The following is a 72,089-nucleotide window of genomic DNA, read 5'->3' as shown; positions in this document are numbered from 1 at the left end:
CGTTGCTTAGGGGTGGTGTCGACAATCCGTTGATTCTAAAAACAGTTATGCGGCATGTAAATGGATTCAACAGTTTATAAACAGAGTTAATAGTTTTTATGTAGTAATGAACTGTTAAAAAATACTGAACATATAATATACACATTGCAAGCTTTATTATAAGGAAACTAGTAAGAAAATTAACATGTGATCTTTGTATTATTAACCGGTTTAAAATAATATTTTAATACATCGTTAATAAACATGAAATCGATTTGTGGGTTAATTTATCTTAATATGTTACATTAAAAACGTGTGATAACGGAGGCATAATAATTTCGATATGAGCTTTTTGTATCTTCATTGTGAAATATTATATAGATATTAGATATTTCATTATAGCAAGAAATATTGAAAAGTCTTATATATACGTCAAATAATAAAATAAGTAAATCTAACTTTTAAGCATTGTTATCTTCCTTATTATTAATTTTTAAATTTGTAAAAGGTTTTATGTATTTTTCCTTTAATTTAGTATATTCTCGTATAATTTATTATTCTTTTTATGTTATTGTATAACTTAACAATTTGTAAACAATGTAAATGGTTATGAACCAGTATTGTGCATTTAATATATCTGTATGCTATTTTACCTATGTCTATTTAAGAAATAAACTTTTATAAAAAAAAAAAAAAAAAAAAATTCTATTAGCGATTCAAGATAAACAATATTATGTACTATGCTTTTCCTTGTAATTTTTTATAAAAAAATTTTTGTTAAACTTTTTTTCTATAGAATATCATGCCTTTGGTCTTGGATCTGTTGATTTTAAGGCGTAAGCGATGGCACTCCTCTTAGATGAGTTGAAGTATCTCAGTAATTGCTTCTGTGTTACTTGTATTGCAACTAAGGTTAGACATTTTTTACCACCAATTGAGACACCTTCATTCTAACCTTCTAATGCCCTTCTGAACTACCGCGTCTTAAAATATACATAAAGTCGATGATGTCATAAAAAACGAGCTTGTCACTTTTGGATCAACAAGTTTCGTTCTGGATGTCCCATTGAAATATTATATAAATAATCATTTCTGGTTTATAGTGGATTTAAGTCTTTAGATAAATTTAGTGGAAATTGCAGTATTGATCAATCAAATGTTATACAAAATCTTCATAAATTGGGCTCAGGTTTCGCAATAATTAATCGCCAGACAAAATCTAGACATATTTTTAGGTAAATATAATGATTGAAATTTCCCCACTTATAATCTAGAAAAATTAAATTTAAGTGTAAAAAATATTTTAAAATAACCCTAAATCAGTTTTACCTTTAAAACTATTTATTTGTATTGATTTAAGTTATAATAAAATTGTTTGGTAAATCTTATTTTCAATAAACAGAGACGAAGCTAAAAATCTATAACAATCATCACAATTTTTTATGAAAATTTATGAAAATAATTTAAGAAAAAATTACTTTCGCATCAATCTAATAAATATATTAAGTTTCTAGTTATTTTAATTTAATTCGCAAATTACATTTAAAAATCTAAATGTGATATAAAAATAATAATTATGCACACAAATTGTTGTGTTATTACCAAAAAGCACACAGCCCGTTACTTGACACTTGTAACAGTGATGTGTCAAAAAATGGTAAGTGAATATTCATGCCCGTCATTAACTCGTTGCATTATTAATAATCATCGCGGATTTGACGCGTTCATATCCCGTTCACCATTTTGCCACATTTTCCTTTCTAATGCGCGAACGGTGCCATTGAACTTCCCATGAAGTCGTTACCGAAACAATACACCGACAAGTTCTCATACACAACGAATTGGGTCTATGTCAGAATCCGATCGCCAATAAGTTGGCTATAATATTGATTACATATACATAATAATCATTTTTCACCGAGGCTGCGATAATAAACATTCAATAAACCATGCAAATGTCAAGTAATTTTGGCCAAAGTAATCGAATTCGACGAGCATTGACGAGCGTGGGATGAACCCAACGATATGCAATTTAAAATATAAATAACAATTTATTCACAGTAATAATATATTCATGCATGAAAAATAACTAATTGAAAAAATATTATAATTCCCCCCTCTTTTGTTTTTTGTATCTATTTACAATATATATCGCTGCTTAAATTCTAAGGTCATCCAAATTCAATACATTCTCTCCTAACTCATACATACATATGTCAATCGAGAAACTGACAGGTATAACCGATCTAACCCACTTTTACTTAAGTTCAATGATTTTTATTATCAACCCAATAATCAATTACGATATGATTTATATACTAATATAGTGTACTTGAGTTATGATTGATGATTATTATATTACGAAGAAGATTATATATTTTTATGTGAATAACCTTAAAATTTATGCAATACAACTAGAGATTTTGCTTTTTAGACCATGACAATTTTATATCTTTCACATACGCGATTGGGTTTAATATAATTTTATGCTATTATCAAGTACAACTATTTTAAGCATCCATAAATATTTAGGTTATGGATTTTTTCATACTTAACATGTACAATTTCATACTAGATACTTAATAGTTTTGAGAATTTCATTGGTGTGTGAGCCTTGCGGTTGTGCGTTTATTTTTATAGATACAAGGTATTAATTTATTAATTATTATAATTTTCGTAATAGTTCTAAAATTTGAAAGGATTTTTACAATTAGTATAGATACGTGTTGTTCTCGTAGTCTTTTTTGCATCACATGATCTCCAAGTTGTCTCTAAAAACCACGTTAGGACGTTGCTGAACCAGGTCTGACGTGAAGTGAAACAGCTGCTTAGGGTCGTTTTGGTAGATAGTGTAGCTTCCATTGGTGCAAGTTTAGCCGAACTCTAGTGTGTTTTAAAGTTGTGGAAATGTTGATGTGGATGTTCTAATGTCTGGTGAAAGTGTCGTGAGATGTTTACTATTATATTGGCTCCACTACTTATTTTTATATATTGTTACTTTAATTAAATAAAAAGGCTGAATTGTGAATTCTGCAAAATACATAATATAAATCCCAAAATTACAATGTCGATTATATAATTGTTAATAACTAAATAAAATTTACTGATGGAGTTTAAAAATAATTTAGAAATAGAGCATTTTTGTTACATTGATTCCGTTTCTAGGGAGTGGGCAGATGTAGAATAAAAATACGTTTCAAGTTCGTTCCTCGTCCTACATACGAACCAAATACATTAATAAAGTGTATTGTCGTCGTGTTTCGTATGACGGTTAATATTATTATAAAAACATTAAATTTTCAAACACAATTTTTTTTTATAATTTCATAAGAACATGCGCAAATGATTAATAGTTTAAACATATAGTTCGCCGAGTGATTTTGTAATTTATTTGTGAATTTATAAAGTGAAAGCACACTTCTAGATTTGTATTATGTTTTTTCAACATGCAACCCCTTGTTTATAATTTTAAATTAAAATTTCGTAAATAATTATAAATTTTGAAATGAAATACGTTAAGTGCGTTTTTATAGGTTTTATTTTTAATCATGTACAGATACACCTTAAATTATGAATGGAGTAAAAAGTCTAAGATATAATATTGAAAAGACGTTCAAATTTATAGCTAAGAGCCAGAATAAATTAAATCAATCTCAAATCGTTCCTCGCGCGGCATGCGAACCTAATACATACGAGGTATATCGTCCTCGTTCTTCGTACCAAATATTATAATTTTTTTATAGAATTGAGAAAAATAAAATATTAGATTCTATATATATTTTTTTTGTCGGTTATTAACAAGAGTTAGTAGATTCTCGTGTTCTTAATTTTTTCTTGTGATTTTAAAACATAAAAATGTTTACCGCGAACACAGTAATTAGATTTTGTTCCAGATTCTAAAAAGTCGGAAAAGTAATTATCACAAATGAATGGTCTGAAAGACATAATAACGCATTATAAGTATATATTTATTATTTTTAAATAGTTTATAAATATTTAGATTAGAGTTAGACTGTAGTTAAATTATACGCAATGAATAAATTATATATTTCATGGGTAATAAATAAAGAAAACTCGTGCATCGACCATTTACTTTTTCACTGGTATGATACTATTTTGTAAAGTTTTTTATTTACTAACTAAAAATATATTTAATTATACGGGCAGTGAAATGACCGATACTAAAATATCGTTATAAATAGTACTTATATAACAGTATGCTCAATTATGACCAAACTTTCTATTATCATACACGATCAATTACTTTAATCGATTGTCATCTCATAATGATATTTTTATGATACAAGCAATCGACCTGCTTTACTAAATTATTGCAATAAAACTGTTTTATTTTTTCTTTTTCTCGATTGACCTTAGAGGTATAATGCGACCTTACCGTGTGTGTTTATTATAATTTATACAATTGATCATGTGCTAGATGTGTTTTAAAATGTTGTTTATAAGTCTGACCTTAGGTATGTTGGATTGGGTGTTAATTTTTGGTCTTAATGACCTTATCCGATCATTTGTCTAAGTCCAGCATGGCCCTGGAAATAGGTGCAACGTGACTAGGGTGTCTGCCAAGTGTTCTAGTAATTTCGCCACGTCATCCGGGTTTCCCTTTTGACTGAAACAAAGAGTGCCAAGAGGTCACTGATCGTGACAGTGAGACTGAAGAAGAAAAGGCGTGGGAATATATATTTTAGAACGATCTAAAAACAATACTAGAATTTTAAAACATCATAATTCTTATTTAATTGCTATTAAAGGGATATAAAATAGATTAACCTACAAATCTTGATTTGTAGGTTGCCTTTGACTGCAGCAGATAATATCTGCTGTTATCAAAGGCAGGACAGTTATCATATTTAGATATGTCATATGTTTTTTTGTTTCATAACTGAACCTATCTGACTTGGCTTGAATGTTTAATATTTGTATTATTTATAATTTTATCTACAACTCTCCTGTCAAATAACCATTCCATGCATTCATTGGAGAAAAGCGAGCACTCGCCAATTAACCACCATCGTGTCTACCACGCTTCGTAGATTTTTGTCTAATTTGGAAATTCATCGGTGCAATCTTTCACGGTCATGACTACGAGATTGGCTTACCATTTTTTCTCCATTTCATTCTTGGTTATTTATTTTTTTACCAACAATAATTTAATCAATTTATACGGTTACGTATTTTAGGTGCATTAGCCACGAGTTGCAGTAGTTACATACAATATTTTATTATACATACATACAAATACAATACTTGTATTTGTACTAGAAAAAGTGAGACATTCAATCTGAAAAAGTGAGCCAGGTATTCGATACGAATTTTCAGATCGAATACCTGATTATACAGCTACTAATTTACATTCGTTGAATATTTTCTCTCATGTCTAATATTTTTTTAAGGCTTAAAAAGCAATAAAGTCAACAATAATTTGCAAACAAATTTTAACACAATCGAAGTTGCGTCAAAATCTGTCCCTTTGAATTAAATGTTTATCGTAAAAGTATTATATAGTAAGTGGGTGCTTTTGAAGGCAATGTAACACTTATTTTATTTATTGTATAATATGTATAAAAATGGCTAGAATATATAGGTACATTTAAAAGAACTGTAGTTTAGTTCAGATTCATTATTTGAGAGCGGTTTTTACTTTTTTTATAAATATGTTATGATATATGCTATGATTTTTCCCGAGTTGGGCCCCTCAAGGAGAACGGGCCTCGAGAATTTGTCCCCTCTTCCCCTCCTCTCGGCCCTTTTTTAATGTATTTTATGATTTTTTAAAAGTGATACTGGTTTTTCTTATTATATCGACATGAAGTTTTTCTAAAGTTTGTTAGTCAGCTGGATCTTGTCTAAAATTATCCTCTTTTCAAAACAATCTTCGAGAAAAATGTCAAGAAATAAAAAAAATGTTCGAAATATAAATTTAAATATTTAAAAATATTGTTTTTTGTCATATTTTTTGGTTATTTGTGTGGTTTTTGATGACACGGTAATTGCCGTAGTTTTAATGGTATCGTCATTAAACTTATTTTAAAAATTGACTTTGTAAATATCTCGACTAAGTTTGTTATCAAGTCTGATCCGCCATCTTATTTCAAAATGGCGGCTATTCAAAACGTAAAAAACTATAACTTCGTTTAAAAAATATAAACGAAAAGAGTATTATGATAAGAAACGTTCAAAAATAGATATTTGGTTTAAATAAAAAAAAAAGATATTCTTACATTTAGTTGTCATTGATTTGAGATTTAACGAAATTTAATGACAATATAATTGCCATTGTATAATAATATTGCTCATACCGACATGAAACTTGTTGTAAAAATATATCTTGTGAATAACTAAGTTTGCTAACGAGTCTGATCCGCCATATTTTTTTTTAAAAAGCGGCTATTCAAATCATCAAAAATCACAATTCCGTTAAAAGAAGTAAGAAATTTAACGAAATTTTAGGACAGTATAACTACTGTAATATTTATAAATTATTAATAAAATTCTAAAACATTGTAAAAAATTGAAAAAAATTGTATTTTGTTATACAACTAATAAGAAGTAATTACGTATAATTTTATTATTTTATACGCCTTCAGTATTTTTAAATCAATAATTAATAAACGATTTAACACGTTCGTGGTTTAATTCGTTGTGGCAAACTTATTCGATCATTTCAATAAATTCTTGTTTGCTCTTTTTTTTTTCTTTATTTCAAAGCCAGTCTAAGAATTTTGCATTCTGAATTTTTTTAATAAAGTATTAATTTTTTATCTCATATTTACTGCACTGGTCAAATTAATATAAACATATATTACTGACTATTTTCATTCATGTCTAAATTTGAGCCCACATAATTTTTGCAAGGGATAAAAATTCAGGACAGTTTTATGTACAATCTCATTCACTGTTCCATTGATGAAGTGGATACCTTCCATTCTGGAATATAAGAGTACCCCCAAGTCACTTGACTTTCTGGATTTCGTCCAGTCGCTTTTATGCATTTTTACTGTATCTTATGCTATCTTGACAACGAAATTAGTGTACCGCAAATGTAATTAAATAACAACTATGTTTTATAATCTATAAAAAAAATTCAAAATAATGTACTTAACAATGTTTTTTTAGCAAAAATTATTTTCTAATGACATAAGCTTATTCATTTTCACATAATCTTTGTGACAAGCAAGAGTATTATTATAAAAATATATAATTAATTTTTATTTTATATATGTAAAAGTTATAGATTAACAAATATCTATTGAAAAATATGGACGTTATATTTTTTCTTATGCAATATAAATTTCGTAATTAATCAGAAATTTATACAATCGTTCTGTTTTTCCTTTAGATCAGATTCGTTTTACAGAGGCTTCTCTAATCTGCTTTATTGTATACTCGCTTGAGCTCGAATCAAAAGGTACCTACTACGATTTCATATCATGTTACACTCGTATTTAGCCTTTCTTCGAATTTTTTGCTATTAACTTTTTTTCACTTGACATAACAATATATGATGGCGGCATATAAAATGAATAATAACCAGAAGAAATTATTAAGCTGTATATAATATCGAGAAATTTAATAGAGACTCGATTGGTACACATTGTTTCAGTAAAGATTCATGATCATTATTATAATCTATGACACGAATTTTACGCTGTTCTCATAAACTAGTTTCGAATTATTCGCATTTTCAAAAACCGGTCAATATTAAACTGCTCGATTCAGTTTAACGAGCGAAAGCGTCAATAGTCTTGTTCTATAAAATCTTAAATAAATTTTATCCATTACAATTATGTTTTTGATGCATTAATTCAGAAAATGTTTCTATTTTAACTACGTACCTACATAAATAATGGATCATTTATATATATTAGCAAAATTATGTAGTATTGTTGTTGTTTTAACAATAACAAAAAACAACTGTCAATTTAACCTCGCTCAATGTCAAAATTATTTGTTGTTTATTATGAATTCTGAACATAACATGTATCAGCTAAATTTAACAATTTTAATTCCGCACTCGTAACAGATACACGAAAATATTTACTAGAATATAATTATGAACTAATTTTGTTTATCAACTTATTGCATAATCAAATATGGATTGAAAATAATATTGTCAGCTTAGAAAAAGACTAGCACAACCCAAAATGTATGTTTATTAAGAAAATTGGTATTAACACTAACATTAAAAAAAATCGCATCACCGTAGTCCTTGGTTAGATTTCTTGGAACTTTTCATCGCTCATTCAGATATTGTTTTTGATTGGTTATTTATAAAATGTTTAATAAGTCAATTATTTATTTTTACTATAATTGTGAATTCGCTATTTAGTTTATCGATAAGATGAATTTGTTGGTTACTTTTATCAATCGTTTATTTTTAAGTAAGATTTTTTATATAAATTATTTTGTATTGACAAAATAAATTTCACAGTTTTTGGGTATAACCAATCATAATTTCAAAGCTTTTTTTAAGTGTTGAAATAGCTGCAATAAATCTGGTTGAGGGTTAAAATGCCCTTGGTGAAAATCGAGTGATACTATGAACGTATTTACGTGATAGATATAAAACCGTGGATTTTACCAATGCGTATTTGCGAAACATATGATAAAGATTTTGGCAACGAACCGTGGTACACCTGCCAAAAAAATATTATTTACCAAATAAATACGTCTAACACGCATGAAATAGTTTAACCGATAAAAAGATAAGCTGTTTTAGATTGAAAAAGAGTAACGGTCATATAGAGTGCATTACTTTTGACGTTAATGTGGCATAAGATATAGTGAAAAATATATCCACGCAACTAGACAAAATCTAGAGAGCCAAATGATCTGGCGGTTCGCCTTATATTTCGGAATGGAAGGTGTCCACTTCATCGGCGGAACAGTGAACAAGGTGGGTTATAAAAATGTACTATTTTTTTTCAAGTGTGCTCAAATTTTGACTGCAATGCCAAAAATTTCAATATTACTTTTTTATAAATTTGATTGAATCAGCGAAGATAAGATTATAAAATTAATCAAATTGAGACTTCATTACAATATTTTAAAATATAAATTGTAAATGGCATATATAATAAAAGAATGCGCGCGCCTTAAATGTTAACCGATCGCAATAAAAAAGGCACTGGTGAGACATCTTTTCTTCGATCAATCAGTGGAACTTTTCAAATAAATTTGTTGCCGGATTCGCGCAAATCAAGACACTTACATTTGTTAAAACAGTTTTTAATAAGATATGAAAAACATAATATATTCTTGATTCGCATAAAATGTGTATATAAACCGTAAATCTGTTAAAAAATACATTCACTTAAAGTTTTAATTACATTTTTCAAATTATTTAATTATAAAATTTAATTTAATACATACATATATAATATCTAATATGTATCGATTTGAATTAATCATCGCGATATTCATTCGTAGGATTAAGAAAATGAAAGAATAAGTAATGAAATTATAGATATATAGTAATCACTAATTCCGAAAAATTGAAATTACAAAGGATCAAATCCCATATTTCAGGTATTAAGCATTGGGTAATATACCGCCATTCTATTTGAAATGCAGAGAAAAGCAACCGTTCACATTTCAATCCGCATATCTGGTTAAACCATGTGGTCGCATTGAAGCGTCAAGAGTTAACTTGGATTTTGAGATGACATTATGGCTTTTTAAAATATAAAAAATATTTTATATTAGATGTATATAATATATGTAAAATTTAATGAAGTGTTTAGTTAGCATTATTATATAAATGGTTAGAACATTAAAAAATCTGTTTTGAAGTTGATTTTATTCATCTTTTTCCTGCTTTTAATTATCATAGTTATTGTTTCACCCAAATTTTGTAGTAAATGTATTTGAATAATTATTTTATATGTATAAGTATATATTAAACATAAACATTATGTAATTTTATTAAATATTTTATTAAAAATTTAAAAATATATTTTATTTTTATTTCAATTTGTGACTTTTGTTTAAATTTTATTTAATATTATACATATTACTATATACTTTTAATTTGATGTTTTTAAATAACGCGCAAGTCATCGGTCCTTAACGATAGTTTTAAAATGGCAACTATTTATTTCATTGGCCTCAAAAGTGTTAATACATGCGGTGGAAATAATTGATAAAATTGTGTAAAGAATTGATTCCTGGAAAATTTAATTTGGGCTAAATAACCATTTTTGCTTTTTAACGACTCACTTTGACCTTCAATATTTTTTATATATACTTTGCTATAACTATTATTTGTTCCGGTTGAATAGGTAATTTGCGGAAGTCTTAGCAGAACGATCGGTCTTTGCTCTAATTAAAATATACTACTATTAACTTGGTGACACATTGCATATGTTGCATTTTATAAATAGAAGCATCAGAGGTCGTCGATGCATCTAGTATTTGTTTACTGCACTTTACATTGCATAAGGCAGTAATACTTATGCGTCGTACAGCAACCAGGAAACTGTCACTTCCATATCATGCCATTTTAATTGGGTCGCCGTGTTTGAACTTAGAACCTTGGAGGACTCAAAGCGAGGTTATTTTTTTAAATCTTGATGGGATTAAGAGTGACACGGTTACTAATAACTGGTTGTATTGATTTATGACGTGATTTGACTAATACATTTTTACGTCACCAAAATATCAGATTACTTTGAGGATTAAGACTTACATAAGCAAAGAAAGTATTTTCTATAAATTTTGCGATAGTCGTTAGGACAAATTTAAAACCTTCTTATAAAAATAAAAATGTTACATAATATAATTAGAGTAGTAAGGTAGGTTACATTAAAGTAGATCTTACATACATCTTAGATCTTAGATGAACGAAATCTTAACATCGCCGATAAGCGTCGCGAAACGAAGATTATCCTCTGCCGCTTACAGTGTTAATATTAAACAATATTCTATGTGAGATTTAAAGCAAAAGCTTCTATATCAAAAAGCGAAAAAAACATGTCATGACTTTATAATAAAGGTAGCTTTTTCTTTAATTCAGTAATATAAAAAATGGTGGATTTTCTCATTTTTGGACAATCCTGGTTAATTCAATACAATTGGCAACCCTATTGGTGACAGGTGAGTCGTTCCGTCTTCGCCACATGTCTTGCACTATCATCGTTCACCTTCTGCCAACTATTTCCGGTAGTAATTATCAAACCTTGGCCAAGTGGGTTAAATGCTGTATCAGTCTTTATTATAGCGTAAATAAGCATTATGCGACAACTTACCTTAGCGATAGTATGAACAAATGGACATTTTTCAGCAACACTGTCTATTTCAGGAATTATATAGCATTGTAAAAACATTAGCATAGTAAGGACATGCATATATTTATTTACTCATATATGTAATATCATGTGTTTTCTCAAACATTTACATATATTTTTAATAAAACCCTTCTACGGTAATTTATTACATATTATTTTTTAGTGGTAAGAAAGCAGTTAATTTAATTTAAATATTAAATAATGTTAAATTTATATTTTTTATTATTAAAACAATAAACAAAGTTACATATTTTATATTTACTGCAGAAATTAAATACATTACTAAATTTAAAAATGTTTGTATTAAGAACTGGTTAGCTATTTAAAAATATTGTTACACTACAAGTACTAACTTTTTTTCTAGTAAGAAGTATAGAAAAATTACTAATAAAAAATATATAGTCAAACAAACAAAAGCTACATTTAATTCAACGATTATATGTCCACGACAAAAGATCCACACGACATTACAGCTACTATTATACCATTTATCATATTTTTATACCGGCTAGTTTGGACCGTACGTGACAATAGACGGAATAAATTAAAAAATCACAACATATTCAAGACTTTCTGTAAGTGCTATTATAATAAAACAAATGACTACATTTTTAAATATCAGACAATTGTTCGCGAAGGTCAGATCGCACACTTGTTCGAAATATTTATTTAACGGTCGTTCCAAGCCTGTTCAGATGACACTCTCCAATTCGAGTGCTAGATTACTCGACTAATTGATGCAGCTGTGGTGTAAACTGTTGTAAAACCAAAAAACATCTGTATATTTTACGCTTTCAAAATAAAATCAGTTCCTGGTGATAAGTTGAGAGTAAAAGAGGTGTGTGAAAATTTCTGTGTTGTATACTGTGGTGTACTACAATAGTAGAACAACACCTTCCTCGGGCTATATATGCGTTTAAAATCGGAAACACAGCAGCTGCTTCTCTCTTTACGTCAACCCTGGTCCAGCTCGACGCTTCCAGAGTTCAACCCACCTTGCAGACGTCTGGATCTTTTGGACGTAGCCTATACGTTAACATATTTATACAACTTTACGTGAACGTAACTAGACTTTTTGAACAAATATCAATTATAAACCAAAATAACTTATTATATAAAAAAAGCTGTGACAGCAATTCAAATTGTTACACAAATATAAATTATAAACACAACTTTTTTGACACAATATAGAATTTTAAAATTTTTATTTCAATTTTTTAGCATCCTTTATTCTTCAGCGTCAGCGCTTGTTTTGCTTGAATCATACAGCATTTCAGCGAGCTTTTAATACACAAAGATGGTTTCGGCGATAGCTACAAGGAGCAGAAAAATATGTGGAATGGTCCTCACCTATTTAAAGTGTATGTCATTTTTTATTTTTAATGGGATATTTGAACATGTTTGTTCATGATATTTGTCCATTCTGGCGATAGTTATTAAGGGGTATAATAACAATAGTATTTTTTGTATATTTTATATATCGCGCATCCTTTCTAATTAGTAGTTTGGTAACAAAACGCGGAACAAAAATGTAGTCTATAAATCTCTTAAGCTTAATCTTTATAAATATGAATACTGGTAATAAATATTTCTTAGTTAGTATATAGTTACTTCCTTATATTTATCAATAATTAATCGTAATCTAATTATGTAGTTAATACACAATAAAAATGCGCTATAAATAGATTTATAAGCACTTGTTCAAGATTATTTTTTATTTAAGAACTCTTGCATTATACTATAAATGCAATCTAATGAATCATAAAAACTAGTATGTTTATTTTTAATTCTCTCCACTCGGTACGCGGAAGTTTCTCGGATGCTTCCGGAAGTCGACCTTTAACACTCGCCGTCTCTACTGGTTTATTTATTATTAATTACGTTATGAATACCGTATAGATATATTATATGTACGTACATTCATAACATAATAAGGAAAACAATGAGATTCGACATTGGCTAAACCAAAGTGTTTACTTGTTTACAAAATGATCTCAAGGTTGAATAAGGGCAATGTATAAATCTTTATAGATGACTTTTTTATTGGTTGAACAGGCAATAGTGAATGCTTCGATTCTTAGTCACTTTTTCGAAATAAATGAGATATTTATAAGTTCAATGGGATATACAACCGTTGAACTTATAAATCTCTCCTTTATAAGTTCAATGGTTCTAATATATAAATAATTTATAAAACAGATATTTTTGTCAATAGGTTTTCAATATATATACCAATCTTTTACAAGCCCGTAAAGAAGACGTAAAGAAGAAACTGAAAAGTTGCATCATAATGTCTTAAAATCTAATTCTTGCCTTAGCTAGACCAGATTTTACGATCGAAGTGCAAGTATCTGCTTTTTTCTAGTCTTCGTAGATATTGTCTGTGTAGATTCGGTGTAAGCTTCGCTGGATGCGAGTTCAGGGCTGAAGTTCAAGTTCCTAACAGTAGTTAGATTTTTCTATGAAATTACACGGAACCGATCTATCGGTTCAAAATTTTTATGCTTTAAATATTTTTTTATTTTAGGCAAAAATTGTTAAAATACATATTTTTTATTGATTTTTTAAATTTTATTTTTATTTTCAAGTTGAATTTATTTACTTGCATTAGCAGATTATTAAATATTAAAAAAAAATGCTTATTTATGTTATAACTTATTCACAAATATAAAAATATATTTTATACATTATTGAGATGACACTATAAAAAAAATATATTAAAAATGGTATACCAGCTGATTTGAATAATAAAATAAAAACTAACGTTTTTAGGGTGAATTGTTCAATATGTGAAATAAGCTGGGATTTAAAGGGTTTAATACGATCAGAAAAATTGGATGTTATTGTAAGTACCATTGCTACTTCATAAGAGAAAACTATTTTTCAGAACCATATAAAAACTACTTTAAGTTAATCATACGGTTTTGAGAGATTTTGTTTATGAGAGACTCTCCCTTACTGCAAGAAGCCAAGAATATATATGGTTTTGAGTGGATCGTAATTCATTGACCAGAGTGCAAAAAGTAAGAGGGCCTGACGCCGGGGCTTTTGTCCTTGCTCATAGCAGTTCAGTACAGCGGATTTGCTGAGCTTTCAAACTCGGCCAGTATATGTATATTTATTTATTATAAATCTTTTGCTGCAACACGACAAGCGTTAGTAAAATGCATTACAAAGGGGTAAACATAAGCTAAATTTTTGTAGTAGTCCAGACACACCTTGCATCAAATGCCACATTGTCGCTTGGATCCATTGGTTAATTATCGCTATAATAGGCCAAATGTAGCTCGCTTACTCTTTGATGGGCGCCAGTCTAAAGGGATGTATTCCGAAGATGTTTCTCAATTATCAATGTCTAAGATTCGTCAAAATTTATGAACATAAGCCGAAATCTTCGGCCGGTCTCTAATGATGATGGAATCTGTTTAGATGTTAATTAAATTTTCTACGACGCCATATAATGTATGTTTTTTTACTCAAACCTCAAATTTCCTTATCCATTAGAGCTCTTCAATTGAAGTATGCTTACAAAACCAGCACTTTTACCAATAACAATACCCAATTTGCCCAAATAAAGTAAAGAAATGATTCGATTTTCTGATCTCTAAAATATGAATCATCATCTTCATTGCCAATTTTATTATTAGCATTGTTTGCACGTAATCTTTGCGTATGTACCATGATAATATTTATGCACATACACACTCGGTGATCATATTGAAAATTTAGAATTTTGCTAGTCACGCAAAAGTAGGAGGGCCTCGACCTTCCTTTCGCGAACCCATGACCCACTTCAGTACGAAAATATTAATTTACAAATTGATCGATTAATCTACTAATCTGTAGGATCCGGTCTTGTCTATGTTTGGTGAAAATAGGTTAAAATCAAAGGGTATCTTTGTTGAAGGAAGTGTTTTGATTAGTTATGAACAACAGTATATTTTGAATAACATAATTACTAAATCGATAAGAAAGGTGGCAAGAAAATATTTGACCTAGCCAATTGGAAAATTTCTTGTTGTTATTGATGATTTCCTCAATAAAATAATATAATATAAATATGCCATAAAAAATATTAATTGTTATTTACATATGAATTCGAAATGAATGATCAACAAAAGCATTTATTTAAACAAATTATTTATACAAAGCGATGTTAATATCTTTGTTTTATAATATTTATAATATGATTATTAAAAAACGCAAAAAATCTCAGTTGGTTGATACTCTTTTGTAAAGTATTTATTTATTTATTTAATCATCCTTGAGACTGAATTGCATGAATAAAGGAAAATATATTTCTGTAATTTAAATCTTGATTGGCGTATCTGCTTTTGTTTGTAGGCATGTTAAATATATAAGAAGTAAACAGCTGCGGGCAAACTTTTTTGGGTTGAGGATTTGCCCGCCTACTATTTAGAAGGACGTACTTTAACAATGTGCTGAATGATATTTTCAGAAATACAATATTTTAATTATTACGGGATATCAAAATGCTAAATGAAAATTTATTAAATATTATTAGATTAACGTACAATATTAAATATAATATATTCTAGTTTTCAATAATTTTTTAGACCATTATAATCAAAATAATGATTTTTAGGGTCTTCAAAATTAGCTATTTATTTAAATAAAAAAATATTAACGTATACATATTTATTTATGTGGGTACATATATTATTATTTTTTTATAAAATAATAATATATTAGCAGAATTTTTCCGCGTTGTATTTTAAAGTCCACGACGTTTCGCTAAACCGTATTTAAGTAGCATCTTGTAATATTTTATTGAGCAGGACTTTTTGTATATACAAATACTAGATAATTTTGAAAGGTTTTAAGCTATTTTTGTTATCTCAAACTAAGATAATAATTGCTATTCATTGTGGATTTTAATTTTGAAAATCATAATACGATTAATTTTACGTATTTAATAATTTAAGTTATTATTTATATTTTTTATATCTTATTAGATAACGTAAAGATAAAATTTATAAATTATTTTTAGCATGGTGCAATATACTTAATTAATCCCATAGAAAAAATTGTAGTTTAAGATACTTTAAGCAAACAATATCAAAATATTTTTTTCTTATTTCTTAACAAGAGGGCATGGATTTATAACCCAGAGGCCACGGGTTCTAGTCCCTGTAACAGGCTAAAATTAATCTACAAAAACGCGCTATCATTGTTAAATATACTATGTATTTGTCCATGGATAGTTTTGCATCGTAAAGAAAATTCGTTTTAGTCCATTAGCCAAATTAGGTTAATCCTGTTACGGGTACTTGCATCTTTCAATGATTAAGATTAACCCAGTTTTGCAATTCAAAAAGTATTTTTAGCACAGCCCATATTTACAAGCTTACCATTATATCAAATATTTTTTTAAATTTAATAATAATTGTTATTCAAACTAGTAATAGAAAAATTGTGGCTCGGGTGCCGCATGCGGCCCGTTTTGTTTTCCGCCCCTTTAAATAATACGATCATTGACATAAAAGTGGCAGTTAAGCGCTTTTTATTAAACAGATTGATACTAGCTGATTTTTTCTGATTTATGGTTGGTAATATGTGACTTAATCTACTAAAAGGATTTGTTACGTTATCGTAGACCTTTTTGTAACATATCAACATAATATTTAGATTCTCAGCTTTTTTATCTGCTGATTTAATACCTACATTGGGGGGCCCGATTGTGAATTATTTGGTGGTGGCATTAATAAACCTGACAGTTTAGATGATATCCAGAAATACAACTTATACATTCGTTCTTAATTATTATGATTAATTGAATTGTGTTTAAAAATCTCATTTATTGTTGTAAAAAAAATGACACAAGACGATTAAAAATTAAAAAATTAAAGAAACGAATATTGATTGAAAATACAGCATATAATATTTTTAAGTAATACTTAAAAATATTATATGATATCAGGTATATAAAAAAATCATTTATAAGATTTATAGCCTAAAAATGCTAAACAATTCAATTAAATAAGATTAATATCTCTAAACGAAGATAAAAAACCAGTGGCAAATAAAAAAATATAAAAGTTTAATGGATTCGCTAATGTATTACATATTACGGCAAATTTTCATAATTATTTGAAAACATTTTAAGATAACATTTCTATTGTAGAATAATAAATACTTGAATAATAACAAAAACATGTGACGTACTGCAATTCTGTGAATAAATACAACGCATTATAGTTATGTGAATATATATGTACATGTATATGTTTTTATATTAACCTTTCTCAACAAATTCAATAACAATTTTTACTCAAGTCTTACTGTAAGTTATTATAAGTAACAAACATTATATTATTTTATAAGACAATCGTAAAATTTTATTTGTAGAAAAAAATTACTAGTTTTTGTTGTAGATATTCTGCTGCAACATGATACAGGCGTTAGCCATATGCGTTACAATGGGATAAATCAGTGACATCTATTTTATTAATTATAAATTATTATTACCGCTTGTGATCAATATATGTTATTATGCACGATTTTATTGAAGTATTCAGCACGATATTTATCCGTGAGATTAGGAAAATCTAAGAAAACCTAATTTGTGATAATTGATCGGAATTATAATTTAATAATTAATTCCGACCTACCATACAAAATATAAATTGACCAACACATGGGTTTTTTATAGAATTAAAACCCAGATCTTTCAGATAGTAGTCATTGACTTATACCACTGGTTCAGCGTGTTGATAATAATATCTTTTATATTTTTTCTGTATTATAAAGATATTTTCGAACAAAAAAAATCGCAAAAATCTATTTATTGCCAAACTAAATATCTTATATGTAATTGTTCTAAGCCGTCGCTTCCGCTACAAAACATTATATGCTCAATCTTCTACTTTTTTAAATCGTATCGCTTTATATGAACGGTGTATAATAATACACGTAAACAAAGGAAATGTATTTAATTATAATAATATTATAATATTAAAAATAAAAATTGAATTTGCTCCGATTAATTTTCGAGCCGCCGGTATTGCATTCTGTTGTTTCGACCAATAAAAAGTAAGCATTCAAATATAAAACAAGATGGCCGACAGTACCGTGACAACAGTTTTAAATAATTATTATTTATAAATAAAATTTTGCTATGCGACAATAATTTTCATTAATTCGTCATTTGACTGAATATAAATAATCGGATTGCAAATTAACTAGGTGTAAATATATACGTATTGTGTTGAGGATTAGAAGTATACATTGATTAAACTAGATAGCAATCTTCGTAATGAAATCTTCAAATTTTGAATTCCTGGCGACGGGCCCCGAGGGCGAAAAGTGAGTTTTTCCTTTTATAATACATAAATATTATCCTTGCTTTCAATTTAATGCATATATTCGTTAAATTTGACTGAATATAATTACTCAAATTGAACGTGAACATGTAATATATACTTAGTACGTATGAAGATTGAGGTTAATGTCGATCAAACCGTATAAATGCTAATAAAACGTATTTTTTTGTCTATGGATATTTGAGGATACTATCTTTTACGACGATCGCGTGACAATTATTGTGATGCAGTCGGTTATTTAGCTGAATAAGCTTGGTTACAGCAAAATAAATTAAAACCATTATTGCAGCAAAACAAAAATTACCTAGATCTTTCCGTTCCGAATGACGACTGTACATACATATGTGTAGTTTCTTGGATGTTATCTAATAGACGACATTTTACAATGATTATAAATATGTGATTGCATACCTGGAATAATCGATAACCAAAATATCTACGAGTGGCTTATTTCTAATTCCGACGTTGCAAAATATGTATGTATACGTCATGGTTTTTATTCAATTTTTGTTTTGTGCCTTCATTCCTCTTTAGGAATATCCAAATTCAAGATATTCAGTTACATAAAACTTATGTAGTATGTTCTTTATAAAATAATAATACATAATATAAATATAAAATAATAATCATAGCTATAAATTATGAGTATGGCAGTATGCCATACTCATAATTTATAGCTATGATTATATTGTCTATAATTTCAAATGCTACATCACTTTGAATCATCTTCAATTGACACTTGGTAAGAAAAACGCCATGATTATAACATATTTCACTGTTTATTTAATTGCACAGAAATGGGCGCAGCGAGCGCTTACCAGATGGCAGAAGAACTGTCACATGTAAGCAAATTTGAAAGGGAAATCCCGGTTTTGGGCGCGCTTGAAAACGAACTACGAAATTGATTTTAACGATTTAAATTGTAAAACACTTATCAAAATAGATATAAAAATCATCAAATTCTAAAAAAAAAATTTATAAAAATATGGTTAATTTATACCGGATTTACAATATAATGTAAATAATGTGGACTTATATTAACTTCTCTATTCAGAAAATATATGTACTTATATTTTGGCGAACGTTGGCAATTTAAAGTTATAGTTTTTAGGGAATTTTTAAAATATCGCTTGAAAAAACTCTTTCAACAAAAGGAGGCAATGTTTCTAAATAAGTATTGTTCATTACTAACCAACTACTAAACACATAGTGTTGTTAAGTAAAGTGAAAACTTCTTGCACTTATTAATTATTAAAATATATAATGCTGCGCAGAAAAACATTTACTTTAAAAATATATAAATCAAAATATTTTTTAATAAAAATAGACAAAATAAAAATAGTTAAATAATATAAAATGTTTTCTTCTGGAAATATTTAGTCAAGTTGTAAACCTATTTTAAAATTAATTGAAAATGTTAAGTAGTTTCTTATAAATTGAACCATTCGCACTATCATTGAAAATCCTAAATAATAATGTTTAATTTGAACCATTAAATTTTAAAATATATTTAAAAAATCAGAACGAAGCGAAAATAATATTTAAAACCCAAAAAGTTGAGGGTCTCGTATACGTACACTCACTAGCTTCGGTACCTCACGATAGTGAGGTACCGACAGCTAGTATATAATAATTATTTCTTCCTTATAATAACCACATTATAAAACAATAATTTTTATTTATAAATTTAATATAGCAATTTCACTGATGTTTTGACTTGTTTTTAAAAAAAAAATAATATTAAAAAAATTATTCAGTGCTAACTTTAATATATTAAGCAACTATTCTGATGATTCAACACATAATCTCATAAAAATCAATCCATCATACGAGGGGTTCTATGTAATATTAAAACATTTACGTCATCGGCTTATTTCAAAGTTACTTTGTTACCTTAATACTATTAACACTATGGCTTCAGTCAAAAAAATACATATTGCACGTAATTTCGTTCGATTTCATATGACCTATTGCGTGGAAGGTATAATCCATTTTTTAGTAATATAACTAATCTGAATCACTTTAATCCTTAGCCTTTAAATGTCGTTTATTAGCTGTATGAACCTTTACTAATTGTTAATATGAGGGCGATTATCACAAAATTGGATTAAAGGTGAATTTTATATTCGTAGCTTTTGTAATTTTGTTCTTAAAAATGCAATTTTGTTAATTGTCTGAAAATCTCTTTCAGTTCACTGAAGAGTAAAATTCTACCATCTTGATTGTTAACAATTACTGCATGTACCCAGACCGGAACGAGATTATGGTAAACAGTCGATCGTGACTAACGGTCAATGTTTCTTTATTTTTCTTCATCTCGAAGCCATGAATTTTATATTCGATAGAAACACGTTGATCTTGGAAGCTGCTGACACTTCCGCACCGATGGCTGGTAGACTGGTGGTTAACCAGAATTATTGGTATAATATGGGCCAAGGTTCTGGCTGGTTCCGGCCTTGTCTGGGAAATGCTGTCCAATATAGTGTGGCTGGTGCTGGACTTTTATCTGATTTTGAAAAGTCCTTGATCATCGTTGATTTATTATATTGGCAATAAAAACTTAATATTATATACTATATTTTTAATTTACCGTTTGACATAATAGCAACAATCAAATTTATATTTTAACATATATAATATGTTATGCTGAAGCGAGACGAATTTATTATTACAATATGAATTCTTGCTGTCTTGATATATGCAATATACATTATAGTAAGTTCGTTGTCTGCAACCATTGGTGTTTCATTAATATTTATTTTATTTTTTATAAGAATTTTAACTGCACTTTTACTGTAGCATGCGATTTTAATTACTAATTATTAAGCAATTTTTTTAAAACTGTTTTATATAAAATTAACTATTATTACATAGTTTAACTTTAGAGCACTTTAAATAGTTAAAGTGATAAATGTGCTCGTAGATTATAAAACAATTTATGGGCAAATTTATTTCGCAGGAGAAGTGAAACTGACGTTGTTCAAAGTATGTTAAATAATAACAATTTATTTTAATATAGTAATAATTTTTGATAACAATTTAGGTAGTTTCAAAGGAAAAAATCAACGCAGTACCTTCGGCTATCACCAGAGACCCATAAATTACCTCAGTCAAAATTTTAATATTTAATAAAATAAAAAATAATATGTTCATTTCATTTATATAGGATATTACAGATTTTAGGGACAATAAAATAAAGATAGTTTTAATCAAATAAACATAAAACTTTATAAATAAAGATCTAAAATAAAGCTAGTAAATATCTCGGCTAAGTTCACTAGCCAGCTTGATTCGCTATCTTGTTTAAAAAAAACTTATACCTGAGATACATACATCGCAAACAACTAGTTTAGATTTGATTCGTTATTTGATGTCGGCTTTCAGTTTTTTTTTATAAATTTATTCTTGATATAATCGTTTCCCAGAAATTTGCCCCTCCCCCCTCCTTTAGAATTAAAGCAAGCTTAGCTACTTTTTTGCTATATAAATTAAAATCAATATTTTAAAAAGCCGGTTTTTGTATGTGTTTGTTATTTTTATAATATTATAAACATTTTTTTTATTATTATTTTAGGATTGGAGGATTAATTTTTTGTTCCGTTTCTGCACTATAGGGTAATATTGTTGTATACAAATATTCTGGTCCTTGACCCTTGATACAATTTTGATACAATTTCTTTCCAGTTATTCGCTCGCTCGTCGACGCTTGACGATCAATGCCGTCTCGTTCGACCCGGCGCGAAGTCAAGTCCTTGCCTTTGAGCTGATGCAGCCGAGGTTGTCTCTCTCCTCTCTCTTCTTTCCATTCGGTCTCGGCCGAAGGGGCGGTGGGGCGCACGGTGGAGGGGTGTCTCTGACTATATAAGCGATTGCCCCTTAGTCGCGCGCTCAGTGGTCATTCAGTAGCGGCTAGGTCACTTGCTCAACGGTGTGGCAGTAGCGGACGGACCCACGTGTTCCATCCACCATCCATCGATTTCCTTCATCGACAGGAAGTAGAGGGAGAATCGGCTCTGACGGAAACTGGAAGAAGTCCTACATATAGGAATTTCATCCAGCTTCACCAAGTGTGCGACATTTTTTTAACATTGAAAAAACTGCCTCGAGCTTCTTGCGGCGCTTGTGCAATCGGATCTAGATTTCGAACCCACACGTGAAAGGTGATCCAGTTTTGTGAAACTTTTGTGAAATTGCAAAAAAGTGCCAATCGATCAATCTGTGATTTGCAACAATTAGCTGTGTACAACAATAAACATTGTGATATAATAATATAAGTACTTAAGCAGTATTATAATAATATAAAAATGGAAGCTGTAGCGAATGCAGATACTAAGCAACGAGATGAAGAGGTGAAGATGCAAGAAGAAGGCGATACTCTAGGGAATTTGGACTTTCCTCAAACTGACATGAAACACTCAGACACTAGAGATAGTATCTCATCTATTGATAGCGACGTCTCATTATCGTTCGATAGGCGTGGATCTGAAGATAAATCTGGAGAAGAACCAGAAGTAGAACCCGCGACTGAAGCAGCTGAAGATGAAGGCACTCATATGGGAGATGTATCAGATAGCGCATCAGATGCAGGTTCTACAGGCGGTGGTAAAGATTCTGGATGTGAAATTAATCATGATGCCCAAGAACCACCCTTCACTCCACCTTCTGAAGAATTAGCAGATAAGATAGTAGCTCAAGTAGAATTCTACTTTTCGGACGTCAACATCACTAAAGACGCTTTTCTTCTGAAGCACGTCAAACGCAACAAAGAAGGGTATGTTTCCCTTAAGCTCATATCTAGCTTCAAGCGCGTGAAGCATTTGACTAAAGATTGGAGAGTAGTAGCAGACTCGTTGAAAAAATCAACTAAATTAGAAATAAACGAATCTGGTACTAAGTTACGTCGACTTGAACCGTTACCGCAATACGATGAAACAACTCCATCTAGGACTATAGTAGCAGTAAATCTACCCATTGAGAAGCCGTCAATTGAAAATGTTTCTCAATTGTTTTCTAAATGCGGCGAGATAGCATTGATTAGAGTCCTGAGACCTGGAAATCCTATTCCAGCTGATGTGAGACAGTTTATTAATAAGAATCCGTCTTTGAGTGGAGTAGTATGCGCTTTGGTAGAGTTTACAGAATCTGAAGCAGCTAGGAATGCTCTTCAATTGCAACACGATGATTTTCCAGGATATGGGCAATCTTTAAAGGTGTACGAGTTGAATAGCGTACCTAATCCTGATAAGAAGAAGAGGACTATTCCAGGCAAGAAGCCTTATTATAGAATGTCTAGCGATGTTGAGTATTCGCCGTGCTGCAGCAGCTCTGAAGCTGAGATGGAGTATTGGATCAGGAACGATCCTAGGATGAGATTCAGACGCGGGTCGTCAGGATACATCCCCAGGGTGCCCGAGCCTCATTGGTTCCCTCGCAGGATGTCTGCTTGCAGCCATTCTTCCGACTCTTCCGGCTATTATTACTCGCCGAGAAGAATGTCTTCAGCTAGCAGCCGAGATTCCGGACATGCCGGCTCGGACATGTTCCTGTCTCGTCGCATCTCCAACTGTTCCATCTCCAGCGCCGAATACGATGGTATGAGGAGATTCTCCAATTGCTCCCAGATGTCCGGATTGAGCAGTCCGGCCAGGTCTAGGTCCAATTCGAACGCTCTCTGCCAAGAAGCACTCGTGAGGCCTCCTGTAGGTCCAGATGGCACAAGGGGATTCCAACCGGGATCGAGGCAGAGGAGAATATCCGATCTCGCTCTCTATTCTCGCTAATCGCAGTTACTATTAAGATTTTTTTCTTTACTCTAATTTAAAAAACACGTACTTTCCAATTTTCTTACAATTTATTACTTTATTGTAAAGTTTTTATTTTATATTTTTTTTATATTACTCTAGCGTAAAGCGAAGCGTTCGTTTGTTAAACTTATTTTATAGTTAGTTTTATTTATTTATTTATTAAATAATAATAAAAAGAAAACATTTAGAAATCGAAGAATGTACATATTTTTTCTTGCATGAAAAATATATTAATATAAATATTTTTATATGTATCTAGTCAGTGGAATTTTTGAAAAAATTTTTCTTCGAAAAAAAAAACAATATAAATTATAAAGTAAAAATGTACTAAATCTGACACTATTACTGTATCTACATATATATATAAAAACACTTACCGTTTATAGTAATTTATAAAAATGTATCTATCGCCGTGAATGTCGAGTGAAAGCAATAATTTTAGTATGTAATTATTATAAAAATTGCTCTTTTTTATTCATGTTTTATTGCCGTTACAATAGTTACCATTTATAAGTCGAAATTTGTTTTTAATATACTTCTTTTTATTTAAATAAAATATATTCGTGTTTTGAACATAAACGGAGCTGATAGCCTCAAAAAACTATTTTTATACCATCGCTTCTGTTAAGCGACTATTTCTTCTAAGTCAAGTTTTTTAGACAATAAATTTTATATAAGCATTTTTAAATTGTCGTTTTATTCATTGAGAACCTCCACTAAACATATACATGCAAATTGATCACACAATACTATTCTTCGAATTATAAAAATACGATTCACACATATTAGCATAACGAGTTATAAAATTTATAAATAATCTATATTAAATACATATTAACTAATTTAAAATATATACAGAATCCATAATAAAAATAATTAGATTCATATACATATAATAAATTAAATATAAAACGGGTTATCAACATAACAAGATAAACGATAAAAGGGAAGTTTTAATTATATATTAGTAAATCAATAATAAAAATATTAAACTTCATATATACATATAATCAATTAAATAAAAAAGTGGCTGCCAACATAACAATATAAACGTTAAAATGGAAGTTTTAATTGTATAATATTATATCAGATAAACATAACATAGTTATAATAAATTAAGATAGCTATTAATTACGTACAAAGTGGTAGACAGTACTGCACCGGTGAGTGTACTAGAAAGTTTACTACACGGTTACACGCTTCACGGTTTGATGATTGTAAAAAGTTTCTAGGAAACGCAAAAATATGGATATTGTAATTAAAACGCCATTTAGCAGTATATCCGGATGATTTTGTTTTTTCGAAAATCGACCGCAAATTGCGTGGAAAAGCGTAGTGTTTGTTATGCTGCGCCTTGTTTCAATAAAAAGAAGATGGATCCGCGAAATATGCTGTGGAATGTTGAACTCAAACCAGTTCCATGATTAGCAAATGCATGAAGGTCAAGTTCAACCGAACGATTTTATTTTGACAATTGTATTTATAAAATATCTATTTATTTTTATAAATATAAATGAAATATCTATAATAAAATATACTCACAGGTAAATAGTATATTTACATATTTAATGAACAATATTAATTATTAATACATATAAGTAGTGATTTAAAAATAGTGACATCTATTAACAATGAGCGAAACTATAAATAATATATTTTTAAATTATTTACTGGCATGATAATATTATATATTGAATATTTTTTATAGATTGTGAAAATTTACAGTAGAGGTCGTATTTAAAAAAATATATAAATAAATATATTTTTATTTTTTGTGTCTAGTTTTTTCCGTGTGTACAATTTTTAGCATATTGCAAATAATATGATATAGTAAAATATTTTTTTTAAACAGAGTTATAGGGGATTGAGGAAGACTGACAAAATAACTCAAAATTACCTAAAGACGCGAAATAGGTCGACTTTTTAAGCTACGGTGGGGGTCTATTTATTTATTTTATTATAACTAAACTAGGCGGCACTCTGGTAACACTAATGTGACGGTGCCGGAGGACAACACATTTTTTGGCGGAATTTGACGGGAGATTAATGACCGTCGGTGCCTCGTCCGTTGATTATTTACTGAAACATTTTATCATGTTGCATAAATATTTAGTTTAACGCATTGTTTTATGTATATTAAATAAAGAAACGTAAAAATTAGTGCACACCGTATTCGATGTAATTAAAAAGTATTTGTTACTTAATTAGCACGGCGCAACGCTTAAAAACAACTAGTTATATGTCCCACTGCGTTATTCGTGACACTCACGCCGTGGTGTTTATGTGTGTGTGGGCAGTTGTAAAATGTCCATTTGCTGTTCAAGCCCAAACCTAACCTAAACGAATATAATGGTATAATGGTTGATTTGTTTGGGTTTGATAGCAATCATCTACCGCCGCTTCATTTTAAAGCTGCCCATATAGCTCCTGACGGTCAATTATAAATTTTATTGTAGCCAGAGCGGTCGTCCAGGGCGCCAGCCCTAAGAGGGGTGCCAATTATTCCAAATAGGGGCGTCATTTACTCCGAATTAAGGTGTCATTTGATTATATTTAACACAGTATAGATATTTCCTTGATTCCTCGAAAAAAAATCGATGATGGTATTTGAAATTTTTTTCTTAATGACCTTTTTTTAGCTTTCTCAGGAAAAAATCCTAATAACCTTTGTTTTTTTAGTGTTTTCTTGCAAGCCTGTTCCCTTGGCAGTGGTTTTGCTAGATAGTAGATAGGGACAAATGGGTATCTCGTTAATCCTTTCATGCGCGTCACTAATTTGATGATGAGGCATTTGCTTACCTTAACAGCTCAGGGTGTTGAACATTCTCGGTCCAGCCTTACAGCCACATTACTAGTGAAAAATTACATAAATAGCGAAACATTATTTGATTGTAGCATTTTTTTAAACAATCTTATGCAGAGTTGATAATAAATAGAAGGAGAGAAAGAAATTAGTATGTATTTGTTTTTTACCAATATTAAAATAGTGTTGTGAATTAAAAGCAAAAATAAGTAAATTTAATTATTAAATCTTTTAGTTTTATTAATTTTGTGTACAAAATAAGAATTAACCAGTCTCATCATTTTTCATGGTACTGAAATCGTATATCAACCATAGGTATTTTTTTGCTAAAACATGTTGAAAAAAGAACATCAATATTTCACATAAATTCAGGCGTTCCTCAGGGATGTGTGCTTGGGTCTGTGTTGCACTTGCTGTACATTGCAGATATCTTTAAGACGAAAAATATTGTGGTTGCCACCTTTGCTGATGACACATCGATATTAGCATCATATGACGACCCAACCATCTCGTTTAGTTTGCTGCAAGAAAGCCTTAATAATGTTCAGCTATGGCTCAAAAAATAGAGGATAAAGGCAAATTAATTCAAGTCAGTACAGGTAACATTCACCATGAAAAGAAAAACCTGCCCACCAGTGAATCTTAATATGAACAGATTGCCACAGGCAGAACATGTGAAATATTTTGGCATGCTATTTTATCGAAATTAACCTAAAAAAACAAATATAACTTAGTATAAGAATGAACTGGCTCCTAGGTCGCAGATCACGGCTGTCAACAAAAACAAATTATTATTATACAGCGTAATACTGAAGCCGATCTGGACGGTATACAATTGTGGAGAACCGTCAGAAACTTAAGTATTAATATTACAGAGAAATTCCAGTCTAAATATATAAGAATGATTAGAGGCTCACCATGGTATGTGCCTAATATCATACGACAATATTCGTTAGAAACAGATTGCAAATTAAAAAGAAAAAAAAGTATTGTAAATATTTTATAAAATTTACTTTTAGAAAATTTGTAAGATATTATTAAAATAATAATATAATATTTTTTGCTTTAAAATTTATTTATTAGTCGTTTGTTATTGAAATTTAATTTTTTTATAACAATAGAAATTGAAAATATTTGTAAAACAGTAGCGTTTATTGTGCGCTATTGTTGGCATTACTGCGCATCGGGCGATGGCCGCTTAGTAGCGTGTCTTGGCCGTGTTGTGGGCGGGCTGCAGGCGGCGAGATGCGAGGCTGACGGCTGCTCCTGCAATCTCGAGCCGCAGACATGGGGTGAGTCAATAATTCGGCGACCCCGACCCCGGGCCGAAGCGTCTCCGACGGCTTATCCGACGATCCTCATTCATCCTTTCGCGATCGGAGGCCTCGCCATCCTCAAATTCGTCCTACACCCGACCCGTCATCCGGCGGCGGACCTTCGAGGTCATTTGCAAATCAATCGGACACTCCCCCATGTCTCCATATCAATTAATTAATTGGGATTTGTTCTGTGCAATTTTCAGGTTAACTTTTAGGGGTGGCTACCATCTTAGTTTTTAACGCGAACGTTACACATACGTTTCATTTAAAAATAAAGGAACATAAAAAAATAATATTGACCATGACCCTCGTGCCATTATACTAAAATATAAAATATTTAAATTTGGGCTGAAAAGAAAAAGAGGAAGTCCTACATATTTTTTTAAACAGAATCGTACGTGAAAATATATTTAAATAAATAAATTATACAATCGTTCAAAATGGCGTTATATTTCAACTTTGACATTTACTTGCTAATGTTGGTATTATATATGTATATATATTTTTCATTATGTTGGTATTATCTGGGGTATTTTGTTAAAATTCAATATTTTTTATGTGACGGTATGCAGTGGTGGTCAACTAATTAGCTAAGCTGAAGTAAAAATGTATAATGTATTAATGCATAATACTATTATATTATTTTACTAATAAACGCTATTTAAAAATAAAAGAAAATATACTCGTTACTAACACATCGGAACATCTTTTTATCTCAAGTTTACAATGCAATATGAATCTTTTAAATGTGCTGTCCAAATATATATCATGCAACACTTTATTTTTTTTACTGATAACAGCTACAAAAAAAATAAGCATGACAGTTATATGATTAGAAATATGAATTATTTATGTAGTATGTGAGAATATTGCCCAAAAAACCGCAATGAAGTCTTTCATTTGTTTGAGTATTCATATATTTGTATATAACATTCGCTAACTCAGGATACGACAGATATTTATTCTTGCATTATTTTAATATTATCTTTCAATGTTTGAATATTCGGTCCTTGCTGTTATAATTATTTTTGATTTTTTAATGTTGTGGATTTTAAAAAGACAATAAACCAAAAAAAAATATTTATAAGATTATTTTTAAAAGCTGGAAGTAGATTTCTGCAGCTAATTTTAAATTATTGATTGAGTCTATGGGAGTTCTAACAATAGTCATAAGAAATCTATAACAATAATTTGGCTAAAAATAATAGCAGTGAAATCGGAGTTTCGGAACACCTAATAATTTTGCACAGTGGCCGTACAGACTTTTCATTAATTAACACAACAGAAACTCGAGAATCACGCATAGTAACTAAACACAGTTATTGTTGTATCTATTCTTTGTAATAATCGGATGGTCACCCCCACAAATGGCCATTTTAGAACTTACACTTTCACTAAGGGATGTGCTGAAGACGGAACTAAACAAATGCAATTGATTATAAATTGACCTTCTCTCACAATCGTCCAAGCTTTATTGAAGGACCAGTATACAGATTCACCAACTCGACTCAGCTGACTACGAAGAATCAGAGACCAGAAAGACTTCACTCGATACCATCGCTCACCTGCGCCATCGCGATACACCTGCATTGTATGATACATATATCAGTGTAAATGATATATTTGTGTGCAATAAATTGTATCAGACATCTTTTCTAGCTTTTAACTGGCTAAAAAGTCACACTACACTCCCACCCCAAAATGTCCACGAATAACCAATATAAAGATTTTATATACAATTTTTAACTATACACTTTAATCGCCTCTGTATTTTCTTTAAAAGTTACTGAACTAGGTTATTTCTAACAAAAATGTAAATATTGTTAATTTTATATTCAATAAAATTCAGTTTTATTTATTATTTTACTATAATTAAAAATATATGTGTTATTAGGCTATAATTTGTTTTAATAATGGCAAATAAATGCTTTGTACTGTAATACAAGACATTTATTTTAATAAAAATGTTTGTACAACTGTAACTTGTAAATCAATTGAGATAATTATGTATGTCGGTTGTGTGAGGGGTCATCTGTCAGGAAATACTCATTTATATTTCAACACTGCTGAATAAATTTTGTCCTTGGTAACAAAAAAATATGAGCTTCTGTTTTAAATATTATAGTAATTACTAACAATCACCAAACATTTGGTTTAAATTTCTGCTGAAACTTTAATTTCCCTAGTATGTTAACAACTCCTTTTTCTATTGGGATATAAATACATCAAAACACTTTTGTCACTTTCTTATCTGACGTAAAACATTCCTCGTTGAAAAAACAATGCTGTTAATAAATGTAGCGCTGCAAGCGTTGATGACTTCACTGTCATATATTGTGTGGTACTCACTCTAGCTGCAGAAAGCTAATACTATTTGCATTTTATTTTCGTCAAAGAACATATTGAATTGTCTATAAAAAAGCAATTTAATAGATATTTATTTAAGTGACCGGATTCCTTTATTCAACATATAAGAAAGTTTGGCTTCTATTTTATTGATTTATTTAAATAATATAGCTAATTGTTTATACACTAAACAAATATAATCAAAACATACATTTAAACATACACAAAATATAAAAATATAAAGACTTTAATATTATAATATATTTTTAATGCATAAAGGTGTTTATTTATTCCATTGATGAAATATTAATCCTAGTCCTAGGAATATTATACAAATTCACACCTCCGTATAAAGTTCCCCTGGCAGTACTCGTTTTCTAATACATATCTATCCTTAAATTATCTAAATTTTTAGTATTAAATCTATGTACATCTTTATTTCTTATTAAATATTCTGGTACAATATTATTTTCTAACTTATATATGAATACTAAAACATTCATCTTCAATATTTCTTGAATATCCAACAATTTGAATTTTTCAATCATACTTTTACAACTAGTAAATATATTATTATTTAAAACTACTATAATTGCCCTATTTTGTAATTTTTGCAACATCTCATCTAATTTAATAAGCATATATAATATTGTTGCACAATAATTGAAGTGGGACAATATAATACTATTGTAGATTTTTTTTTAATATTTATAATTTCCTAGATAATATATTTATTTTTTTAATTATGTAATTTTAATGTTCCTTAAAATTTCATTTTTTTTTTATCTATTCCTGAATATTTTATATTGTCAACTATTTATATTATAGAGTTATCTATATTTTTATTTATTATCTAGCATTGTAATTAATAATCATACATTTAGTTTTATTCTCATTTATTTAAGTACCATTTTCTAACCATTTTCCTATTATACTTAATTCATTATTTACCACTAGATTTTGGCACCCGTCAAATTGACAGGTTTCTGTTTTATATTATGATTAGATTTGTATTTTTCTGGGTTTTATAACGACTTTTTATATTTAAACAATGCAAATATGTTAACACTATTTTTATTTTCAGAAACTTATTTTTGAAAATCTGGTCACTATATACCTATTTTTAATGACACCCGTTAAATTGACAGCTTTATACCTGTAAACCTAGTGTTTAGTTATCTACAACTTCTTTAACATATTACCTATGCATTAAATTAAAGATTCATCTGCAAAGAGATTTATTTAACATTTTTCTGTTTTAATAATTATATCATTTACCCCTTATCGCATGCTGTGCCATATATGGCCTCACAAGTTAATTTTTAAAATCTCTTTCTTCTGATTATTTTTTACGAATACTTTGCTATCAGGCATCAAAACCAGAAACTGCTTAACCGTTGGTAGTCATTTAAAGTGCGCTAGTTGGTAATGTCACTTTGCTACATATATATAATTTTTTCGTTAAATGTTTAAAAAAATATATATCGAGATACAATATACTGATTAATTTTACAATTATTATTATATCATGAATTAATTTTCTTTATAAGGTCATATATGGCACTACATTGCCATATGTCACTCCATGCACTAAGTGCAATAAATATGTATGGCCATATATGGTACTACATGCAGTATTCTTTATTTTATGGTAAAATGGATCCAAACAATTTTTATTGGCACAAATATTTTTTAACATATTTAATACAAGCGAAGACGAATATTTGTCATATGATACCGAATTTGCTATCTTTCGCAAAACAATAAAAAAAATCTGTACCTCATATAATAAATAAAACATGAAGAAAAGAAACATAGGGATCAGAAAAATCCATCTGATTTTTAATAATATATATTTACTACTGACAAAAGGTTTATTTAAAAGTTATTTTTTTTATGTTTTCATTTTTTTATTAAATTAATTTAATTTGTGTTTTTTTTGTTCCTAATGCATAGAGTGCCACACATGGCTCGATAAATATTGTTATTACTGCGTGCAGTGTCATATATGGCCCAATATTTTTTTTTCAATAGAAATTTAAATAATCAAATATTTTTTTTATTATTTTTCCTCGATATTTCCTAACATATTTTATAACATACATATATTTTTCGCAGCAAAAAAGGTATGTGTGTTATAATGCTCGAGTTATTAGAATTTTTTGTATTTTCGTATAAATATATTTGCCCATTCCTTTATTTTTGAAGTATACAAATCTTCACATTTGTTCCAATTAAAATTCCAATCTCCGATTAAAATGGTATCCATAATCTATGAACTAAATTCATACATGTGTATTTCTTTTTTTGATTATCACAATGAAAATCATCTATAAATCTATTTTAACTCTCAGGGAACAACCGATCTTCACTTGCAAGGCTCACGTCTTCCACATCGATCCTAAAACGAAACGAACATGGATGTCGGCGTCGACCACCGCCGTGTCCGTCTCTTTCTTTTATGACTCTTCGCGAATGCTTTATAGGATTATTAGTGTGGAAGGAGCAAAGGTACAGTAAAACCATTGTAAATTGTGATACGTTTGTTTTTATTTTAAATAACCAATGTGAATATTTCAGGCTGTAATCAACAGCACGATTACGCCTAATATGACCTTCACGAAAACATCTCAAAAATTTGGACAATGGTCCGATGTGAGAGCCAACACTGTATACGGCTTGGGATTCTCTTCGGAATCGGAGCTTGGAAAAGTATGTAATTTCATTCAATTTTTCTTGATATAATGTATGCTTGTATTTATTATATAATTTTGATTTTAGTTTATCGAAAAATTCCAAGAGGTTAAAGAAGCAATCGGTCAGCAACAGCAGACGACTGGTCCCGGTCGGGGCCACAACAACGGATCTTGCGCCGCCACTCCCGTCACTAGTGCAAACGCTAGTCCTTTGAGTCACCGTGCGGCACCTACTGAACCCGATCATCTTCTCGAACCGCCGAATGGACTTCCATCGTCGCAGGTGATTCTCTTTTAGATAATTTATTTATTAACATTAACCGTACAATTAGTTAATAATACTAATCTAATTAGCAGATGGGAAAAACTGTAGAGAATGACGAGTTGACGCATCAGAGAGCCCATTCTGTTTCGTCTACCGTTCAGGTTTGGTTATATGCATATTAACGTGATAGATAATTTATTAATGCATCTTGAATGTTTTTTGTTGTTTTTAAAAATGTGTTTTGATTATTTTATGTTTTTTCATAGTCGGCTAATGAATCTCCGCAACACGTGAGCAGCAAGATTCGAAGCAGCGGAAGGGCAGCTTTGCCTTCAGTCGGCGGAACGACCAACGTAGGCGGTGAGCTGGACTCGACGGCCGATATCCAACAGCAGCTGAAGTACGAGAACGAAAAGCTGAAGTTGGCTTTGGCTCAAAGGTTAGTGATATTATCTTAATTAAATTTACAAAAATAATAAAAAAATATTTTATGAGAATGGTTCACTTTCACTGTGATTAGTAGAAATGGATATTTGTATTTTTAATAAGTTTTGAGATAATTTTTTTGCTAAAATAATACTTTTTCTCTATATTGTCATAAAAAATTAAAGCATATTTTATTTTATTTTATTTTGAAGACAGACTTTGCTTTTATGCTCCAATGCATTATATAATAATAGGAAATAGGAAGTTGTAGCGCATAATGGTAATGCTCTCGATATAGAAAGTGACTTAATGGAAAGTTATCATTGAATGCATATATTATTAAATAAATAAAACGATCAACTAACATATTTTTTTAATAATATAATTTAATAGTAATTTTCAACAATTTTTTTGGTATTTCATATAATCAACATTAAAATATATTACGCTCTATTGTAATATCACATCAGATCTGGATAAGTAGCTCGCTAGCCTTTTTCTCCATTTAAAAAACTGCGTAGCTTAATCTTAACTTATCTACGTTTATAATATTAGTTGAGGTCAGATTTAATAAGCGGAGTGAGCTTCTTCGAATCCACCGCCGTATCCGTGAGACTGTGGGTACTCGTGGGCGAATTCCTGGGTGTGATGGGTCTCTTTGGGTGTTCCGATCTTGTGGACGACGGCGTTGAATCCGTTGTGCTTGTCGGCTTCGTATTGAACTACGCGCTTGGTTCCGTCGGATTCGACTAAGGAATAAGATCCCTTGACCTTGTCTCCGTCGCGGGTCTCCCAGTGTTCCTTCTCGTCTCCGGTGTGAGTGTCTTTCACGGCATAGTCGAAGGCGTATTTCGGATGCGCCTATAAATAGATGTCGTTATAGATTTTAAATTAATTTTAGAAGGATATAGGAATTCGATCTTACGTGGTAGTCAATCTCATGCTCATCGTGTCCATGTTCCTGTCCGCCGTAGCTCTCGTGTCCACCATAGCTCTCGTGTCCTCCGAAGCTCTCGTGTCCACCGAGGCTGGCAATGCTTCCGTAGTGCTCTTCGCCTCCTAAATGCTCTCCTCCGTAATGGGCAGCTTGAAAGTGTTCGTATTCGGCCGAAGATTGTACGAACAAGTTCGTGAGGCAAAGAGCAATGGAGAGGATCACCTAATTTAATTAAATTGTTTTAACATTTAATTGTATGTGCTTGGTATTTATAAAAAAATGCAGATGTTTTAAAATATGATTATTATGATTGCCTCATTATGAAATTATGAGCGCATATAAGATATTAATACATCAGTCAAACTATATTGTGTCTAAAGTGCATTCGTGTTAGATACAGCTATTTATATTTCACTAGATTTATATATTTATTAATTATTAATTAATTCAACTGCTCAAAAATATTATTGTTGTATGTTACTGAATGATGTTTTTCAGATGCTACAAAAATTCTTTGGGGAAACTTATATTAAATAAAACGGTATGAAAATATAAATATGCGTATATCACGATATGAATCCGAGTGACATATATGGCACAGAAGGAATTTCGTGTCATTTTTGACGACGTGCATGAAAGCCGCAAAATCTCTCCTCATGCGGCGGAAAAAAGCTCAGAGAATTTCTCAAAGGGGTTTATATATCATAGGGGCGAGCGAGCGAGGGTCTCACTATTAGCACGGTCACACTTGTTGTTGTATTTTTATAAATCACTATTCCACGATCACTCACTTGCTTGGAATGCATCTTGGATTTATTGGATTGGTGCTACTACTTGCTGGTCGGACGACTGAAGCCGATGGACTGATGATAGAAATGGTCAAAAATGGCCATTTATATACGAGTGGCGTTCGTGGAAACGCCGCGGAAAATCCTTTCTCCTTCGCTGGCTACGATGCGCATACAGCAGACACGCTCTATGCTTGTCGAAAATTGAATAAAAAAGGTCGAAAGCCACCGCTCATCTCTGGGGAACTACGGGCGTAGGGTGCCGTATATGGGTCAGTGGGTTTGCGATGAAAACCGCGGCGTAGGGCTTTGAAAATCTACATAACGTGCTCATCGAGAGTCGAACGTACAACAAAGCTGTTTATGATAATAAAAGTATTGTGTTTTTATGCGAAGGGAGTGTCTGAAATTTATGGCATCACTGCTGCGCTTTCTTATAACGTATCGATTTTCCGAGCTATCCTCGGAATTAGTTTGTTCTGCAAACTAACCCAAGCAGCTGGAAAATGTGTGTGTGTTTGGTTGTTTGGGCGGAAAACAGGTGTGCTTGAGCACGATTTCACACATGGCATCATCTATCATACTTACGCGAAATTATATTCTCAACACCCTTTCGAAAATCCTCCTCTAGCTCCCGCAACTTGCGTAAGTCTCTCATGAAATATTGGTGTATCAATTATCAGATTTAAGCCATACGGGCGAGGTAGTTAAGAGTATTTTAGCATCTTGTCAAAAAGGACATCAAGTCCATATATATTTTTTGCCATCCAATTGATGTTTTTCTTTAAAGCGTTTTTATTCTATATCTTCTCCAAATCGCTCGACATCGACAGTATTATGCCCGTGGCTTCCTTGATTTGATTCTTATCGAAATTACGAGGGTAGGTCAATAAAACAATAGAAAAACACATTATTTTGGGTTGATTCATTTTTATTTTTCAACCTAGTCTCCTTTTAGCTCGATACACTTCGCACAGCGTTTTTCAAATATTTTCAAGACATCCAAAATGTAAGATTCCGAAGGCCCTTAAAATAGGCTTCTGTTTCGGCCTTCTTGTTCGACGTGAATATTTTTCCGGCGAGCCATTTTTTTATGTTTGGAAACAAGAAAAAGTCGCTGAGGGCCAAATCTGGTGGATGCGGCAACAATTCGAAGCGTAATTCATGCATTTTATCTTGATAGAAGAGCACTTTCTTCTTGTCCAAATGTGGGCATAATTTTTTAAGTTTTTCGGTTAACCGGACCAATAACAACGCATACTCTCATATATTTATCGTTCGTTATTTTTCCAAGTAGTCAATGTGGATGATTCCGCGTACATCTCAAAAAACCGTATTCATCACCTTGCTGGCCGCTTTCACCGTCTTCCCTTCTTTGGAACCGGATCGTTGCCAGAAACCCTGTTTCGACTCTTCCTTTGTCTTTGGAGTGTATTTGTGGACCCATGCTTCATCAACGGTTATGTATCGATGCAGAAACTAAAGGATTGCGACGGAAAAGCGCAAAATCTTGCCGATATCTTTTACATCCCACTTTTTCGTGAAAAATTGAAATCACTTAGCCATGTGCTTTGGCCGCAATAAGTTCGCGCACTTTGACTCGTCGATCACTTAAGACCATATCGTGGATTTTGTCGATCGTTTCTGGCGTAGTCACCGTAAGTGGACGTCCCGAACAATGTTCATCACTTGTCAATGAAAAGACGCGATGGAAGTGGCTGACAATTTGACAGCAGTCTAGTACTTTTTAGAAACTAACTAGTTTCGATATTACTAGCGCAATTTATTAGATTTTCTAAGGACTTATTGACCTACCTTCGTACTACTGACAATATGGGAAAATATGATAGCTATCCTTATCGATATTACTACGGACTTCTAATATGAAGTCATCGGTCAAAGTATATTCAAACCGAATTTTGGTCAATAGGAGGACGTAAACACTATTATCACTCTCAGAAGTCAAAAATTCACGTCAAAAGCAATAAAATCGTGTCGGCGCCGTCGCAGTAGGAATGCTCGGTATCGAGCGTTTCCGCTGCGACGGCGACGACACGATTTTATTTCTATTGACGTGAATTTTTTACTTCTGAGAAGGGATAATTGTTTTTTGTACTCTCCTATTGATAATATTTTTTTGGCCAGAAAAATCTGTTATTTTATGTAATAATTATGACTTAATGAAATCGAAATATTAAAAAAAAGACCACTGAATGGCTAACTTTTGTTTCCCTACCTGGAAAAAGCTGAAATAACTAATAAGTAAAATGATAATTCTCTATTTTGCATTTTTTCAGTTGCTCTTTTGTAGAATTATTCTACAAAAGAGCAACTCAAATTTGCTAAAAGGTATATAATTTATAGTGTAACTTTCATATGTAAATCGTGTTTTTTTTTATTATTTAAACTATTACGAAAATCTGAGATACTCTATATAAGTGAGTTAGATTTATCCCTGTGGCTTCCTTGATTTGATTCATCCACCCTTGGGGAATTCGTCCCCTTTCTCTTATTCACTCGGCGTACAAACCTTACGGTATAATAGTTATTCTACGGTACTATGAAATATGAAACACTAGATGCATTGATATTTTTGAAATATTACTTTTTAGAAAAAAAATAACAGCAATGAAGATCTTTTTAATAAATTTTACTTTGAAATTAAAAAATATATATTCAAGTTTTATGCATGTAGTAATGTTATTTAAAAAAATCCCGAAACCGAACCGGGTACCTGGTTAATTTATGAAAAAATACCATAGAACCGGGTAATGAATTGGCTGGGTATTTGGATGCCCTTATTATCATCTTAGAAGACTTAATTGTAGATAGAATTTGCACTTCCTTTCGATCGTAATTCCTAGGTCTTTAGTGAAAATCTAGCAAGTTTATTTTTATCTTAGTTTAGTAAGAAAACTCCACTGGCAACAAAGATATGGAAAACGACTTTTAACATGATTTTCCGATGCTGAAAGGTAAAAGTTGTCATCAGATCATTTCTATTAGAAATCCATCAGTGTAAAGACAAGTCAGAAATCATGGGCATGCAACAAATTTTAGAAAAAAGGAATTCTACGGGACTCCCAAATAAATTAAATACTCGTTTGACAAGTAGTTACAAAATCTTACGAACTCACGGCTATAAATAACTTTTAAATAACTAAATTTGGTTTAAAGTTCTTGTAGCGAAATGTCATGAAAAATCTTGTCAAAAGCTTTATCAAAATCTATAAAGACGGTATCCACTTGAACTCCTGTATCGTTGGATTTGCTGGCAGTGGTTGTAAATATGTCCGTGTAGTATTATTTCAAATAATACTGGCTTAAGTATCACCCTTTTTTATGAATTGGTGTGATTTGTGCATTTCCACTGGTTTAAAAAGACGACGTTTCGAGAAATAAATAAAAAATGTGTTTTATGCAATTTATTGTGAACTCGATTAGCGGTCACAGGAACGGGGCTCGTTGTTAATATAATTCTTAGATTACCAAAGCAAAGATTAGAGTAGTTGAGATAATCGTGAACAATTTGTTGTCACTCAATTACTAACTTCCGGTGGGGGGCATTTGCCTCCTCATGAATTTGGCCAGAAAAATGATTTTCATTTAATGAAATACCATGAATTTTATTGAAATAGAAATATTAAAATAATGACCACTGATTGGTCAACTTTTACCCCCCCCCCCTGGGAAAATCTGAAATGATGTCCCTGATTCTAAACCAGAAATTATCGGGTTATCCTCCAAAGAAAAAACAAAAAACGTCGAATCTGTTCCCGAAATATTTATTAAAACATGTTATTTCAGTGAAATCATATTGGAATATATTTTCACCAGTAGATATATATTTTTACCAGTGAAAATATAATTTATCTGACATGTTCTAGTAAAATTATATTATTTCGAATTTTCCATACGTAGTAATATGTATATACATTTATTTTCTTATCATTATTTATTTACATACGACGTATAAATGTTACAGTGAATATGTATTTTTAGGTGAAGGAAGTGATTTTAAGTGAATAAAGCAGCATATAATTATTACTAGAGAAATTATATGCTGCTTTAAAATATCTATGAAACTCAATTTGTCAGTTGCGAAACATACATTTGCTGTTCAAACCCAAACCTGTTAACATTTATGGTTGTTCTTTAAACTTCATTTAATAAATAAATTTATGTTTTATTTTTTTTAATTATTGTAAATTACTTAAAACACTAAATTAACGACCTAATCTGGACTTAATGACCCTTCGAAATTGTGTTAAAATCCCCCACCGATGGATTATGTAAATTTTCACGTTAAACGCTTAGAAGTAATACAGAATATTTTGCTACTATTTAGATTTTATCTGAGCGTTTTTAGTAATCTTTAGAACAGAAAGAGCTTTTTTTTTTTTTTTTGGTTGTTTAAGTTTGTAAATTTAAAGAATCTGTTGTCGTCTTGTAATGTATTGTGCGCGCTCATTACATCTGTATTTTTATATATATTCATTTTTTAATTTAATGGATTTTTTGACTACGGGTTACGATATTTTACCAAGTCACTGCATTACAGATAATTAATGTCTTTAGAAAACTTACGTACCTTGACATTCAAGTCACAAACTTCGACACGATAATTTAGGAAAAAACGCCTGAATCTGACACCAGGCAATAAACGTAATAGGTATTCATGATGCATTGGATTAAACTGTTAATGTAATTACATCAATCAGATGAGAATAACGTATATTTTAATTACTAATAATGAAAAAAAAAATAATAAGTAAAATATCTTTTTTTTGATTTGTTTTTGTCAAAAATGTGTCATTGATAATTTGTTTTGCTTTCGTATCTCTCGTATAATATGATATCCAAAGTTTCACATTATTACCCCAGCGAGAGGTAATTAGTCTTCATATGCGAGGTCATGGGTGGAAAGGGTTAAGTGTTATCCCAAATCGGTAACGCTGCAATGGAGAGCCGCATTAATTAAGATATATAATTCAGGAAGTTGTTGCTTAATTCTCGCCTGATTACCCCGAAATTTCGCCCTCGGAGCGCTTGCAAAATTGAAAGCCGAACCATTAATATATTATCTGGAACGTACGACGTTTTCTTTGGCCTCGAGTCTATCCGTCGCTTGATCTCAATCAGATAAGTCCGTCACAGTTGCAAGATGCAAATTTTCGCCATAGCACCGGTGATTAGAGTCATCAGTCGGTGCAACCGTGTGGATTGATCAAAGGATGCGAGACTCGTTCTACTTAAGACGTTTCCTCTCGGAGATGGACCGGGATTCACGCCATCATTAATTATGCGTAATAAAATTTAGATTGCTTTGTATACTGCAATACATTAATCACCATCACGTATTGCGATTCTTCCAAAACGCCGAGTAATGTGACAGAGTGCAGTGTCATCGCCGTCAAGATACACATCTGTAACTTTCTGTGTCGTGGTTATAAATTGAATTAAATAAAAAAAAATATGCTATGGTAATCAAAAATTGATTATGGTATCCGGCACTTTCGGTTTATCGCGTTTTAAAATTGTCATTATGCAGTGGCCATAAGCCAAATGGATCTTTGAATACGTAATGTGAGAGTGGTCGTTTTTTTTGAAGTACTTTTCGTCGTATTTATCTTCTCTTGTGCGCCTAACAAAGGCCTCTAATATGGTCGAGCTATTTGCAGGCTAGATTTGTTTAAATGATCGCCGTTCGAAATAATGTAAATACAGAGTGACATCATTGATGTTCAGAACGAGATCATCGCGAGCGCTCGCTGCTACTTTCGGTTGTAAACACATTATTAGTAAGTTATATTGGATATATAATATGAGAGTATGAGGGATATTCGGAGAGTGAAGAAAAGCTTGTAAAAATAATCGTCTGTGTATAAATGACCTTACCAATTCATGATCCCTCAAATGGAATGGATCACCAACTTGTTTTTGTTCATTATAATTATACATCTTTTCTTACTGATGAACTCGTTTAAAAATTTCTAAAATAATCTTTTTGATAATGTGCGTTTAGATCGATGACTTTATGGACACCGGCCAGAACTGTTGCCAGAAATGGGTAAAAAAATGCCCAATTCACGAAAAGTGCAAGCCTGTTGCTTCATTCATGAATTGGGCAAATTATCTGCCGAATACGTGAATTGCGTAGGAATTGTTTTGCTTTTTTCGCGCATTGATCAGAGTAGATGGTAGCGCTCCTGTGGTGTTTTCCGTAACTAGAATGTCATTTGATTATATAAAAATAAATCTCATTAACTACAGTGATGTGTGTTTTTAATTATCATTATTTTCCACTCAATCTCTGGTCCGTTTTAAAAATCAAATTTTTATATAGCGTAAGAAAGGAAGTTTATAAATATATTAAATTCATGTCCTCATTTGAAGCCCTTTTCAATTGATGGTAATATGAATTGAAGTTGCTCTGCCAATTTATCAATATTTTAAATTTGTTTGTTTATGCTAAATAAATTATCTGCTATAGATATTTTAAGGCCAAAGCCGTGTGACTGCAGCCAAAATAGACGTCGGAAAAGCTGCTAACAATTTGTTTTTATAGGCATACATCAATTACCACATATATAATATATAGAAATATTGCTACTGTTATCAGGCGCTGGAGTCGAATTATCGTCGATTGCGATCCGCTGATGTGTTGAGGTTGAGTCTCTAGAGCGTCTCTGTGATCAAGTGTCACGTTTTTTATATTGCTGGTTAAAAACAGTTCTGTTAAATCGCAGATGAGGATGTTGGCGGCCAATTGCATCGCTTCTTAGGCACACAAAATATGTTTATGCCTTAAAAGTAAGACTCAGATGACCTCTTCGGCGATCGTTAACAATGGGGTAAAAATAACAATAGTCCTTTTGGGCAGGATAGACCGAATTGTCTATTGTGTATCATTTTCACATAAAAGAGTAGTTTTTCGGTACTTATGGTTGTGAAATATTTATAACTATTAACGCAATTGTTTATTCCACAGCTCTCTATTCCATTACTTAGTTTGAAATGGTCGTTAGAATGAACTCTAAATTAATTGTGCAGGTGGTTGAAACTCCCATTGATTTTAATCTTCGGAACAGTAATTGTAGTCTTCGGAACAGTAATTTTCCTGCCTTGTCCATTGGTTACACTCCCTCGTGTTTTCCATTCTTAACCCTTACATACATTTTTAATACCGATCAAAACTTTCTATGCAACTGATAATAAATAAGTGTTCGCTCAAGTATGCATTAAATATGCGCACGCGCAATACATACGCAATAGTAATCTCGCTATCATCAGCGCATGAAAAAAGGTGCATAATTTATGGAATGATCTAATCAAATGTAATTTACGTAATATGCAGCAAAAATACAAACAATTTCTAGTGAACGATTTGTTGCTAATGTTCTAATAAGGACGACGAGGAAATGGTGAGGCAGCGCGCGTTCATCGTCGGCGGTGAAACCATTAAAGCGCTGGTTGCTCAGTAACAATCTCGATTCCCATCGCGTGTTTCCGGGAATTTCCGGAGCATAACTACTGTCGGAGTAATCCGCGAGATTAGTCAGATATCTCGGCCGCCCATATAACCCTTATCATCGTCTTCGTCACGGTTTGATGGGCGTTTTCATGGCTTGCCGGAACGCGAGAATGCGCCGCGCTTACTTTTGTCCGACGACGATAATAATTTTCCTTTCACCACCACCAAAGCACATCGCTATGCACTACTATAATATATAAGCGTGCACCTAGTAATCACACTGTTGTATCGCACGGTGATTTAAGGATGTTAACTTAAACCGTTCTGACCTTGTAGTGATATCATTATCATTTTTGGCGGTTATTTAGAGTTGTGTCTTATTTTTGAACCCTCTGTATCTGTTTGAGAACAATCATATTAAAACGAATATCATCACGATATTTTTTGTGTATTTTCGATACTTTTTTTTACTTTCATTTAAAGTGATTAATTGACTATTGGTAATATCTTAAACGATAAACAATAATAATTAATTGTAACTCACTTAAGCTTCTCGCATTCGGAGCAGTGAAAACGAAAAAAGCGACAAATGTTATGAGAGCAAAATAGATATTTGAATAAGACTCTCAATCCATAGTCATGAATAGCTCGTAGAAAACCTGGAATTAATATTTTTTATTCTATCGCTACGCAACTGCGTCATACGATTACTAGCCTGCATTCTAATGTATGATATTTATCGTTGCCGCAACTGCGTCTTTTTTTGACGCATACCTTTACCTTGACCCTTAACATGTGTTTCGTTTATGTATGTTAATATGTCAGATTATTGGCTCGTATACAGAAATATAGAGGTATTGGATTTCGATGAAGTTCTATCAGGTGTCATGCCTTTATGATGCGTGTATCTTTCTGTGTGTCACAATATGTTCTGTCTACGATTTTTCAAAAACTAGTCGATTTTTATTATTATTAATATGTACTATGTGGTCACGTTAGATGCGTGGTTTATCGGTCTAGCTCGGCGAGCTTGTTTGTCAGCGGTAAAATCCACATGTCGGCGATGAGAAATCTGAGATTTAGTGCGCTCGGGAAATGGAGGAAGACCTGGGAAATGGCGTCAGTGCGCTTAGCTAGAGTGTAATTTATGGGCTCTCCTTGTTGTTTCTTTATTTTTTTGGGTCTTTGCTGTAGAAGGTATGTGGGCGGTTTTCTGTTATGTTTTAATTAATTATTCTAACTAAGAATAAATACCAGGATTTGCCCTCGGGGTGGTTGTGAAAGTTACTACTAAGATATTATAATTATAATGTTAAGTCGTGCTCTCAGAATTAATTTATTTAATTAATTTACTTGCTAGATAAAACCATCGATAACGTGTTTTAATATATTATTTTTACAGAAGTAGACGAATCAATGGTTAAATTTACCGGTAAATTTTAATTATTAATTATTTGATAGATTAACTTTTTGGGTTTTTATGCTATGACGCTAGAATATATGTTTGATCATATCATCACATTTTTATTTGACAAGTTATTATTTAAACTAATATACAGACGACAGGTTGTATAATATATGGAGTAGTCCTTGCAGTGGTAGTAATTATTATTGCCTCTTAAAATGCAGAAGGTGTGTCGAAGCGAGTCTAGTCTCCGATCTCTGATCTCTGATCTCTGCTTTACCTGTGACAATGACTAAGTAAACAATAATTATGGAAATGCTAAAGAAAAATATATTTTTGATTAAAATAACAAAATTATATGCAATATTTTTGCTTTTATTTCATAAAAAAATATACAATGATACAATATTTTCTGACAAAAAGTGTCATTTTTTCACGCTACTTAAATGATTAAAATTGTATATATTGTTAATTATTGTATATATATATATATAAAAGTTTTAATATTTATTATGTTCGCACGATATTTTTACAAGCTTAAGTTATATTATTTTTAACCGTTGAAAACGCATGAACGCGAAAACGCGTGCACGGACCGTTATGTGTTAATGTTTATGGTTTTCAAATCTCGCGGCGATTTGTAAAACAATTTATTCAATTTACTCTTTTTACTGGGTAATTACGTAGGATCTATTTAAAAAAATTAAATAAACAGTTTGTTATATATTTTTACTGAAATCAAATATATGTAGTATTACAAAATGATTTGCCTATATATAGATTTATATAATATTAATATAAATAATGTTATTCTTTTTATAATGTATTTTTTCTACAATGGTACGAATCACTGGTGATAGTCATTCGTTTGACACGGGATTAGATTAAAGCTTAGCGATTTCCATATGAAACATTAATGATGAATTGGAGTAATTTTATTTCGGTAGGATATTTAGTTATTTTATATGTAGTAATAAACCTTTCAGAAGTCAAAATGTCTGACTCCACATAATAAGTGAATAATCCGATGATAAAATTTTACTAAAGAAAGAGCTTTATATGATATAAAAATCTATATGTATTTTTATTTCAATGTAAAATGGCGTAAGTCCATTTATTCATTACGTTTGAAGCAACTTATAAATATTGGCAAACGTTAATCAATTCGGGTTTATAAATTTGTTAAATTTTGTTATGCAATAATATTTAATGAACATGTTGAAAAAAATAAACGATTTTTTAGCTTCAAACGGAATTATAACACTTTCAATAATAGTAAATTATGAAATATATGAACAATAGCAATTTTAAATTTATATTTTAATTGAAGTTGGATTTTCTAAAATGTATTTTTTAATGAAAAAAATAATAATCGAAATGAAGATATGTAAGTAAATTAGTAATCGAGTTTATTAATACATAATTGCAGTTCTTTAATAAAAAATATAAATAAACAAGTATGAAAAGTAAATTAATTTTGATAATAGATAATAACAAAGTTATTCATATTTCAATCTTTAAAACTACTATCAACTTATTTTTTCCATAAATGGACTTATACCACTTTCAAAAAAAAATTGGCTTAATTAACAATTATTTCATATTTTTTATTTTATTAAATTAGACAATGTAATAGTAATATTTATATGTTCACATATATGGAAGAAAACAGACATTAAAATCATTAATAACATATTTATTATTTTACACGAATCTGTCTGTTTCTTAATACATCAAAGAAACACCCGTAATAAAAAAATATTTATCAAACTATTATATTGTTTTCCAATATATATTTGTTGATTATACCATGGCCTCTAATTGTGAATATTATCATAAAACACTTAGCTGTATCTACTATTAAATAAATATAATTATTGTGTTCGTGCGCGTGTGCATTTCGATTGTATCAGTTAAATATGCACACGATACTCTTATGCTTATACTATTTATTTATTAGATAAATGCGCAAATATCTGCTATTAAAAAAATAAATGTGGAACGATTTAAACTTTTGCGGTTTTAGAAACACTCTTCTATGAAAATTATGATGTAGGAAATCATTACGCGTTTATTTAGTTGTAAATAGCCGCAGTTCTTGTTTCCGTTTCTTGACGACATAATAAGTTGCAGTTATTGATACAGCTGCTAAGATCAGAGAGAGTATTTAAGCCAAGTAAAATATGGCAGATAGTAACGATTGACATTATTTGCAAAGAGAAACGAAGCCAAATTTCTTGATGTTTCACCGAATCGAGTATTAAAAAAACTTTCAACAAAGGCTTCTTATATTTTTTCATTTTTAATTTCTAGGTTTTCTGTGTATATTATTTTCTTGCCTTCTTTCCATTCGTTCATGCTCAAGCGCTCATCTCGTCCGCTTAATTTTTACATAACAATAATTCGAGAGTAAACGTATACGATAAAAATCTCTCGCCATCTCGCGTGTGTATGTGTGTATGTACTATTGCGAATTTTCGAATAGGAAATCGAATTATATCGACAGCTTCGCCGGTGTCGGTCGGTAGAAAACGTTCGTTGCGTAACGAAAATCGATTCTTTCAGCTGTACGCGTGAAATTTTAACCATTTGAGCGCCCACGCGCTTCTAAAATACACAAAAAAACAAGAGTATGCAAATACGCATGTTGTTGTGGAGAGATACACTTTCCAAAGTCTGCAGTTTGGCGCATGTGTTGAAATTCGATTTAAACGGTATCGATTATTAGAAGCGTGGAGATACAATATAATTATTATTGTCCGAGAGGAGAAATTTTATATCGCGCGTTGGAGTAATTGGAATAATTTGGGTGTTATGTATTACACTACTTGTGCTAACTGCACATGCGAATGTTGGTTATTGTCATCTGGTTGATTGTCGTCTTTATGCGGACTTTCTATAATATTACCGTTGAGCCAAATTGTGTTGAATTTTGGGATGCTTAGATTTTAGCACCGTTTGTTTAAAAAATAAGCTTGATGATGTTTTATAATTTGATGGTACGACCGTAATTAAAGTGAGATCTTGTTCTAGAATGATTACAACAAAGAGGTGACAAATACGTTAGCTATAATTATAAAAAAATGGTACTGTTGCACGCAATATATATTTATAATTTGTAAGCGTATTTTTTCACATTTCTAATCATTTAATTCGCATGTTATTGTTAGCATATTATCAACCATTATTTATTTTTACAATTACACTATTCACAAATTTATTTCGCTTTCCAAAACATATATTACAGACATTACACGCTCTTTTAATCATGCACCAAGCTGGCGCACTATTTATTGTTAATATAAATTATAAGATATTATCTAGAGTGAATGTAATTAAAAGTATTAATTAAAATTTTGAGTAAATAAATTAACAATTAATATTGTAACTTATGTTTTAGTTCAGAAATAACGTTTGAATAACTATTTTATTTTTTATTGTATTCGTAATTCAATACACTTTAGATGTATAATCTTGTTATGAGTCAGTGCAAGATAATATCAAATTTTGGCAACAAATTAAATATTCAGAATTTAAATCAACTTTGGGTCAGAATAAAAATCAAATCTCGGTCATAATAATATTATTCAGCATAAGGCCAAAATAAAAATATAGCACGTTCAGAATTAAAATAATAAATGGTAATAATTATATTATTCAGGATCAGAATAAATATGAAATGGTTAAAATAAAAATAGCATACGGTTAGAATAAAATTTTAGGTTGAATTAAAATATAATACGATCATGTTATTTAAAAAATATGTTTTAACATCTATGAATATAATTAGGCAATAAATTATTTATTTTAGAAATATACTGTAAAATATCTCGCTCGCACCTATACTATTGCACAGGTTTGATGCGAGCGAGCATTGGTCAGAACAGTGTACCCCCCCCCCCCCATGATTAGCTCTCAACGAATCTATTAATTGTATGTAGGACGCGAATGTATTCAAATTACGAACGAAGCGGGAATAACGACAGAGTGGTGGCGGAGAGCACACTTTGCTTGCTGTATTGACATCTGACAATATTGCGAGCCCGACCAACCTAGTTAGCCCTAAAACGCATTGTTAAGTTGATCATCTGTCAACATAAAACTGACCTTGAGGTTAAAATACAGATCATATAATATAAATACTGGCTATTCTTAATAAATACTGACTGAAAAATGATTGTGATCTTCTGTCAAAAAAGTTCTTACCGTTTGATATAAATTCTGACCATCTAATATTTATTCTGGCTGCTTATATTTTGACCGATGTAATATAAATTCTGACAATAACCGTATTAAAATCCTGACCCAAAAAAAACGAGCTTATTATTTTGCCCTGTGATTGGTCATTTGCAGTGAGGGATGCATGAGGATCATATAGTATTGGTTTGTTCTTCGTTGAGTTTTGAAATTCGAAACTCAACGTATTTTTCAACTATGTGAAAGTTGTAATATGTAAATATATTCGTAAAGTTATGAATAATCTAAAAATACAGTTTGAAAAAAGGTGTCAATATTATTTATTTTAATTTAGGTTTTATTTTAATTATTTATGGTGCCGAAAAAATATATTTAGTTGCTGTTAGTGTGGGATTTATTGTCAGCAATGTGTTGCAGCAACTACAATACGGAATGCTCTTTATAGATTCTAACCCTGTGGGGTGGTGTGACTTCGCAGCCAGTAAAACGCAGGTAGAAACTAGTGAGAATTTTATTAGATTATATTACATATTGCGACAGACGATGAATGGCGAGATGTTTTCTACAAGCAGTGGTCTTGTATTAAAGAAGGGTAATTTTACACCAAAAAATCAATGGTTTTTCTTGGGAATTCCTTTCTAATCTACCGTATTTCTTAGACATTGTTCCAAACGTCAAAAATACATTATTTTTCGAATCAGATATAAAAAATGATTAACCCTTGGAGAATATATAATTTAGTAAAAGTATTGCACGTTTTAATTTCCAACTCATTTAAGACTTATGGAATAACCTAATATGTGTTTGAAATGTTTAAATGACTATTATGTATAAAGGCAAATGGTCAAATTTCAAATAAATATTGTGTCTATAATTCGCATGTAAATATGAAACAACATATTTATGATTTGAATTAAATTATATCTTAATATTATGGTTCTCTTTAAATTTTGTTATATTTAGCCCATTTAAATTGTCTAGGGATATATACAATATAATAACTCTAGTTGTCTCTTTACGAGTGTGTGGTTCGAAATTATGAGCGCGTAGCAAAGTATTCTTACTTTTTCGAATGAATCAAACCCTCGGCTTTTCCACTTTTATTTAATATATTTCGATTGAAATGGAACGAGTGACATCACTATTGTAAGGATACTGTTGTACACTTATGCGGAAATTAGATCTCGCCTCTGGGCATACGTAATATGGTAAATCGGCACGCGCGCATAGTTGGCAATTTTGCAACAGTTTGCGTCTCGATTGGTCGATTTCACCAGTCCGTCGAGATGATAATGCTCTTCCTTTGCAATTAGCCCACATGAGCAATTTCGACTTGTGCAATCGATCGATTCGGGCGCAACGAACCGTGTTGCGGAAGTCTTAACTTCGGGGACGGGGGAGCAGATGATCATGTTACTATAATGCCTATCTGGCGGTGTTTTCGGATTCGTCCCGAAGCAACAGGCGACGACGGCTCGTTACACACCTCATTAACAACGCTCACGCACGTCTCAAACGAGCCGTGGGCGCTGATGATGGACGGCAATACGTTTTCGCCAGTCAAGAAAACGTGCTTGTGTCGGAAAATGCGTCGTTCGATTTTATCGATCGTGGGTAAAAGATTTCTTGTGCGGAACGCGAGTAAAAGTGGTCGGATTGATTGGTGGAAGGTCGTCCGTCTGCGTCTTGAAAAAAATCGGCCGAGTCGGAAAAAGCCACTCAAAGTGATGAAAAGCCGAATTGGTGACCTCAACGCGATCGACGTAACCATTTTTTCTATTGTTTTATTCAACTACGTTTGAATATTAGGGGTAGACTCAACTAAATATAATGAAATTATTGAATTACACCACTTAATAATTTGACATTGACATGCGATAACTAGCTATTGATTTTTCAGTTATTACCCCAAAATATATTTGTTTAAATCGAAGTTATCCACTTGAGCTGAAAAAAAAATTAATTTAATTTATTGAGAATACAATTTTGACTATTTTATGTCAAAGCAATTTGAATACTGCATTAGGGGGTTAAATCGACTCCTGTGCTTTTGTTTTTATGTTCATCTATCATTTATAATCTATTGTTAGTTAATAAAATAATAAAAATAGTTATTTTATTATCTTACAAAGAATTTTTTCTTAATTTTATGTCAGAAATCGTTTATTTAAATAATATAGATATTTTTACAAAAATACTAATTATATACATTTACAGTAGACCCCCCAATAACACGATAAATTGGGGACGTGCTATTTGGGTGCGTGTAGTTTGGGGACTAGAAAATACTCATGCATTTTTTTGCAATACGTACGTAAGAATCAGACGCGTGTGGTGAGATAGCCTCTCTTTGGCTCGCTCACACATAAAGTAACGGGCATTATAATATAATACTACAAAAGTTTGATTTTCGAATATTCATATAGTTGCAAGATTTTCAATTATATGAATATTCGAATAATTGCTCGAATATTCGTAAAATATTATTTATACTATCTCGAATGAAATTTAAGAATGAAACAATTTGTATGCTTGAGTCGTCCTAATGTAGTTCTTTCTCAATATACTCGAGTGGCTAGTGCCGCTCAAAAATCCGTGGTTCTTTACGCGTAATGCGTGACAAAGAGACACTTTTTCCCAACAAAAAAATGCTTTTACGCATTTGAAAAACATTTGCGAATAGAATGTTTATCTGCGGTATATACTATGACAGAATTTCACAGAATTCCTTTGTTGAACGAAAGTGTTGAAAAGGCCCACATTTTATTATCGTTTAACGCTTATCTCAAAAACAGGTGTGCGTCGCAAATTTTTGTGAAGTGTTATGTATATTTTTAAAATTTTGAAAATTTTAACGATTATAAAGATAATGATTACTAGTATAATTGTTATAAACCAATAATTCTTTTTTAATTAAATAATTTCCCTGTGACAAAGGGTACAAGTACAGTACTGTTTTCATGATACAAAATTGCTCTAATTGCTTCACTATAAACAAACGTTCATATAACTCGATTTTGGACGATTAACAAATTACGTCGCAGCATAGCAATTGCGTCTCAATCTTATTGAATTATGTAATATTAGGAATACATATATTATAAATCAGAGTATATAACACTTCATTCAATTTTTGTTCAATATTCGAATAGTTCAAAACTACGAATAATTGAAAACTATAAGTATTAAGGCACTCTTAATGCTGCATCACCATTTAATAGCCAGACCTTGACAGTGACTAGACCAATGCGTTTAATTGCCTCATAATTTTAAACACCTAACGAGCTTTGAAATAAATTATTTTAGAACCTCCATTTGTTGAAATTCACGAAATTTTATTTTCTATATTAAGTAAATCTCAGATATCATTATACTTTATTTTCTCTAGCCGTAACTACGGCTTTGGTTGAATAGAAAATTGACGGATAAAAATAATATAACAGGGATGGCGAATTGTCACGCGAGCTTTTTCGGCACGTGGCAGAATCCAACGAATGTATAAATAACTCCTCGTTTGCGGTTATTGTCCAATCTCGAAACAGAGCATTGTAATCGTAAATTCGCTTGCGTGTGAACTCCGACGTGACGTCACATAAAGGTGGCCCCACATGTTGGACAAGTGTATGTACTTCATAACGGTGCGTTACATGTTCTTTCGCGCTAGTCAATCAAATTAATAGTCATTCGTCATGTTAAGGGGCGTCCGTTTTTCTGCTTTTTGCCTCGCCATCTCGGAATGCGATTATGTGACCGTCGCGCTTTTTGCGCCCGTGTACCGGTTGCATTTTTTGCTCTCGTACCGGTTGCGTTTTTTACTCCGATCCATCGTCGTCGCCTGCCGGTTCAAGTGCAACGAAAGCGTAGCGTGTGTGTCAAGGCACCCCCTTTCACGCTCGACAATGTTATCGAAGATGGCATGCAGTCAGTGCCTTGAACTTGGTGGCACGCGGCCAAGCATTGTCAGTTGTTCGTGACACGCCAGTGACCGGCGAGTGTGAAACGTGTGATTCATGGGAAATGTGTTTTCTTGGAAATTGATTGAAAAGTCCACTGTTTTTTCACGCGGCACTGAATTTTACGGCATAAATTTGCATCTCAAGACAACTCTTTTAATCATATGCGTGAAGAGTTGTTTTGAAATCGGTCGAAACTCGTTGAATGATTAATTTATTGCTTTTATATACATTTCTACACAGTCAGTAGAAGAAAGTAGAAATAAAATAGGTGCGAAAATAAGTCATAAAGAAATAAAAAAAAAACATATTTACGCTCATTTGTGTCTCCATTTTATTTTTTATAAAAACTCTTTACTGCTAATGTAGTAGCACTAACATCAAGCAGTATTTAAATATTTAAATTAATTCATTTTAATCATCATAGAGTTGCACGTTGTTTTTACGCCCACCAATATTTTTTTCCTTTTTCATAAAATTTTATTTTAGTGAAATTACATCAAAAAATCTCCCATATATTTAATGTGTCGTTGCAATCCCCAAATCGTAGCGAAGATTGAGTTGCACTCTAGGGGATTATATGTACTTGTTTGCTTGGACGACATTTGACGGTCGAGGTGAAAGCGGTTGCTTTTATCAGGCTTCTAAGGGCCATCTCGGTAAATTCGCCATAGTTTCGCCTGGTGCTAGTTACGCTGAAGTCGCGTTAATTCCAAGTTGGAAACGAAGTGATGAGAATGTAAAGTTCTGACTGAAATTAATTCAGTACGCCGTGTTCGAGCTTATATACCATTTTATAAATAGGGGAAGTCTTTCACCCCTCCAGTTCTTCATTGTCTAGCTAATGCGATGATTCAGGCCGGAAACAGACTATTTGTTTTTGTCTAATAAATATATACTCAGGCTATCTGCGTATGATGATTAAAAAAAACAGTCGCATGATGCACCGCATTCCTTTGTCCAGGTCCATTACCATTATGCATGTTTGAGTAAAATAATACTCTACATTTATGAACAAAGAAATTTTTGTAAACATTTATATTCTTCGGTGATTCAAAATGGTGCTCTATATAGAGGATCGGAATTAAGAGAAAGATAAATAATATTGTTAGTTTTTATGTGAATTTGTCTAAATTATAATATTACAAATATATTACGCATCCACAGCTTGAGATTAGGGATTGAAATTATATCGTGATTTTCAATACCGGTATTACCGGTATTGACATTATTATTTTAATTTATTGGTAATAAAAAACGAAAAAATAATCCGAGTATCGCTCGCATGTTTCATGGTTTATTGATTAGTAAAACCAAAGCATTAAATACTCTGACAATTATTGTTTGAAGACAATAATTTAAATGAGTAAAATATAAACTAATTGTTCCATAAACGAATTGTTTGTGCATTATTGTTGGTCAAATTAGGTGCAAGCGAGTGAGAAATTGGTCAGAACTAGGTATTCTGATTTTTCGATAATTTTTATTTCTCGAGAAATGAGAATAAACAATGTATGTAAAACAGTAAAGTATTGCAGATATTTTTATATGTACGTATATATTAAATATATTTACTGTTTTCGTTTTCTCGTTATTTTTTCGATGCATTTAAATATTATTATATTACAATAGTATGTAATTGAAATATAAAACAACTAGAAGAGTGGTAAAACATTTCTAATTTATTAATAATATACGTATGAATTATTATTGTGAACATTCTTACATATTATTCTTAAAATAACCCTTTAAAAAACACATGCCATCTAAAGTAGAATTCTCGTTCTTTTTTTTTGTTAAAAAAATTTCGACCGTGGAAAAATTCCTCTCGTTTTGTGTTGATGTTGATTTATTCGAAAACAAGGCTTCAAATAGACATTGTAAATTATTTGTTCTCTTGCCCGTCGCTATTAAAATATTTTCAATTGTTTCTCCATTAATCCGTAAGATGTTGGTTTTCTTACACTACTCTTTGTAAAACTGAAAGAAATTTCTTTATCTAATTGTTGAGCCAATGATCTATTTTCAATTCAAGATTCTATGGATTCTAATAATTCAACGGAGTCGCGCAGGTCCTTAATCTACGAATAATTCTTTTACCCATTTTACATATATTTGCTTTTAAATAATAACTAAAGAAGTCGTTCTTTTTTTAATTTCTGAAATATTTAATTAATGACATCAATGTCTGTTTTTATCGATTATTTAATTTCTCTTTAATTACCCTTTGATATTTCGAGCTTAGCTCAAAATTGATATTTTAAGACCCCTTCTGCCGTCAATAATGTAACATTTTCTCTACTAAGGTACTCTACATTGCTATTTATTTGCTGTGAAATCTTCAGTATCCCTTCAGCAATAGTTAAACACTTTACTTTACAGATCACATAAATAAAAATTACTTATATTATTTTTAACTTGTTGTTTAATTCGTAAAAAAAAAAATTATTAATTAAATTTAAAAAATACGTAAATGCTGCATGATATTATTCTACTTTAATATCTTACGCCGATAACATGATTTAGGTTAACCACTTCTCGGTCACAATACTTTTTTAAAAATGTCTCGTGAACTTCTTGCACGGACCTACCCTTACCTATGCTGTGGTAAAAAATATACAGCCATTGTCAAACATTTAGAAATATTCGTATAAATTAAATTTTTAACAAAAAAGTCTATGATAATTTTTTGAGATGAGAATTCACAAAATATATACAAATTTTAAATTTGAGGAAGGGGTTAATCCTCTACAATAAGATTCATTTTATTTTCCGCTTCTGCTTTTAAACAATATGGGCATCGTCGTTTTCGTAATTGTAATCCATCGAGATATCGTTTACAACAAATAAAATGTACAGATTTGAAAAAAAAAAGATTTTTTCCTGTATTTTTTTTTGATTTTTGCCCCTATACTGGTATTATTTTTTATGACACGATATGTTCTAATTATGTAAGGCCAGGGGATTGAAAAATTTTGAGCCAGAAGAGCCAAATATCAGTATCACATCCTCTTTTATTGAATTACAATTATTAGTGAATATTCATGAGATCATTTCGAAAATAATTACTCGTTTTTATACACAATGCTGTGAATTATTAAAAATATGGTAATAAATTTATATAACTCATTGATGTGTATGTAACAATTTATATTGCCATAATAACTATAGATAATTGTTTATTTATTTCTAATTTGTAATATTGTAAGTACCTGAAAATTAATTACTATGTACTTAAAATTAATTGATATCTATTGAGCGCTTCATAATCTCAATAGTTACCACCATATATTAATTCAGAAATAACATACATATAAGATAAACTGTTACAACCAAACTAATGGGAAGCAATTCACATAGTTGTAATTATTTATGTGCAACAATAATTGTATCAAACTTTCAAGTAAGATCTTTATCGTTCTGAATAAAAATCGGTGTTGAAACTCTATTATTTGAAAAAACAATAATTACAACTTACTGCATTCCGTTCTCGTTTTTGACATGTTAAATTAATGGACGTTGCTAATTGAGAGATTGTACATACAGCGTAAAAATAATAACGATAAATTACAATAATTTCCAAACGGTTATGCACACATAACGTTACACAACTCATTCTGAACCCCTTTATTAATTCACGATCTGTTTCATCTCGCCAGTTGCGATTTTCCTCGATTTTCTTCGCAACGTTTGCGAATTACTTTATTACCCATGAACGCTCATCAAATATACTTGATTACATTGCCGTTGCAACACTTTCTTTTCAATTGATCGAGATTAAGAGCAATTTCCTTGTTTTGCAGCTCCGCCAACGCCAAGAAGTGGGAGATCGAGCTGGCCACTCTGAAGAGCAACAATCTAAGGTTAACCAGCGCTCTCCAGGAGTCCACGGCCAACGTGGATGAGTGGAAACGGCAGCTGCATAGCTACAAGGAGGAGAACGCTCGCGTCAAAGCGCGCTACCACCAAGACTTGGAGAATTCGAAAGGTTGAAAATTATAATGTGAAATGACGTGCGGTAACCTTAAGCGGCATGGTCGTTGAAATGTAGCTTTGAATTTAGGCGGAGGTGAGATCGCCGACGAGCTTAGGAAAGAGATTGCGGTGCTCAGACATCGGGTGGAGGATCTCGAGGTGGAAGTCCAGACCAAGAATGACGAGTTGGCCCACGGCAAGAAGCATCCCGAAACACAAGTAATTATTAATATATTTACATTTATTGAGTCGTGGTGATTTGAGGGTTGATCATTTTTAATGTCGTTTCAGGCTATTCAGAAAGAGAACGCCGAGTTGCAGCAGCAGCTCAAAATGGCTCAGAATCAATTAGAGTTGGCGTTGAACGCCCAGGACGGACAAAAGCAAGTTTTGCTTACATTGAATAATCAGCTAGCTCAGCAGTTGCATGAATTGGTAAGAACACATTTTTTTAGATTTTCGTCATGTTATCAAGTTGCAGGTATTAGATATATATTCATGACTCCGTGAAAATTTGGTTGTTATGCGGTTTTTATTTTTGTATTAACTCTTTAACGCTGGGAAAATTCGTTTATGTGTTATTTGATTTCTTGCACAAATGCCAGAGAACGCAAATATACTTCATTCGTTGTTTGAAGCTTAAATTATTTAAAAATATGTGACTAATTCTAATCTAGTTTTAATATTCTATGATAGATTAAATAATATAATATCACAATTATTTTTAGGTGTGTATACTTCATAATTTAATTTATTTAACCCTTTTAATGTTAGCGACTTTTAGTGAGTCGCCTGTTATTACTTTTCATGTGTCAGTATCTCCTTTTAAAAATTAATATAAAATACTTGGTTTACTAATAAATGAAGCTAGTACAATAATCTTTAATAATTAAAAAAATGTAAATATTTAGTTAACTTGTTTTAAAAAATTAATTAACAAGTGACTCACCACCGAGTTGTTCGCCTTTAAGTGGTTAAATAAATTAGTTTTTCTGTGGTTTTCAAACTTTATTTGGTGTATTGCTTGCATATATCATTTTTAATAGTGTTTTACTAAAATATTTCTAGCGTTTTAATTTACGATGGATTTAAATTATTATTTTTCAATTTTATTCATTATTTACTATAAAATCCGCGATGTAATGATCTGCTTACCTTTTAAACGCCGCAAACTATTAGTACTGCCGTGCTCTACAGGCCGGGAATTTTCTAACAAAAATAAAACCTATTGTAACTATTTTTTTTTGATAATGTATCAATGGTGTATTTTGATCTTGTATAAAATAAATATATAATGTGTCATTTAATCAAAAAAGTACTAGATTTTTCCGTTTTAAGCTAGGGTTGCTACATTGTAACATAAAAAATATATATAAAAAAATTATAAGTTAATTTAATACAGATGTATAAAAAAAAGTTAGGTTTGTCACATATGTATTAGAAAATAAAAATTAAAAAAAAACATTTTCATATTTTCATGAATGTGGGTATATATGTAATACATTAATTGCAGACGAATAAAAAACATAATGTCAGGGTTGTCACATTAGTTTTAGCAAAAATATTAAGCCAATGTTGTCTAATTTATTTTTTTACATAAAAATTTAAAATATAGTACAAAAAATATTTAAAAAATTAAAAAATATCTATATAAATACATTAAACCAGGGTTGTTACATAGCTTATAAAAAATAATACCATAATAAAATGTAAAAAAAATTGCGAAATATAAAATAACGTCTAACACACCAAAAGGGAGCTACAATTGAATTAATTATTCTCGTTAGTGATAAAAAGAGCCCGCAGGGCACAACCATGAATAGCGACTCTTATTGAACTTCAAACAAAGCGCTGATTTAGATCTCTTTAATATCGATAATATTTGAAATTTGTTCCGTCCAATTTTTGTTTATAGTTTAAGAGATGTCATTATATGTTGAAACATTTTACATCACACCAAACCTTTGATACTAGCTAGTAAAATTAATACAAAGTGAGGTGTGTTAATACGCTCATTTTGTATGGGTGGCCTCATGCACTCAGACATAGAGCGCATTACCACGATTAAGGCACAGAAAATGTTAACAATCACATCGCTGTTTTATAAAACCAAACTTATATTTTTGTTATAATTTTTTACACACTGCTAAGGAAAAAGTGTTTTACGAGGACATGCATATGGTTCTTAATGTTTCACCACTAAATGATATTCAGAGCAGGTACCTCCGTGTAGGGGAATGGCACAGGATGTACAAATAATATGCCAGCAAGGGATCTGTTTAGAAAATAAACTGAGACACTCATATTATTTTTTTATTGAATTTTTTTGGTATAAATGCTTCTTTATATGTTACCAATAATATTTTAATTTTTTCAAAACTGTTAATGCATAGACTTAAAACACGAAAAATTCCATAGTCCGCAGATTAAGTGTTAATTTTTTTTTATCATGCTTAAAAATTGACGGATCTTCCAAGTTTAATCTTTTGTTACCGTATGATTATTAGTATTTTATATTTTAATATTCATATTTACGATAGTAATAATAAGTACACATTAAACAAATATAAAGTTAATATTAAAAATACTTACTTTGTTGTGTTTAATGTTTCTGCCATGTAGACAATTTTTAAAAAAAGGCTAAATTATTTTAACTTATTCATAAAATGGACACTTTTTAAAATAACAGATTTAATAAATAAAATTATTATGCTCATTTTATTTAATAAAAAAATATATTTTAGAGTAGGGTAGGTTTGAATTGATTTTTGTTTGAAGAAAAGTTGCTTCACATAGACAATTTTTAGTTCTTCTCAGAGGAGAGATATTATATTTAATAGTATGTTGGGAGATTTATATCATTTTGCTTTTCTATTATAGATCATCATATGATCTTGAAAAGGCTATGTTCTGTAAGCATTTTAATATTTTTTACTGATTTATTGTAATTGTATCGTTTCAGACAACCATTCATCGAGAGATCAACACCGCTTTGCAAACATGAGACGAAGAATTTTGCGTTAAGCAACGCAACAATTACCAGAATTTAACCAGCGGCGGCGGCATCCATCTGAAGCTCTCGCCTAACAGCCAGCTGCCCAACAACTTTATTATACCGACGACAGACTCAAACAAAATGCTGCCGCCCGTGTACGCCACAGTGAATAAGGGCGGCCAGGACCGCAAAACACTCCCCCTGCTGCTCAATTCTTCGTTCAGGAACTCGAACAACCCCAACAACGCCAACAAAGAGCGAAAGAAATCGGTGACTATCGACAACAACATTATAACGAACACGATCGACGACAAAACGACTAAAAAGGATCCTATGTATGTGTCTCTGAAGAAGAAGTGAAATTATATATCAATTCCACTTAATGAACAGTCTCCTTTCAGTCGGACAAATTGGTTTTGAGCCATTTTTTATTATTATTATTACAATACTAATGACGTTACCGATTAAATCAGAGCCTCAAAACTTACTTGTCTGACTTTGTATGTATATAATATATACATACAGATATATAATTACTTAGGAATTAATATGATCTAGATTGATTTTACTATATGTATTAAAATACACGTATATTATAAATATGTATATTGATCGGTTGTCAAATGGTAGCGTATTATTGCAATTCACCAGTTTTTAGGATTTTATTGTTCTTGTTATGATGGAAAATTTATGAGAGACTTGTTTCTCAGGGTTTTATATTTATATTATATGAATATAAATATATAAAATGGCGGTCACTAGTGGATCGTTCATTATTATATAAAAATATAAATATATTAAGGGAAGTGTGTAATTAATCTTCAGGGTAGATTCACGTTTTAGCGCTAACACGACACTCGTTGATATTCAAAAGTGTCTTCTCGGCAAGAAAGGGACTCCTGTCGCTGTGTATTTTTAATATGTATCGTGAAATCGATTGATTCGTGAGCCACCGCCTCGTATCGGACATAACCTCAAATTCTCATTTATTTAATTTATATAAATATAAAATAAAATAACATGCTTAAATTGAACCATTGTCGATATTAATAATTAATAACGTTTAAAGATTATATACACGTATTAAAGAAAGTTTTATTAACTTTCTGACTCCGTATATCTACGCATGCACGTTTTGTGTCGTACATGATGTTTGAAATTTTTATGATATTGATCGTAATTAATCGTCTACTCCTAGTATACCATTCGAGCTACAATTATGCCAATTTAATTAGCGTGTATTATTTTTTTTTAAATTGTATACTGTCTCATACTCATGTGTAATTATTATCGCTTTCGTCTCGTTACTACTTTTTAGGCGAGAATCGGCGAAACTGTTTTTTTTACGTATATGTAAGTTTCACCGACATATCAGATTGGAACGATGTCAGATTTGCATGTTTGGGTTTTTATTTTATTTTTAACATTACAGTATATTACTGTGTATTGTGTATTAATGCATTTTGTGATTTTTTTTATTGTATATGTGTGTATATAATTTTATTTTGACTACAAATATTTTCAAATGCAATTGATCTAAGATATTGTTAGATGGACTCTTCGCTTGTGTTTTTAAATTATCACTATATATTTCTTAATTATTGTTTTTGATCCCTAATTACTTTGTTATATTGCAGTTGGCATGTCATTGTTGTTACGTTAATAACATTGACAATTAAAAAAATAATAATAGATTATTTGCATTGTCGAAATATTTGCTATAAAGATCTTGCATTTGTGTTTTTTTTGTACACAATTATTATTTTTATAGTATTATTTTTATTAATTTATTTAATACATTTAAGGAAAACCCACCGATATCTCTCTAAATGCATTTTTTAATTAAATATACATAATTGTAATTTTATCTATTTATATCTACCCCACCCACTTATATTATTTTTTATTGCTACCTTACATACAACTTGATAATCCCACGAGATTTATGAGTAATCTTTCGTAATGTATAAATAACACAGGGTGTTTTTCTATTTACTAAAAAAAATATATGTATGTTTAATGTTACATTTTGTACTTTTAGTTTAGCGTCGTCGTAGTTGCGCAGCAGCCTTCGTGTACTTTTCTTCCACCCTGTAGTTTGTTGTACTCGTATATATGTATCTATTACAAATAACTTAGATCTATTTAGTGTCGTAAATTTCTCAAGAACAATCTTAGAGGAATATTATCCTAACCAAGAATTATCGAGAATTTTCTTTTTCAGGATTCTATGTACTTTTATGGACTTCTGCTTAGGTACAGTTTTTATTTAATTTTCTATAGTTCTTTTATTGGTGGCATTGTAAAAATATTGCATTTATTTTTTTAATAAGATTTAATATTTTTTAGTTCTATTTGTTTTCTTCTTATAAAATTCTGCTCTTCTTTGTGATACTTTTATGTATGGTTTTACTGATACTATCCATTTACCAAATAGGTAGAATATAGTTCTTGCATATTTCAAAACTATTAAGATGTGTACTAATTTTTTCATTGCCAATTTTAAATAGAAGTTGCTTCTTTTTCTCATTTTTTTTAGACGTGGTGGAATATACTTGTGATATTTGTGAATTGTTTTACCTCAATAGTTTCACAAGAATTAAAATAAAATGAAAATCCTTGATTCCAAATGCCATTTTTCTTCTACTAACTTAACATTTAATAGGCCGTACATTTTTAATAAACGTGTTTCAGACGCAAAAATTATATGCATTAAATTTTTTTTGCCAAAAATAATTAAATGCAAATTAATAAATATCGAAGTTAATTTTCAGATAAAAAAATAATAACTATGATTAACACTTTAATTTTATTTGTCGTCACAGAAGTATGCAGCCTATTAAATACTTCCCGGTCACAGTACTTTTTAAAAAATTATTTAAAAACTTCTTGTATGGACCCACCCTTTCCTATGCAATGGTATAAAAATATGTAGCTGTTGTAAAACATTTAAAAACATTCGTACAAATTTAATTTTTAACAAAAATGGGTGACAATTTTCTCGAAAAATTTTCTGATTTTTGAGATGAGAATTCACAAAATACAAATTTCCAAGCTAACTCGGGTGTGACCGGAAAGTGGTTAAGGGTTAAACGTGTATTGTCACAATTATCGAATAGTTTTGAGTTGATTTGATTCCTTCAGGTACTGGAAGTTATTTATGACTGAGAAAGAAAATTATCCATAATTCTTGAAGAATATTCACGACACATCATTTAACTTATTACTTACGTATATACTTTCGAATAGCATTTTGCATATTTTTTTATGATACATATATATTTTTAATTTTATTGAATTTTGCTACTAATAATTAAAATAAAAGTTAATGTGTTGTGACAAAACTTAGCATATGTTGATTATAAATTAATATTAATTATATATATATACGCAAAGCATGATGATGAGAAAATCTCGGCTTGATCACACATTATATATAATAAATATATTATACCTATCTATATAAATTATCTATATCTTTACATCTTTATATGTGTTTATTTTGTAATTATATAAAAATGTGTATTTATTTATATTTCTATCACAATTGTACTGATTTATTACTTATTTTGTTTGATTATTGATGTGCAATATTTGTAATTGTATGACGGCGATGACTGAAGTCAGTTTTTATTTTTCTTCGTAACGTCGACTGTATAGATTTTAATTTATTATAATATATAATAATCAATGTTGGATACCAAAGTTGAGTAGTATTATAAACTGCTGTCTATATATATATTTATATACACTTATATATGAATATCCAGAGTGCACTTTTATTGTTTTAAATAGATAGGTAGAATTGCCAAAAAAATCAATTCATAGTTGTAAAGTATATTGGAGGTATTTTAAAACGAGAGTATATTATGGAAAACACTGAAAATTATCGAATAATGTAAGGATTGAAGCGTATTGTTTTTTTTGGCTTCTAGTGCTGATTTGTATCATCTGGTGTTACGGTCATTGATGATCTCAATTTTAAAATGTAGGATAATGATTTTTATATTCCATGATGGCATCCATCGATTTTAATTTCTTTTCTCCAGTAGCGCTTCCGCTGTTTTTTTTTGAAAATTTAATCGGCTGCTTCTTTGCGTTGGTTAACTTTTTAAATAGGAAATTTTGTTTCTATGAGACAGAAAAAATCAAAAGTTGCATTGCTTTGTAAGATATTAGTATTCTCATTTTTTATCATTCTACGATCTTCCACCACAATCAGTGGCACTATCTCTATTGTTACGGGATTTCTACTGGTTGAGGCTTGAATTTGATGCAAATCTTTAGTCCATTTTGGCTGGAAACAAAATGTGACATTTACAGAATACTAGATGAACTATTATGATTGTCATACATTGACTGAAGATCTGCACGGTTTGAAAAATTGCATTAGTTCATACTCGGAGTTATTTTTGACCGTAACAACGAATGATTTATGTCTGTTATTTATTTTTTCATAATATTGTGACCAAAGTATTATTTTTAATAATTAAATGGTATTGATATTTTTTTAGCAGCACCTTTGAATAAATTTGTGGATAGATATTTATAATGAATTCCGCAAAAACGTTCAGACAATCTTAAACTTTTATTGCTTTAAAGAAATAGTATTGACCTTTCAAGTTCTTGTAATTGTAATAATTGTAGGTCTGAATGTCATAGCGGTTGAAATAAAACGGTTGTGAACTTGGAAGGTTTATTCACTCTTGCCAATATGTTTTTTTTATATATTTTGTGTTCATTATAGCAACAATGCCTCTGTTGCCGAATTACGCATTATGATTTAAATTTTTTTTTTAAACCTTTGATTTCGATTAATGTTAGTTAACGTAGGCGTCTAATTAAAATTGTTGATCTAAGGTTTATATATGTATAAAATAAATTAAACCATAAAGAAAAAAAATGATTAAAAAAATACATTGAAATGATAATAAACGATAAATTTGTAGATGTTATGTAGTTGATGCTTTAAAAATGAAGATTTTTAAGACGATGTAGAAGCGTATGAAAGTGTATATGTTTTTTATTTTCCGTTTATTATTGTCATTTTTGTATATTATTGTAATATGTGCGAATTCTCGTCAAATTGACGAAACAGTATATTGTTGATAACTGACAATTTGGCTTCTAGTTTTTGAGTTTCGAACCGGTGCCAATATAAACGAGAGATGTACACGTCTGATGCTGTTGTGCCGTGAAAGATTTCCGTTGCGTTATCATATCCGTGCGCTTGTAATACTACGGCCAATTGTCGAGACTATGTAACGAGACTCTGTTCATAATGTATCATTGAATAATTTAATACACTGGAAATAAGTTTTAATAATAGGCAGTGTTTAATTAACCCTTTCCAGTATTTAAAATCTTTTTCCTAATAATTCAGCACCTCTACTTCCTTCCAACTTTCTATTGTGTTTTTTATTAGCATACTTCCTTTAAGTTAGAATTATTCATCTAAAGCGCAGGAGGACTGACTGAATGACAATTCGTCATTAATTACAGTTAATATTATTTTATATATGTATATATAATCGTTATATAACCTTTTTTAATTGTAGGATATTATTTTATATATACATATATTTTGAGAATTACAGTTTCACAAAGTTGCTTTAGAACTTTGGAAATGGCTTCAAACATCTGGATGTTTTATTGCGCTTTAACTACCCGAAAGGAATGCAATAAATTGCACATGTCCCATACATAAAGTAGGAGTATAATGTTAGGTAATTCAGATTGTTATTTTATAGATATTATTTTCATATAATAATTATTATTTTTATACTCTGCAATGTTTTCATATAATTTTCGATATTAATAAATATATAAATCGGACAATTGTCAGACATGGACGTGAGAGAATTGTGGTGGTCCGCGGGGTAATTTGAATATACTTGAAATTTGTTTATTAAAATGTTTTATTATATTCTGATTCGACTTTCTTTTAATTTAAATGTTCGCCTCATTAGATTGCGCGTTAATTAAAGGCTCAGACCGATATCCAGTATAAACGATGCAACTGCCAAAATATTGCAATCTGTTCTAAAAAACTATCGCATAGGTCATAAAAGTCCAGTAAAAAAACAGGTTAATCTAATTACATAGCCAGATCGTCTAATATTACTGGTCGTGGCAGCAATAAATGGGCGAGCACTAAGTCTCCCTCACGGAAAAACAAGTACCATTTCATATTTAGAATGTTACTTTTAGGAAAAAATCATGGTTGTGGTCCGCAGGATACAACATTTTGAGTTTGGTGGTTCGTGAGTTCCGAAAGGTTGGTACCGCTGGTCCAAAGTATTGTTATACACGCTATTAGAGTCTGGGTTGACGTCTGTTATGTCACAGTGGTATATTTACAACAATAAATTATTAAATAAGGTCGGAATACAGTAGTCCATAATGTCTAGTCTGGTAACTCAGAGGCCGCTGGTTCGAGTCACTGCAGCAGACTTGCATTTTTATTTTTAAAAATGCGCTATTATTAAAGAAAACATTGTCAACGGCAAAGTAATATCTATTGATTATAAGCTATAATACATAATAATTAGTTATATATAGGTATATGTCACTGATTTTCAGAATGACAAGTGTGGTGGTTAATACTTATTTGTAAGTATTCGTTATGTCAAATTAATTTATTCAGTTGGTACCATTTTGACCTTGGGAGACATTCGAATTTTATTTTATTTATATTTATTTTGACATATTTTTGGAGTAAGATTTATTTTGATTTTTTCAAGAAAGAAGTCGCTTTTCACATCGATCTGGTCCAGCTAAGCAGTCACCAAAATCTCAAGACTTCAACCCGATCTTCGAGACGACTTTGATACAGTGCTACAGCAAGAACAAATAAGTACGTATGTACATATATAGTATAGTTTTTTGCTCACTTATATCTTCATGTCATATATAAAACTTTTTATTATTATTATTTATTTATTTATTTACAATCCATTTATATATGAATAATAAGTATTTGTTTAATTAGGATATTGGCAATATATATGAAACTAATATAATAATTTAATTTTACGTTGATAGATCTATTTTTATGAAATACAATGATGTTATTTTCACGTGACATAAATTATTCGGTGAATTTTAAATAGCAGTTAATGAATATTTAAAAAAATATTATTACACTATATTTTTACATGGGTATTTATATTTAGTAAAGAAAACTTTCACTTATTTTTTATAAGCTCTTTGTTAATATTTAAAAGATATGATACTGTCATAAATGTGAAATAATTATTTATTAAAAAAAATGTCATCTGAAATCAGCTTGTATTTTTACATTAAAATATTGTTTTAAATCGCTATTGTTATCATTAAATTATCTTGCTGCTATTCAGAGAATATATTTGAAAATAAATAAAATAAAAGTTACAAAAAATAAAAAAGTAATATTAAAGTCACAGAGCGAGTTTAATCTCGCCTCCAGAGTTTATTCAGCTCTCCCCTTTTCCCGTCTCATTCCACTCTCGCAACTGCAAATAGCGCTCCATAGAAATCCATAGAAAACAATCCCTTCCGTTCGATGCGATCCGTCTGGGTTTAATTGAAGTCTTCCCCGACAGTTTTGCGCATTAATGCGCTCAAATTCAATTGCATCACAGCCGGGCAATAACGGCTAATGCGTTCACTGTCACCTGGCAGTATGTGTGTTAATGCAATTTTCAAAGGCTCCATCCGCACAATTACAAGAGCTGGAATTATATAGCGGGCGTGTCGGGTAATAAAATTACTCCCATTGGAGCGTGATGAGAGTGCCGCTGTAATTGGGATAAAGTAGTAAAGTCCTTGTTAATGCCAACTTTTGGTTGATGATGGGGTATTAATTGGGTTTTGAGGGATTCAATGGATGCTGAAGTTTGCTAGGTGGGCTATCTATCAAGAGGGTTCTAAAAGTTACTTTTCATTACGAATCTCAGTACTCAACAATGCTGTTTTAATTTGAGATTTGTTAATATGTTTTTATCTCGGTATATGGAATTTTAAGTAACAGCGGAATATAAAAAAATGTCATTATTTACTAATTGAGCTTGGCACAAGCGTTAATTTTTAAGTAACGGCAATCAAAATATGGCTGTTTAATATTGAAGATCGAACTAAATCTTTTACGATTCAATGTCAATGTTTATCTGAACTAGATCTTATTAAGAATGACTAAGTGTCTGTGTCGGTTCAGTGTATTTCAAGTCGAAAGCAAAGTAGGCAATTCCAATGGAAGCTATGATGGCAGTGCTATGATCTATATATTATCAGGGAAATGAGAAGTGATCAACGATCATACCATTTTGATTGATTTTTTGTGTCATTTGTTTCATTTTTTGCGACTCTATTGAATTTGGTCTTAATAACTTTGTCTCTTGCAGGAACCACATTCTTCTAAGCTTCTGGAAGTCCAATTTTCGACAACTTTTTCCAGCACTTGGGACCGTATATCGGAAATAACGCGGCGAATGTTGGCCTTCAAGTCGTTCATCGTCTCTGGCTTATCGGCGTAGACTAGCGAATTCACAAATCCCCATAAAAAATAATCCATGGTAATAATATACCTTATTAAAAACATCGTCATTAACCAAATAAATTTAATAAAAATCAATAGGATTAAAACACCGTTAATTTCAAGTTTTTAAATACTCTAGAACAGCGATACTCAACCTGCGGCCTTCATCTATCTCACCAGGGACGTCATTTTAGCTTTTTACAGATGGGGGCGGGAGGCAATGGTTGGTCAGTCAGTGGTAATTTTTTTAATGTTTTCATTTCATTGAGATTCATATTATTTTATTATATAACATACATTTTTTTGTCCAAATTCAAGGGGTTCCTGTTTAGAATCCACGTCAAAAGCAATAAAATCAACAGTGGAATATTTAGATTTTTTATAACAATAATAGGAATGAAGCATATCTAAACCAAATTTTGACCAATAGGAGTACGCAAAAAACAATTATAATTTCTCAGAAGTCAAAAATCCATGTCAAAAGCAATAAAATCGTGAGAATTGTATTTGATTATATTATATATTGCGACAGAATATGATGGGCGAGATGTTTTCTCCAAGCAGTGGTGGAGAAGCTGTCGCAGGGATGTTATTCGTGGAAGATCATTGGAGTTCTGGTTGGTGTGGCAGTGACGGTATTGCGGAGGTTGATCCCTCTTTGTTGCGGTGCTTGTATGATGGAGTCCTTCTTAGGATGTGAGCGCTCAGATGTTGTCCGCGAGTGGGCGGGCGTCTGAAAGTCTCTTCGAGTGTGCTGGAGTCTGCCAAGTGACTGCCTGGTGACCAGTATTCAGGCCTACAAAGCTTGCTGATTAATTACAATTATGCAGTGATCATCCAGCCAATCGTTGCACTCGCTTCTTAGAACAACGTGTTTTTTTTGGTTGATGGATATCTCTGAGGTTGAATTGTGTAACGGGAATGTTGTGGCTTTGCGGTGCTTTTTTTACGGTGATATATTGCTTCCCGTGACTGTTTCGTAACAAAGAAATGTTCATTCAATGCACCAGAGAATCCTTGCGTGTTATTTAAGGGGAAACCCTTTAGTTCTAGAGCCTTCGTGTAATCGCAATATTGGCAAATAATCACTTTTGGTCACAGTAAATATGCGAGTTTCAAGAATAAGGTAAAACCCTAATAGAGTGGTATTCGATTCGTCAAAGAAAGTTTTCAGTGTCCTATTATCTTCTTTATAGACAATTACGTGTGATTTTTCTGAAACAAAATAATTCTACAACAACCACTTGTTCCAAATCAAACCATGCAATATCACGACAGATTCAAATCTGACCAAAAGCTCGTGTCCGTCGGCAGTGGCCGCCGTCGAGTGTGTGAGAGAGAGCTTTTCATTGAGCTTTCCCGGCCGGCGTCTCGGGCGTCGCCGCACCGCGCATGCGCTTGTAAAAAAGAGCTTTCGGCGTCTCACTGGGCGACGGGGGCCACTCGTCCCGGGCCTTTGCCCCGAACCGCGCGCCTCCGCCCTCTCGCCAACTCTATCGGCGTATGGCAACCGCGAACCGCCCTATTGTGCCCCTGGAAAACCGCGATTGAAAAGCGCACGTAAGTACTATTGTGTAAAAAGTGACGACTTCTCACGAGTGATTTTATTTTTTAAATTTTCATTCATTGTGTATGTGTAGGGTGCTATGGGGTTTGGAGTGTGTGGGGTTGAATGGAAAAGCTCTGGCGCGTGAGAGTTTAATATGTAACGTATGTTTGGTGTGGCGGTTTGTTAAATTGATAGTGATATTGTGCGTGGAACTTAAATGTGTCGTATATATAACGAAATAAAAATATAGCACGATTTAATATCACACGAGTTTCTTGTATTTATAAAATGATTACATTTATAAACTAAACATGAAAAAATATAAAACTAGAAATGTAGCAGAAAAATTTGTTTTTACCATGTATAATAACTATTACAGATTAAGAAAATAGACGAATTAGTTTCATCCCATTTATTATAACTATAATATATATTTTTGTGGTTTTCGTTGCTTATATTAATTGTATTAGTTTTTAACTTAATTATACCAATTACATATATTTTTATTCAAGTATTACAAATAAATATTTAATTGTCTTTAAAATAATCGAAGATTAAAAAAATAGTTTGCTAAAATTTGTTGCTATTTAAAAAAAAATAAAAATATTGTTTGAAAAATATTAATAAATGGTGATCGGATTATTGCGCAACGAAAATTGCGCACACGAAAATTCCACACAGCGAAAATTCTGAACTTAGGTGATAAACATATTTTACTTTTAATTCCAACTGTTTAATATTTATATATTTATCTTTGCATAATTTAATAATAAGTTAGATTTGTTTTGCCATTTCTCCTTCAGATTATTTAGACTTCTTTAGGAAGAATAAATGTATGTATACTATATGTGTATATATATATATATATATATATATATATATGGTTAATATTTCTAGGAGTCGGATTACTCCGCGTACTTTTTTGATTCCGTGTGGAATCATGGTCCCTACGTTTCGGCCAGATTCGCCCAGCCATCCTCAGGGGAAAATTGAGAATATGAACATCCGGTGTGGGCAAAGCCCAGCATGTGGTTGTTCAGATCTGTCCTTCGTATCGCGTTCGTCTGGTCCGTTGACATTGAACGTGGCGCGTCGGTAAGTTCTGTCTATTTTTGAACGGATGAGTTTTTGCGGTTCGCGATACGTTGGCTTCGTCGTAATGGTGATGTCGGATTGGCTACTTTTTTAGTAATGGTATCGTCGTATGCGACCTGTGTATTCCTTATTATTATTAATTTTAATGCATACTTATTTATTATGACAATTTTTATGACCAATTAAATTTGTAATCTTTCCCAACTCAATTAATTGATTTTTATATCATATTAAACTATTCATTTTTGGGATATACATGATAAAATATTGAAAGCATCATAATATAATAGCGGCAAATGTATTACATTCATATAACATTTTTCCACTCTAGTATTACATTTAATGCTGTCGCATTTGATAATTTATGTACGGGAAACTTTTACGCTCGCCTTGCGAAAAATCATAATTTTCTACTCTTGTCATTCGCATGAGTCATAACGTTGAATTTAATATAGCATTTCGTACGATATACATATAGAAGAATTCCTTAAACCTGGATATAATGATGTCGGTTGAAATATACATAGAAAATATTATTTTTTACTTTCTACCTTTCTCACCTCTCTTTTGAATTGTATATTATTTATTGCTTCGTCAGAGAATCCTCGTTATCGAGACGCAGACTCGAGTGTTTCTGAAGTGTCCGAAACGGGACAATGGAGCTATCTGGTTTATTCGTTTCGAGAATGGTGATTCGGCGAGATATGCTGGATATATAATATTACAAAGAGAGAGAGAGAGAAAGGTAACACTTGATGGATGAGCGAAATTAAGAATGAGCTCGGTCGCTAGACGGTTAAAAGGTAACTTTGTCTCGCCGAGGGATGATTGAACGTTGGGGGATTAAGTTAAGGGATGCTGATATACGTTTGTGTGAAAGCTCTCGAGAATAAATAGTTTCAGCAGAGACGCGAGATTAACT

At 30.9% G+C, this 72,089-nt stretch overlaps 4 protein-coding genes across 5 annotated transcripts in view; 3 read left to right on the top strand and 1 right to left on the bottom strand.

The window, feature by feature from the left end:
- The first annotated feature begins 22,198 nt into the window (after positions 1 to 22,198).
- On the top strand, positions 22,199 to 25,103 carry LOC148232786 (uncharacterized). The gene is made up of 2 exons (XM_088189844.1): positions 22,199 to 22,240; positions 22,310 to 25,103. Exon 2 carries the CDS (start codon positions 22,930 to 22,932, stop codon positions 24,403 to 24,405), a length of 1,476 nt encoding a protein of 491 aa, XP_088045970.1. The 5' UTR covers positions 22,199 to 22,240; positions 22,310 to 22,929; the 3' UTR covers positions 24,406 to 25,103.
- Positions 25,104 to 28,425: 3,322 nt separating this feature from the next.
- homer (protein) lies at positions 28,426 to 65,334 on the top strand. 2 transcript variants are annotated; one of them, XM_088191086.1, is made up of 11 exons: positions 28,426 to 28,524; positions 33,252 to 33,408; positions 33,478 to 33,609; positions 33,679 to 33,876; positions 33,951 to 34,019; positions 34,125 to 34,297; positions 56,842 to 57,026; positions 57,102 to 57,232; positions 57,305 to 57,448; positions 59,976 to 60,343; positions 65,140 to 65,334. In XM_088191086.1, exons 1-10 carry the CDS (start codon positions 28,520 to 28,522, stop codon positions 60,015 to 60,017), a joined length of 1,236 nt encoding a protein of 411 aa, XP_088047212.1. In that variant the 5' UTR covers positions 28,426 to 28,519; the 3' UTR covers positions 60,018 to 60,343; positions 65,140 to 65,334. The 2 variants fall into 2 exon arrangements, with proteins under 2 accessions (XP_088047212.1, XP_088047213.1); XM_088191087.1 differs by lacking the exon at positions 33,951 to 34,019.
- On the bottom strand, positions 34,682 to 36,092 carry LOC148232785 (uncharacterized). Its single transcript, XM_088191088.1, has 3 exons — positions 36,013 to 36,092; positions 35,210 to 35,443; positions 34,682 to 35,145 (listed from the first exon to the last, which is right to left on the bottom strand). Exons 1-3 carry the CDS (start codon positions 36,025 to 36,027, stop codon positions 34,852 to 34,854), a joined length of 543 nt encoding a protein of 180 aa, XP_088047214.1. The 5' UTR covers positions 36,028 to 36,092; the 3' UTR covers positions 34,682 to 34,851.
- Positions 65,335 to 69,083: 3,749 nt separating the features above from the next.
- The window catches only part of LOC148232783 (multiple PDZ domain protein-like), a 243,705-nt gene continuing 240,699 nt past the window's right edge, over positions 69,084 to 72,089 (top strand). Inside the window, exons 1-2 of the mRNA XM_088191080.1 lie at positions 69,084 to 69,649; positions 69,720 to 70,083. The gene's annotated coding sequence lies outside the window, so the exon portion shown is untranslated. The remainder of the gene's footprint in view (positions 69,650 to 69,719; positions 70,084 to 72,089) is intronic.

This window comes from Plectrocnemia conspersa, unplaced genomic scaffold, assembly GCF_051122295.1.
Source record: "Plectrocnemia conspersa isolate PC_06_02 unplaced genomic scaffold, ASM5112229v1 ptg000008l, whole genome shotgun sequence".
NCBI lineage: Eukaryota > Metazoa > Arthropoda > Insecta > Trichoptera > Polycentropodidae > Plectrocnemia > Plectrocnemia conspersa.
The sequence above is the reverse complement of the archived record's forward strand: the minus strand, read 5'-3'. Positions and strand labels throughout refer to the sequence as shown.

Bases quoted from the DNA above. Each gene is read 5' to 3' on its own strand.
- LOC148232786 (XM_088189844.1), top strand. From the start codon at position 22,930: ATGGAAGCTGTAGCGAATGCAGATACTAAGCAACGAGATGAAGAGGTG.
- homer (XM_088191086.1), top strand. The intron at 57,027-57,101 runs GTTGAAAATTAT...CTTTGAATTTAG, and splicing joins AGACTTGGAGAATTCGAAAG to GCGGAGGTGAGATCGCCGAC. The intron at 57,449-59,975 runs GTAAGAACACAT...GTATCGTTTCAG, and splicing joins CTCAGCAGTTGCATGAATTG to ACAACCATTCATCGAGAGAT.
- LOC148232785 (XM_088191088.1), bottom strand. The intron at 35,146-35,209 runs GTAAGATCGAAT...ATCTATTTATAG, and splicing joins AGCATGAGATTGACTACCAC to GCGCATCCGAAATACGCCTT.